The sequence below is a fragment of the Coccinella septempunctata genome, chromosome 2 (genome assembly GCF_907165205.1).
Source record: "Coccinella septempunctata chromosome 2, icCocSept1.1, whole genome shotgun sequence".
NCBI lineage: Eukaryota > Metazoa > Arthropoda > Insecta > Coleoptera > Coccinellidae > Coccinella > Coccinella septempunctata.
Window position 1 is genome coordinate 30,136,012 of NC_058190.1, and position 60,948 is coordinate 30,196,959.

Consider the following 60,948-nt stretch of genomic DNA (forward strand, 5'->3'; position numbering starts at 1 on the left):
TATTAGAAATTGTATATCATACCATAAACCTTATACCTTATAATATTATACCTTAATTAAACAAAGTAAATTAAAATTGAACACTTTAATTTTCTATATCAACGCTGCGGTAAAATCCAAAAAACTAGTTGCTGGTAATGGTTTCGTCATGATATCAGCAATTTGATCACCTGTGGGAATATATTCAAGTCTTATTACATTTTTCTCAATTTGTTCTCGGGAGAAATGATACTTGATGTCGATGTGTTTCGATCGTTTATGGTTAGTAGGATTATTTCCCGAACTGTTGCAACCATTGTTATCTTCATAAATGATAATAGGTTCCATAATATTTAAATTAATACTTTTCGCTAGACTTTAACCACAATGCTTCTTTAACTGCTTCATATAAGGCCATATACTCTGCTTCTGTGGCTGAGTCTGCCTTTTAGTATTCCAAGAAACAGTATTATTTTCAAATAATTTAAATAAATAACCCGTTGTACTCTTTGTATCCGTATGAAAGCGTCCTCCCCAATCAGAGTCAACGTAACCCACTAAAATATTCTATATCATATACGTTATGTCTAACGTATGTTACGTATGTTAGTTTGTTAGTTTTAGATCGATTGAACCCTTCAGGTACCTCAATACCCTCTTCAAGCATTTCCAAAGTTCTTTATTGTTTTTATTCGAATATCTACTCAAAATATTCACCGATATACTTAAGTCAGGTCTGGTACATACCATCAAATACATGCATCCTATAAGGTTTTCACACGGTGCTTCGTAATCTTCATCTGAGTTTAATGCTTCATAATTTAATTTAGTTTCTAACTAACGGAATACTTATCGGCCTACAGTCGTGTATTTTGAAGAATAGTTTTTATGTACGAACTTTGATCTAGCGTAATTTCATTTTGTTTTCTATCGATTCTGATTCCTAAGGAGAGTTTTATTGCATTTAGATCCGTTATAGAAAATATATTCATTAAAAAGTTTTTGAAACTTATCAACGTTTCATTATTTGCAGTGACTACTACAACATCATCCGCATAAAGTACAACATATATATTTTTTGATATATTTTGCCTGTCTAAGAGATATATACAGCGATCTGCTAAAGAATTTTGAAAAGCGAATGCTTTCAGTTCCTTTTCGAACTTTTTGAACCAACACCTTGCCGCTTGCTTTAACCCATATATAGCTTTATTTAATTTACAGACTTGACCGTCTGCACAATCGATCCCTTCTGGAACCTTCATGAATATTTCTTCCTCTAATTCACCATTTAAAAAGGCAGTTTTGACATTCATGTGATGTATCAATTAATCAAATTGATTTGCGAAGGCTACTATAAATCTAAATCTTGAAATTCTGGCGACTGGAGCAAAAGTTTCATTATAATCTATCAAATATTGTTGACTGAAACCTCGGGCAACTAGTCGAGCTTTATATTTCTATGGATTACCAAATTCATCATTTTTAATGTTAAATACCCATTTACAGTCAACTATGTTTTTATTCTCAGGTCTTTTCAGCAAGGACCATGTTTTATCAGCAGAGAATTCATTTCTTCTTCAACTGCTTTTTCCCAGAAATAGCTATCCTGCCTTTCTTTTATTTCCTGAAAACATTGAGGTAATATCGCTTGCGATAGTTTGAGCGCAAATAATATAGTCATTTTCATTATAACAAACATTTTGACGATTGCTTATTTTTTCACTTCTTCTCAATTTTGGTTAAATTTCAAATTTAGATTTACTTTTATGATCTCCACTTTTAGTTACTAATTGATCACTTTGTTCTACCTCAGGGACTAACGATACCGATTTTACTTTATCAGTTTTCATACGTATTCCCTTCCTGCAAATTGTATCTGATTTATTGATATCAGATTCACATCCTGGTTTCGATACGAAATCAGAGTCACCAGTTTCTGTCTCAATCATTTTTGGTTCATCTGATTTATAGTTATCAGAGTTAACTACTGGTTTTGATACGAAATCAGATGCACCAGTTTCTATCTCAAATCTCCCTGTATCAACTGATTTATCGCTATCAGATTTACATCAGGATCTCTGTTTCAAGTGGAGTTCAGAAACATCAGTTTCACAATGATTTCCCAAATCATCTGATTTGATCATTGGTCTAGATTTCAAAAAATTAATTTCATCTATAATAACATCCCTTGCTACTATGAATTTCTCAGTTTCTATATCCAATACTTTGGAACCGTTGGCTCAAAACCTACTAGAATGCCCTTAAATGATTTATCATCAAATTTCATTTTTCTGACTTTTTGTGAATATACACTATGGAACTAAATACTCTTAAATATTGAATGCAAGGCTTCCTAATGTGAGTGTAAGGTGTTTTAGAGAATTTGAGAGCATTTGTTTAAGTCAGATTTATCAAATATGTAGCTGTTAATACAGCTTTTACCCAAAACCTTTTGTCCAAGTTGGCGCTATGAATCATGGCACGAGCTCTTTCTGTTATTTTTCTGACTTTTTGTGAATATACACTATGGAACCAAATACTCTTAAATATTGAATGCAAGGCTTCCTAATGTGAGTGTAAGGTGTTTTAGAGAATTTGAGAGCATTTGTTTAAGTCAGATTTATCAAATATGTAGCTGTTAATACAGCTTTTACCCAAAACCTTTTGTCCAAGTTGGCGCTATGAATCATGGCACGAGCTCTTTCTGTTATTGTTCTTATCATCCTTTCGGAGACACCATTTAACTGTGGTTTGCGAGGCACTGATAAATGATAACTTATTTCCTTTTTTACACAATAATCTTTCATATCATTCGACAAATATTCCCTCCCATTATCACTATATAAATTAACCAATTTCAGATTAAAACCATTATTACCTCGCAAACCATTTAACTGTGGTTTGCGAGGCACTGATAAATGATAACTTATTTCCTTTTTTACACAATAATCTTTCATATCATTCGACAAATATTCCCTCCCATTATCACTATATAAATTAACCAATTTCAGATTAAAATGTGTTTCACTTTCCGCTAAAAAATCTTTGAAGACTGAAAAATCTGATTTAAACCGTATTAAATATGTGACGCAATAGTGAGTGAACTCATTAATGAAAATAACAAAATAGTATCATATTTCATTGTTGTTGGATTGATTGGGCCGCAAACGTCAGAGTGTATGTTGAATAACGGCCTTCTTATATGACTTTTATCCTTGATTTTATTGAATGATAATCTGGCTTGTTTCCTACTTATGCAACCTTCACATAAATTATTGTCCGGTATGACTTTGTTCAATATCTCTATATCTTTTATCATATTTTTGTTTCTTAATTGCAAAAATTGACCTAATCGTTTATGCCATAATTCATAACTACAACTGACATTTCCATTCATTTTACAACATGAATTTATTGTTCTAGTCTCAACCAAGAGATCAATTCCAAATAAATTGTTCAAAGACTTACATGTCATGACAATCCTTTCATTCATACTTATTTCGACACCCTTTTCATTGAAAAAAATCTCCATACCAGCATTCTGCATTTTTCTCACAGACAGCAAGTTGTGTGGTACTTCTGGACAATAGAGGACATCTTTCAGTGTGCCTTGAACTCCCAAGTTGCTGATAACTGCCATATCACCTTTTTTCGTCGCTCGTATGAAAGCATCGTTTTTCGCAATGGATATTTTAATTGGATCAGGAAGTACAGCGAAGTTTCCGGAAAAATCTTCTCTATTGATTACATGATCAGATGCACCTGAATCTAAGAGGAATGTAATTTTATTTTCATTCCCAATTCTCCGCTTATATTCGACATTTTCAACCATAAATGCAAAATTGGAGGTGCTCTTATTGTCCTCGGTCGATTCTTCAGAATTTTTTATTGATGATTGATTTGTCATCTGCACTGTCTCAAGATTCTGATTGCTTCTGAATCGGTTCTCTCTTTTATAGAAAAAACAATTCTGCTTCTTGTGTCCTTTTCTGCCACAATGGTAACATTTATTTTTGAAAGTGTTCTGATTCCTTTTGAGATGTTTCATTTTGAAATGTTTTCTTCTATTACTCGGAAACCTGCTTGATTCTTGATTTTCAAAATGAAATACCTTCATACTAGTATCACGGTTTTCTTTCGTTAATTTAGTTTCGTAGTTTAGAAGCTTCATTTTCATCAGAGGTAGTGTTAAGCCAGTAGATAACGTCTCTAAGGCCATTATTATCCCATCATATGCTTTTGGTAGTGATAATAAAAGATATGAAACTTTTTCGGTTTCTGGCATCGATACACCTGCTGCTGATAGCTCGTGAACTAATTCTTCAAACTTAGCAAAGTGTATTAATAAAGGTGTGTCACCTTCCAATTTTAATTCAATCAGTCTCTTACGCAAGATTAATTGACTTGCCAAACTAGCACGTTCATATATTTCATCCAGGTTCTTGAAAATCTGCTTTGGTGAGATTTTTTCATCAACAAAATAAAGAAAGCTATCTGCAAGATAACCAACGATCACTCCCTTAGCAATTCTTTCTTCTTTTTTCCATTCATCAGTAATTTGGATCGGTGGTTCATTGTCTATGACTCTAATCACGTCTAGTTCAGTTAATAACGCACGCACTCTTAATTTCCACACACTGTACTTATCTCCGTCAAAAGGTTTAATATTTCTTTCATTTTTGGAGCCCTGCATTGTTCTATCACTATCGTCTATCGTTCACGTGGTGAAGTCGTTAACAAGGTACTGATCCGCACTAAACGAAATAATCCGAAAAAAAATATTTAAGCAGAGAAAGCTGGACACATAACCTGTTAGATTTTAGGTATATTAAGGATAAGTTCGCCTTCAATCAAACACACTTTGTGAAAACAATCCGTATATTATTTCAATCAATTAGTCGGAGGACGATCTATACTCTCAATGAATAGCAAATCAGAACTAACTAAAAAGGTAGAGAAATATCTTATTCCTAAGAGATGCTTATGTACAGTATATAGGTCCCAATAGCAAAGTATATATGGTTCACACAGTCGATACGTCTGGGATTTGTCAGTCAGCACTTTGACCGCCAGTCCTAATTTTGTCGACTAATAAACCAATCGCATTTGACATATTTATTGTCGTCGAGAATTCTGAACATGTAAGGGATTTGGTTTTGCTTCACGCAGATGATTTAATCTCAACAAATATTTTATAACATGAGCGAATTTTGAATTTACTTGATGGTACCTTCTAAATATGAGTACCTAATACGGTTTATAAATAACAAAGAATCAATAATTATAATGAACCACGAGAGTACGAGACTCTCACACGGGTGTCACGAGACGAGACTAAAGCCCACGAGACGAGACTCAAGACGAGACTTCATGTCTTAGCGGCAAGATGAGACGAGACTTCAGTAGAGTCTCATGGGCATATTTCATCGTCATATTCCAACATACACCTACCAAAAAATATATAATTTTTGAGATATTCTGATAAATGTAACTACTACAACCGAAACTATTTATTGAAAAGGAATCCCTTTAAAATTTTTCACAACTATGGACTTAAAATATTGATGATACTCAGAATTCTTTCAACCAATCTAAGTTACGATTTTGGGATAATCCGTAGGTTTTTCTGATATTTCCAAATAATGTGTTGTTGTAATATTAGATATGTAAATCTGAACTCACTCAAATACGACTGATGAAGATCACCGATTTGACCAACTGCAATCTGTAATACAATTAAAACGAATGGAATAGAATATCTCAAGTACAATTTCCATGAGTATGAGCCACCATTTCGGGGAAATAATGATATAAACTGAAGATATTTGATTGGAGTTCTGAATACCGTAACTTCTTCTTCATGGTAAGTCATTGTTGCACCAAACATGAAAACTTCAATTGACAAAAGTAGACAAGTTTATGCAAGTATAAGTGCAATTGTTCGATTCGAAAATTTACTTTGATATTCTTTGTTTCAGTAGTAAATGATGCATAGATAATATTATGTATATTTACCCGAATAATTGAGCTTAAATGTTTTTTAATTTGTTTCCTTTTCCTGTAACCTATTGTGGTAATTACTTTTTTCTATATTCAATATAATTCAAGTAGGGGATAATGGAAGTGTCATGGTCATAGCCAGAATAAATGCCTTAATTGAAGTTTAAAATTCAAATGAATTGTCTCATAATTGTTGCTCTTTTTATTCAAGTTTTATGTTTTCGATTCATTTATGCCAAGAGAGAGCTGAACCACTACTTAGATGTTGAAAACACATATCTCTCCAATATCATCAGATTTCTCCTCATCCAAGGTCTTTAGGAAAGAAGAGGTATCATCCGCGAACAAAAGGGTTATTAGATACTTATTCTACTCATCTTTTGTGAGATTTTAAGTCGGTTACGTTACGAATATCAGGAAAAGGAAGGTCCCCATCTTCTTCGATCCTTTTTAGAACTCCAGACGTTATGTTCCTGCTCTCATATAGTAAATTATTCTCTAGTACTTGTTGCCAATTCGATAGGAACTGGCAAATAATAACAAGGGCAGGACCTCCTAATGTCTTAATCCGTAATATCGTGGTTTTTTTAACTGTACAGGATATCGAATTTTGAAACAGTTTCTGATGGACATTTTTTATCCAGGGGCAGGGTGGGGGAAGGTAAACTAGTTTACCTTTACCCACCTGACGATGCTATTGTGATAGCGAAACAGGTATCGTGGTTTAAAAACTCAATTATGTGAAAATCGTATATTCTATTTTAAGTTTAATCTAAGGAAACTGTAGAACGCCAAACGACAGTTGCCACGGATTATGAAACAATTAAATTGTTTTGTTTGTCAAGAACATTTCTTTTCATTTATAATGAAAGTAATGTCACCTATACTGTATACTCATGACGCGTCAAACGTTGGTTTTCCTTAGTTTTTATAAAAACTGACACAATAGACAAGTCAACTCTTTCTACCTCAGAATATATTTTTTTTAATATACCAACTCTCAAATTATGAACAAAAAGTTATGTCAATGTCAAATAAAACAATTTAATTGATTTATTATTCATGGCTACTGTCGTGTGGCTTTCTACAGCTGTCTTTGATTTAGACGAAAAAATTTATATGTTCGACAACTGACAAATAGATAACCTCGATAAAATGAATATATTTGAAATCAGAAGATAGAGCCCTACCGATCAGGAAAATAAAATACAGTGTGTGTTCCATTCAAAAAATACCGGATTACATGAAAATTTTCGGTTTACGATGTTTTTTTGCATTTCCTAGTATTGAATTCTAAACGCCCATAAAAATACTTCATTTGCCAATTTAAACGTTTTTGTAAGACCAATGTTAAGGGAGATAGCTATTAAGTAAAATATAAACAATCACCCAGGATTTATACAGGGTGGGTCTTTGAATCGTACAAATATTTCAACAGTAGATTCTCGTCGGTTCGGTTTGTAAGATAGAGGCTGTTGAAAAACCACAAAAAAATATTATTTTTAGTTATATCTCGCAAACGGCCTTATCGAATGAAATGAATTGCAGAATATAGATTTTCATTCATTTGATGAATCTTTTTCGAACACAAGAAATCACCCACATCTTCCAGTTTTCTCTTTATGACCATTACGTACCAAAAATTCAAGGAACCCAACTTCTGAAACTAATTAAGTTGGACGCTATCTAATGAATATTTGAACGTTTTGTATTATAAAAGTATCCTTCATATTTTCCCGTATAAAGCACCGTTTTCGAGTAATTTGATGTTTGAAAGTAGGAAAGATCTGTGATATTCGGAAAATTGGGTACTTTGGCTGAATGTAACTTTATTTAAAAGATCCACAGATGTGTAGTGTCATTTAGTTTGTTATTCTGAAGGGAATTTGTCCAGCTCATTATGAATGATATCATTCATAATGTTCATCATATCATTTTATCAGGGCAGAATCGGAACAAATATGTAGTATAAGAACAAAGTGTTTCTTTTGGCTTCAAGAATCTACTGTATATCGTATATACTAATAAATCAACTTCTTCAACAAAAACAATGAAGAAAAAATATCGACTCAATTCAGACCAGAAAGAATTTATTTTGAATTATTGAGTTATTATACATAACCGGCCAAACATCAAATAACTTGGTCAACTTCTCCCATGCAAGAAAATGTTTTTCACGGTACCATAAAGAATTGATTGAAGAATTGAAGTAGAATCAAGCGAAGGAATAAGGAATCTCTAATAGCGTTTTCTATTGGTAAAACTAGTGCAGTGCGAGTGCATATTTTGATGTCACTACAATCATTCCAATACATCTGAAGCTAGTTTTACCACCGCAATTCGCTATAATAGCAAATTTCATTTGTATAACTGTGCGTATTGAGAGCATATTATAAAAACAGTGCAATAACTTCAAGATATCCTAATTCACATTTGATGTTCTGTGATCCAGTGCAACACTAGTTTTACCAATAGAAAACGTTATTATTAATATCATTATTTTTGTTTCACTAATATTATTTTTCAATTCGTCCGTTTGAAACTGTAGGTACTTATATTTAAGAACAATCGAACACTCTTTCAATTTGTTTGAAACTGCTCTTTTCCCCAACATATTTTTCATAAGGCAGTTCATTTTGTCCACTGAAATATTTTTATGCTTCTTTCAATCAACATCGATGAGCTCTTGATTTTTTATCGTACGGGTAAAGATAGTCCTGGATAACAGTGAACCACAAAGTCTTTCGTCATATATCATAATTTTTATTTGTTTTCTTATCAAGAAAATCGAATACATATTTCAGATTTTCGAACAAATAATCTTTGTCGAATTTTATATCTCTAACTGCATCGAAGAATGTGGAATCGTCGTTTGAACTGTAATTAACAGGGTCAATGCTGTGGTTTTCATCGAAGCTCCTTATTTTTCGTATCATCATTCCAAAAATGGCGGGATAGTGATAGTGTTGTTCTAATTGCCTCTGCATTTCTTGAAATGGATAAATTTCCTCCGCTTTCAAATTGTAAAGCATCAAAGTTTTTGTTAAACTCTCATAATAACTCTCGATGTGGGTGTCTAAGTTTTCAAATACTTCTTTGGAACAACTCGAAAAAAGGCAGAACATAATATCTATTACAGGAGGTCCGACGGACCATGCTTGCCAGTCCAATAACTTTATGTCTGACAGGGATCGTTGACCATTTCTCACCTGCGGAAAGAAAATATCATTAAATCCTTCAATTTGATGATTGAAAACACACGAATATTACAATAGTTTCCACTTCCGTCGAAAAGATTGCAGCACTTAAAGAACGTCTTTTTTTTCAATTTCATCAGGATACGAATTGTAGGCAATGGCAAGACTTTTCGAGAAATTTTTCTATGTGGAAATTCATAGAAGAGATAATTTCACCTCGGAAAGTTAATAACATTAATGATTATTTGTTCTTCAATGAAACATTTTTTATTATTTTGTGCGTTTGACGAATAAAAAAATTTCTGACTTTCCGGGATGACGAACTGATTGAGTTGAATTATAATGAAAACCCTATATAAATTAGTGGTTTCTGACGTAAGATATTCATTTCCTCTTTTTGAACTGACCACCAAAACGGTGGTATATTTATATGTATACTCTTAATTTGTATATGTGTCATAGAATTCACTTGATGATAAGATATTTCATATTAGGTATGTAAATTTGCTTTGAGACATTCTTTTATCAAAATTTTTACGTTTTCTCAATTTTCAGACGATTTGAGGATGATTCGCGAAAAATTTTCTAGATATCTCCGATTAAGGGGGGCAACTTCGAACATTCATATTATTCGAACGGGACGATGGATCCGAGAGGCATTCGTTTCGTGTTTTCAGAAGACTGAAGTGCATCTAAAACGCGAAAAAAAAATTAAAATCTCAAAAAATTGTGTCGTAAAAAATAGAAAAAAAAACATTGGTCCCTCAAAATGTCCCTCCCCAGACATGTTGGCTTTCCGACCGCACTTCCGTTTGCCCCCCACTCCTTCGAAAATAAGGGATGTGCCTCGAAGAATGACGATAATTTTTCGCACAACTATTTCCCGGAGGTCTCCATACCCTAAATTTTTTTTTCATATGTTGCTATGTGAAAAAACAAAAAATTAAACTAATAAGACGATGTACGATGTAAAAGGTGGGCAAATTTCGATGTTTTAGCACTACAGCTTTGAAACCAGAGGAGATAGACAAAATCTGATACCCCATTCTTGTTCTCTTTTTTTGTGAAACTAACAAGAGTAGTAGTCATTTTTGGCCATTTCTTTTGATTTCGAAATAAATTTATATCTCCGCTGATACTGATGATAGAGCTCTGAAATGAAAACATTTTACAGGCACTTTTTTAAGTGGAATCCAGTGGCGTGCTCGCCTTTTTAGCAGGATCGTTAATTACAAAGCTATGACCCAAAGTAATGTTTTTTTAAATAAGAACACTAGATTTCTGTGCAATTTTTTGAAAGCTTAATTTTTACTGATTTCAAAAATATATAACATCATATGGTTTCTATCAATATAAATAATAGAAAATGGTCAAAAACTTATTTTCTCAATATTTCTATGGATTCTACTCTGGATGAGAATAGAAAAATGTAAAATCTTATGATTACCACAGTCTCCTTCTATTAGTTCTTTCATTTCTATGCTTCTTACTCAATTTCTCAAAAATTAAAATTTTGTGGAAATTGGTAAAAAGCATAGAAAGAATGACATTGCCGGAAGGAGACTGCTCTTGTTATGGGAAGTTCTATTTTTCTGTGTTCGTCAAAAGTTGAAACCATAGCACCATAGCAGACAAGCACGCCAATAGATTCTACTTATAAAAGTGTCTGTATAATGTTTTAATTTCAGAGCTCTATCATCAGTATTAGCGGAGATATAAATTTATTTCGAAATCGCCATTTTTTCAATTTTCGCTTATAACTCGAAATCAAAAAAAGGTGGCCAAAAATGTTGTCTTGTTAGTTTCTCAGAAAAAGAGAACGAGAATGGGGTATCAGATTTTGTCTATCTCCACTGGTTTGAAAGCTGTAGTGCTAAAACATCGAAATTTGCCCACTCTGTACATCGTCATAGGGATCAAACGTGTTCGTGGAGGGGAAATGATTATTTGAAATGTACAGGGTGTTTTCAAAGGTGAGGCTTTTTTTGACAGAAGGTAGAACTTATCAAAATAAGTCGTTCAACCAAAAATTGTCTATATAAAATATCCAAGAGGGCTGAGTACAACCCCTAGATGTTGTTGGTTGAATCTCAAGTACGGCACTGTGGAAGGTGACTCCGGCATCGCAAAAACGAAACAAAAAATAAACGTACGATGGCTGGACAATGAATGGTTCAGTGCCAAGTTCATCGGATTGGATACATCAGGTCACTTTTGAGAGAATCATAATTGTTGTATCATGCAATTAAGGGTGAAAAAAAATTTAGAAAATCGAGGCAGTTTCTTGAAAGTGCTTATGTTAATTATATTGAAAAAGTGCTATGATGTTTCCATATTTCATCCCATTTTTACGACGATTGTGTTGGAATGTTCGAACAAGAACAAGAACATGGATATTGCTAGTCGGCAGATTAACACGCGTTTCTGGTTTTCTCCTCGAAATTCTTAAAGAGTGCTTACATTAGTGTTTTCTTTGCTACCAGCTTCTGATACTGATCAATTAAGGTAAAATACTATCGATTACAATCACCCTCATTACATCCGCAAATTTTTGTGTATGATTGTTTTTGACTTGATTGGAAATTAATTTTCGATTTCAATTGAAATAATCGTGTTTATCAAACGATTCATTCCACCGTATGTTGATAACGTATTCTGTTATCTTTCACGTGTTGCGGTGTTGATAATTTTCCGTTCTTAGGAACTGAAATAAATTGTGATCGCTGAATGCTCGCATTTTACGCCTTTCCTTTATTCCTCCGTTTCCGAGGTCCAACAAAATCTCTGTCTTGAGTCTTCCCTATCGACCCAGGGAAGTGAAGAGTCTCAACATAAATCCATCTCCTGTACATTTATCAGCAATGCCACGTAATTGCTCTTCGTGTAGTAAGAATATAATAGGTTCACATCTCTCGATTTCCTGTACTAAATGTTCAAAAGTTTTCCATGCATTATGCGTGAATGTCACTTCGAGCGAAATTAGCTCTCTTTCCGATAAACAGGAAACTTGGATCTGTCCTATCTGTCAGTCCATGGAGCGCCGACTTAGGAGTAATTCCTCCGGAGCTCGCACTTTGTCTTCTGATGCTGCTGCTACGAAACCATCTACGTCTGGAGTCGAGGGCAGCCAGGGTTCTCCTTTAACTCTGGAGCATTTTCATCAAATGATGAACAGAATTAGTGAGGTCGCTTCCAGTGTACATCGAATGGAAGAGCGGCAAAATGAAATTCTCAGCCAATTGGCTATCTGTTCTGCATCCATCAATAAGCATTCTGAGATTTTATCCAATCATCAGCAATCACTAACCGCTCTTGAATCGGATGTGTCAAGTTTAAAAGATTCACATAATAATCTATCTAGCGGAATAAAAAATGCCTCTTCTATGATTCTAAGCCTGGAGTCTAGATTGGACGACATAGCCGCTGATACTACCCCTGATCTGATACCTGAAATTATGAAACGAGTGGAAAAATCTCACAATATAATAATTGTCAATTTGCCCGAGAGTCCTAACGATGAAGATAATGCAGTTGCGGTTGTTGAGCATATACATAGGGCAGCGAGTAAATTCATGACCAACATCTCACGTATTCCTGGGAAAGATGAGAATAAACCTAGATGGCTCAAGATTTCCTTTTCCAATTCTGAAATCGTTAATAAAATCCTTAGGGACAAGAACTCCTTGCATGAAAACTCACGTTTCCGTGACATAATAATACGTGATGATAAAACGAAGAATCAGGTAGCTGAACTAAATGCACTCCGTGCTGAACTACGGAGGAGACAGGAGGGAGGTGAGAAGAATATCACAATTAAGTATGACAGGGGTCGACCAACTATCTCATCAACAAAGAAAAACCAACCCAAGTCTTCAACAAAAAACCGGACACCCTAAATTCGTGGCCTATCGTCTATACTAACGCCCAGTCTCTACTGTCCAAATTCAACGAGTTGCTCACTGTCGTCCAAATGAAGGAACCATTCATTATTTTCATAACCGAAACTTGGTTGCAGTCTTCCATTCCTGACGGAACTTGCCATATACCAGGCTACACAATATTTCGCCGAGACAGTCTACGAACTATCGGCTACGGAGGTGTCTGCATCTTCTTGAGGGATGATATCGTTGCTTCCTTCAAGATATCTGTTTTTAATAGAGACTGGGACGGTATAGATAATATCTTCATGGATCTGTCTGATTCGCATATATCTTTTACTTTGGCATGCATTTATAGACCACGACCTTGCATAGATGATAGGGCCCTTGGTGAATACCTGGAGGAGCTATCACTTTCACGACGAAACATTATAATTATTGGCGACTTCAACTGCCCTGATCTGGAATGGCCCCTCATCAGGCGCCCCTCCGAGAACTCACCATCATTTCCATATGCAGACCTCATCCTCAATACGGGACTACAACAAATTGTACAAAAGCCAACGAGGTACAGACAGGGACAAAATCCTTCTACACTAGATCTCATTTTCACATCGGATAGCAATCTTCTGTCTGAGCTGTCGTATCTACCTCCTCTTGGCAGATCCGATCACGTGGTCTTGAAGTTTGACCTGCAGTTTTTTTGTCCCTCTACACAGAAGAAGCAAACCAGGGTTTTTAAGAGGACGGATTATGAGGGGGTGTCGGCAGTGCTGGGGACTTATGATTGGTCAGACTTTTTTTCCGGAGATGAGGACATCGATGTTCTTTGGGAGAGATTTCATAGAATTGTACTAGACGCAGTTTCATCTAACACTGATTCCAAGCTAGTGAATCATAATCCAAGTAAACCATGGATAACAGGCAAACTCTACGATTCAATTAAAGTAAAGAAGTCTCTATGGCAGCGTTATGTCAGAAGTGGATCTGATACTGATTACAAAAACCATCGAAACTACTCCAATCACTTGTCATCTTTAATCCGGTCTGCAAAGGCCAATTATGAGAATGATTTGGTGTCTGGGGGGAACCGGAAAAGGTTTTTCAAATATGTCCGAGGTTCCTTTGATAGCAAGGTATCTGTTCCCCTGGTGAAGAATTCATCTGGAGAACAGTGCAGCACCTATTCTGAGTCAGCTGATGTTCTCGCTGAAACATTTTCCTCCCACTTCACTGATGAACCTATGTCGGCCATACCACCTTTACTTACTCCTCGATGTTCTGGCTCCCTTGATCATATACCATTGTCGTCAGACATTGTGGAAAAGTATCTTTCCAGCCTGAGGGTCGCTGCTGCTCCTGGTAGTGATGGAATTACTTGTCTTCTCCTTTCGAAATGTTCTGGTGCTTTTGCTGAACCACTTTTCTATCTTTTTCAAAGATCTTTCCTTACTTCATCACTTCCTTCACAATGGCGTTCGGCTTCGGTTACGCCTGTTTATAAGAATGGGGATAAGACCTCCCCTTCTAACTACCGCCCCATAAGTCTCGTGTCTACTGTATGCAAGGTATTCGAAAGAATAATAACCGACCTAATTCTTGATTTTGCCAAGTCTAATAAATTGATACCTGATGCTCAGCACGGTTTTCTTCCGGGTCGATCAACGATGACTAACCTTCTCATGGCAGTGAATGACTGGTCCAGGTGCTTAGACGATGGCATTCCGATTGATGTTGTTTATTTGGATTTTGCCAAGGCGTTTGACAGAGTTCCCCACCGTCGGCTAATTCATAAGCTGGAGCATATGGGAATTCGAGGAGGATTGCTCTCATGGATCAAGTCCTTTCTTAGTGATAGAACTTTTAGAGTTAGGGTTGGTGGTGTTTTCTCTACAAGTGATAGTAAGGTTACAAGTGGTGTTCCCCAGGGATCGGTTCTTGGTCCGATTCTTTTCCTGCTGTACATAGCGGACCTCCCACAATCATTGATCTCAAAGTGTCTCCTGTTCGCCGACGATGCCAAATTATACAATGTCCCATCCCTTACCTATAACCAGCTGCAGTCCGACCTGGATAGTATTGCTCTCTGGGTTGAAAAATGGTTGCTACCTCTCAACATCAGCAAGTGCTGTGTTCTGCACCTCGGCAGAAACAATCCCAGGCTTCCTTATACGCTGGCTGGAGAGTCTCTTACTGTGGTCCGGAGCCATCTTGATCTTGGGGTGATCGTCAATTCCGATCTTGACTGGTCGGAGCATATAACTGAGGCTTGTAGTAGAGCCAAGAAGGCCGCCTTCCTCATTCAACGGTCTTTCAGGGGTTGTAGTATACAGACTGCCAAATTGCTGTACACAACCTACGTGAGGCCTATTCTAGAGTACGCTGGGCCAGTTTGGTGGGTAGCTCTCAAATCTGACTTACAGCTTCTTGAGTCTATCCAGAGATGGTGCACAAGAATCCCGTTTTCCTGGTTCTCTCGACCAAGCTACGAGGCAAGAATGAGATTGTTTGACCTGACAAGATTCGAGGACCGGCGTGCCAGGGGTGACATGATAGTGGCTTTTAGGGCTACGCATGGATTCTTTGGTGTAGACCTTGAACATTTATTCCCTTTAAATACGAACCATCTTCGCGGACATAGTTTCAAACTTGCCAAGGAATCGTTTAAAACCACCTGCCGGATGAACTTCCTACCTAATAGAATTTTCGACGTTTGGAATCGTCTCCCGAATGAAGTGGTGAATGCTGATACAGTCAACAGGTTCAAGAACATGTACGACCGATGGCGAAATGCTTAAATTCATCTACTTTCTAGCATACATTGTATATATTAGTTCTGTATTGAGTGCATAGGTTTAACCTCCACTCTTATTGTAGTGTAATAATAATAATAATAAAGAAGATTGTGATGCCCATAAGCCCATTGTGAAAAAATTCGTGAATAATTCAGACGAATTTTATTGGTGAGATTTTGAAGTATTATTCTATTTTTTTACACTTGTGTCCTAAGTCTCTTCTGTCAGTTGGTATCGAAATGAGCCATTTCATAGAATCGTGTAAGTAACTAAAAAATAATGACAACAATTCCGCAATCCTAAGTTTCCAATATCGAACGAAACCACATGGTTGAATCAGGAGAAGGAGTTTTTTCACACTCTTTTCGATAATTCAGCTAACAAACGGTCGTATTAGGATCTAATTCAGTAATCATTTTCAATTTTTTTTTCAACTTTGTGATTTTGAAAGTTTTGTATAGGTGATTTTTGGTGAAACGCTTCATTTTCTCCAGTTCTACCTTCTGTTAAAAAAAGCCCCACCTTCAAATACACCTTGTATATGAAAGGAACTTTTCATGTTGGCTTAACCTTACGGTTATCTGGGATCTGCTGGTTTTATCTGCTATGAGGAATTTATTATCATTTTGAATCGGTTGTAATTTTTAATTGATCGATAGCGATCACAATTTTTTTCGTGCAGGATACCACAGGTAGATATATATTGGGAAATAATATTATGAATCATATGGTGTGTGAGTTGAAAAAAAAACAAAACTAGCACTTACTTCATACTTGAACATTATGTTGTTACTCCAACCATCTCCATGTGTAAAACTAACATATTTTTCTCCTCTGAAATCCATTTTTTTCTTCAAGATTCCAATCGTATCTTCCGTATATTTATTCAATAAAACATGCTCAAAACATTTCTCTTTCATCACATCTCGAATGGAAGTCATACTATATGCCACATCTTTAGAAATTTTCATATCGAGGATCAGACGGAAAACACTCACATTTTGACCGGTAATTTCTTGGAACTTCTTCGGATGTAACGCTTTCAAAGCCAATGAACTCGCATGCAACTCTCCATAACTTTCGAAGATCAATTTAACTTCTTCATTGTTCAATAAATGTCGGACTGGCAACATTTCATATCCCTTCATTTTAATATTTTCCATAATTATGTATTCTTCATTTTGTGTTTCGGAAGCGTGATAGAATTTGACTAGGGATTTGATGGGTTGGGAAATTTTGAAATCGTTCCTCATTTCTTGGAGAGCTGGGAAGAATTCTTCATAAGCTTGTATCTCATTCTTATAACTTTGTGCGATGGCTGTGTAATTTCTGATTTTCTCGTCTTTAAGGGAGATTTTCGCTATCAATTCTAACGATTTCTGCGTATCCTGATCTACTGTATGGATTGTTAGGATCTCACCCATGAAACCATCCAGTTTTTCGCTGCCTTTTCCAAGGGTTATATGGACATTGTCGGAAGAAAGTTGTTTCTTGACTATTTTCTTCACAATTTTCAGGAGATGATCTTCATTGTAGTTCTTCATCTTGTCAACGATGAAACTGTAAAACTTGTAAGTAGTGTTTCCTTCGGTTATATATGATCTGTGTATGATATTAATAAATTGTTTATGTAAGATAGCTATGATAAGAACGTAATGTGCATTTTCATTATTTAAGAAGTGAAATATTTATTTTGAATTAAAGCAGCTTGGAAACATTATTATTACCTATTTGTTTAATTCATTCTAAGCTTAAAGTCGTCACAGTTTTTCACTGGTTACCTAAAGAGTTGTGTAATATAAATGAGTATGATTAAGCAAATTTTTCAGACCTTGAAATGAAAATGATGCTCATTCCTCATTCTGTTTATGCTGGAAATACTTTTATCTAATAAAAATTGAAAATTTTCTACTAATCTGAATGAAATGTTTTCAATGTTCTGCCAACCCAGGGTTGAGCAGTAAGTATTTCAATTACTTCTCGAAAATGTAATTTGTAATTGGTAATTCAAATATGTACCTGACGTTGAAGTATTTTGTTTTACATTTGAACATAAAATATAAAATATATTTAGCGTGATGATAGTTTAGTGTCTGAATTGAAATAATATTATGAAAATTTCAATTCCTGTCTGCATGCCGTTAGAAATTTTCATAATAATATATTTAGCGTTCAACGATTCTACGGCTTGAGTCATTCAATCTCTGGAACAAAATCAATTGAAAAATTGAAATAACCGTAACTCCCCCTTTGCTCCTACGTGAATTCTCGCACTAAATTGAAGATGCAGAATCCTACCAGATTAAATTTCAATCGATACTTATTACGCATTTTCTGACTTGCAATTAAGAATTTTATGTTCATCATTGGCGCGCATGCGGGTAAGGATTTTTTAAGCAAAAATTGGTACGCCACTGGGATTCATTTCAAACTTAAAATAATTTTTGAACTCTTCATTCAATCCATGACAAAACTCTCTCGTCCTTTTTTTCGTTAAGCTGCGCCGTTTTTATGCAAAAAAATAAAACATCTTATCGAGTATTTATCATTTCTTTAATGCATTATCAAAAAATGTCTAATACAATAACATTAAACCAGAACAATAAGAGAAAAAAACACTAAAAAATAAATAGACGCAAAGCTACAACAAATGTTCAAAATGTCCTCCCTCAGACGTGATACAAAATTCAACTCATAAGTGGAACTTTAACTCCCCGAATCGAAAATAAGATATTTGTTTCGTGGCGGCGTCACCATGTTCTATCCTTGTTCTATCAAAGAAAATCTTACTCTCTCGTTTTATTTTGTTCTGCGTTGATATCGATCACAAATTAGAGTAATCTGTGATCCCGATCGTTCAACGAATCCAAAAACAATGAACTGGACTATTTCGTCAAATGTCAGTTGTTAACGAATATTTGAGATTTACACTTAAATTTTCGTTGTAATCTGCAGATATTTCAACACTATCGAAGGATTCGAAGGAGTACTTACCATTCTTCTTCAAGATGATTTATGTTTGACCAACTGTATTCATGAGGGGGGTAATTTAACATGATTTCAATAAAACACAGTTGATTGGCGAAATATCCAATATATTATAAATTATAAAGAAGAAGAATTATAAATACAGAAACTATGCAGTAACTGTACCTATATCTGATACGGCATTTTCAAAATGCCGAATTATTAATGCAGAAACTTTACAGCAACTGTATATCAAAAACTGCATTTTAAAAATAAAGAATAATCAATACAAAAACTGTGCAGTAACTGTATATCAAATAATAAAAGATTGATCACGCCTAAACAGGGAGGCAATGAATACAATAATAAGGATAAATTCATATGCATACCACCCGCCGATATGAATATCAACAAGTGTTACGATCTGAATTGTACTAGCCAATTTGCCATCGTCAAGGCCCCAAATGGAGTAAGCTCCATCGAAGAAAAGCAGATGCTGACCATGGTTTCGGTCTCATTTGACCTCATCAGAGCAACATAGCATTTTTCTACGATGGAGAACGTTTGTAATTGATGGAACTTTATTCAACATTGGCAAGCGCTACTGGGTACTATTGTCTTCGTCTTGGTTTCTATCTGGAGGGGATTGAATCGGACACCGTTTTATATTGGGTGGCGCTCTGGGTAAATGTATAGTACCCAGTAGCACTTGCCAATGTTGAATAAAGTTCCATCAATTCCAAACGTTCTCCATCGTAGAAAAATACTATGTTGTTCTGATGAGGTCAAATGAGACCGAAACCATTGTCAGCATCTGCTTTTCTTCTATGGAGCGTACTCCATTTGGGGCCTTGACGATGGAAAATTGGCTAGTTCAATTCAGATCGTTACACTTGTTGGTATTCATATCGGCGAGTGGTATGCATCTGAATTTATCCTTATTATTGTATATCAAATGCTGCATTTTCAAAATGCCTAATTATCAATACAGAAACTGTACAGTAACTGAATATCTAATACTGCATTTCAAAAATAAAGAATGATCAATACAAAAACTGTGCAGTAACTGTATATCAAATAGTAAAAAATTGATCACGCCTAAACAGGGAGGCAATGAATACAATAATAAGGATAAATTCAGATGCATACCACCCGCCGATATGAATATCAACAAGTGTTACGATCTGAATTGTACTAGCCAATTTGCCATCGTCAAGGCCCCAAATGGAGTACGCTCCATCGAAGAAAAGCAGATGCTGACCATGGTTTCGGTCTCATTTGACCTCATCAGAGCAACATAGCATTTTTCCACGATGGAGAACGTTTGGAATTGATGGAACTTTATTCAACATTGGCAAGCGCTACTGGGTACTATTGTCTTCGTCTTGGTTTCTATCTGGAGGAGATTGAATCGGACACCGTTTTATATTGGGTGGCGCTCTGGGTAAATGTATAGTACCCAGTAGCGCTCGCCAATGTTGAATAAGGTTCCATCAATTCCAAACGTTCTCCATCGTAGAAAAATGCTATGTTGCTCTGATTAGGTCAAATGAGACCGAAACCATGGTCAGCATCTGCTTTTCTTCGATGGAGCGTACTCCATTTGGGGCCTTGACGATGGCAAATTGGCTAGTTCAATTCAGATCGTAACACTTGTTGATATTCATATCGGCGGGTGGTATGCATCTGAATTTATCCTTATTATTGTATATCAAATGCTGCATTTTCAAAATGCCTAATTACACGGGTCAACACCAAATTTGACTTTGACGGCAAAGCATAAAATTTCGATAGTTTAGATCCTAATTAGACGAAAAAAAATATACGGCATGAAAAAGTTTGCTTCTGTGTTTAGGAGACTGATTCAACGATAGCATTTACAATAAAAACAAGCAACATGTGGAGCCCATGGCTTGTCTTGATTCCAAAGGAATCAAGTCAAAATATGCTTCATAGGCTTCAGAGAGAACGTGAGATGTCTTTAATTCGTATTTCCCGTCACGAATTATAATAAATTGACCACATACAAAACAAAATGCATCAGCATCGTATTTACACTTTCTTGACGATATTTGAAGTTTGTCTGGGCTAGTAAACAACACCTGATCATTGTTTATGACTCGAGTGCCCTCTAGCGGCACCTTATGAACGTAAACACCCCACTCTCAACGGACGGTCTTTTTGAATTATTAAAAATAAAAAAAAAATTAAGAACGACTCTTAATACTATAACTATCACAAAAGCAAACTTTATACCAAAAAAAGTTATTTTCTTTTCGTTTTTGTGCATAATTAACCGGAAAATCCTAGTACATATAAACGTTAGGACAAAGAACAAAAATTTTTTTTTAGAGTCGTGTTATCAATACAGAAACTGTACAGTAACTGAATATCAAATACTGCATTTTTTGTATGCAGAATTATAAATAGGTACAGAAACTATGCTGTCACTGTAGGTATATGAAAAACTGCATTTCCGAAATGCAGAATTATCAATACAGAAGGTGTACAGTAACTGTATAACAAATACTGCATTTTTTATGTAGAAATATCAATACAGAAACTGTGCAGTCACTGTATGTCAAAAACTGCTTTTTTAAAATGCAGAATTATCAATACAGAAACAATACAGTCACTGTATTTTAAAAAACGCATTTTTGAAATGCAGAATTGTAAAAACAGAAACTGTGCAGTCACTGTACATTAAAAACTGCATTGTCAAAATCATTTCCTTACTTGCTCAAAAATGATTATAGTGTAACCAACGCTTTCTTCGAGGCTTTTTATAATTTGAGTGAGATAGGGAGAGTCATTAACTGTTCGCCCTTTTCATTCCTTCGTATGGATACGTCTTTACCTGACTTAAATCCGTTTGTTTTATTTTACCGAGGAGCAGTGAACGACGAAGATGAACATTATTATTGTAACGAATGATTGGATGATGTCATGTTCGAGCAATTTTCTGGAGGTTTTTTTATCCCTTATTTTTTCAATTTGACATAATCTAATTTAGAAAATAGGTTGGGGCAATATTAACGAACCCCTCCCGTAGGTATATATATTACCTGAAGTTGAATTCAATCAAATCAGACAACGCTGATATCGCCGTTGCTTGTGACCTCGAATGTTTCGACTCAAACCATGTCATATTTTATTCGGCTTTATCCCCACCTTAAGCAAATATAACAAATCCCCACCGTGAGTTAATATAACGAAGTTGCCTTATTGAGTTTCACAGAAGTTTCACAGTGCACATCGTTGAATAGTTCCATCTCCAAAATGAAAAAGGAACTTGAGCAAGAAGTACATTCGTGGATCACTGATACATTCAAAGAACGAAACTATAACACTATTGATATTGAATTTCCTGATTATGATACCAGTGGCGGAGCTTTAGGTGATATAATATTCGTAAATGTGATTGGTCGATCAGATGGGTCAGAAGAAAGATTGAATCTATTGATTAAGCGAAGTAAATCAGACCATATAGTACTCGATGATATGAATTTAAGAGTGGCATATAAGAACGAAATAAATTTTTACTCAAAAATCGTACCGTTTTTCAAAAAATTTGCAGAAGAAAAAAACACCAGTCCTTTCGAGAATATACCCACTTGTTTTGGAACCGTGATCAAGGAGAACCTTTATGTTATTCTGATGGAGAATCTGAAACCAAAAGGTTTCAAGATGCACGAACTAGGAAAACCCCATGATATGGCTTGTGCTAAGTTGGTTCTTGAAGCTTATGCCAAATGGCAAGCCTTATGCTTGGCAGTCAAGGATCAAGTGCCAGAGGTGTACAGTGTTTTCGGTGCGAACAATCAGGATTTCCTGCGAAAGAAATTATCGAAACTATTCAGTGCATCTGCAGTGAAAGAACTGAATTTCGTTGTGGGATTGTATGAGGAAAAAGGAGATAAGATTATGGTCGAAAAAATCAGACAGGTCCAGAATAATTTCGAAGAAAATTATCTAAAGAGCATCTCAATTGAACACTGCAATTTTCCGGTGATTAGGCATGGGGACTGTTGGAACAACAATTTTCTATTCAGATTCGTAAGTATTTTCGTAGTTGCAAAAAAAAATATTAGACTTTGGTTTCATCACAGAACGCCTCAACTAACGTGCGTTCAAAAAAATTCGTCGTCAAGTAGGCTATGGAATTTTAAACATTAATATTCGGTGTCTGAACGTGGGTCTTTTCTTGAATCACACCATCTTCCCAAAATGTAAACAAAATGATGACATTAACCTATGTATGATGACTTTCATTCAAAATCGTGTTGCATAAAATATGCCAGCAGATACTCCAGCCACTTGAGATAAAACCCGAACATAGGTTCGTGGAGCTTCTGTCGTCATAGTTTGCTGAATAACTCTGTTTTATTTTTTGGTCGACCACTACTTTTTTTTTTCTTGAATATACCTGTTCCGTCAACGCATCGCAAAACAGTACCTACTTTCGAAAGATTGTTTCTTTCAGCAACAGCAGGGATATACATTGGGAATGTCGCTGGAACATTAAAGAATATTTCCACTCTCCTTCTATTTTCTCCACAATTTTGAAGTAGGATTCAACAATAAATGCTTCTTTCACGTCCGTAAAAACCATCTTATAATTTCCTGATAATTTTAATTCAACAACAATCCAAAATGCTAACTTCAAACTTCACCTGGGAAATAGTACAGCAAAAGCTAAGAATTACGTTTAGACACGAAATATCGACTTTCAAAATTCCATAGCCTACTTGACGACGAATGTTTTGAACACACGTTACTAATGTGCTGTGTGATGAAACCATAGACATAGAGACAGGTCTATATGTCTATGGATGAAACACATAGACGTAGTCTAATAATGAATAAATTATTCGTCTATGGATGAAACCATAAATATAATGCACGAAACACGAAAAAAAAGGCTGAAAAATGTCAAAACTCACCTTGAAAATTTAATATAATTTTTTCTTATATCACTTGGATTTGGAGGCCAGGGACATTCCAAGGTTCGTAAAATGATGAAAGCAATCGAAAGGCACAAATATAATTAAAAAAAAATACGTAACCATTGAAAGAGTTTTGCTATTATTTACAAGGTTGGCAAACGTTCCTGAACTCGTCCATTGAATTGATACTTAATGCCAATTTTCAAAGTATCGATATGAACAAAAGTGCAAAATATCGTAGAGATCGTTTAACGAAAAAATTAAAAATGAATTCTAAAAAAATCTCCATCTCATAAACTACCCACCAAAATTCGAGATTTTGCACGAACCTCCCAAACAATTTTCTCAATTCATTTTAATTCGTATTGAACTAAGTGATTACAGTACTCTGGAAACAATATGAATAGAAATTCGTGCTTTCACCGAAATCAACTGAAGCGGTCGTGATCTTGTCTCGTAACCGATTACCAGATAAACGGCGTATAAATCTGGGCAAATTAAAATCGATTCTGCAGATACGTCCCTGATGACAACTGATGAATTTTATGATTGAATTAATATTCAAATTAATTCTCCACAACACAAAAGCAACAATAAGATTTCCTTTCAAGCTTTTCTTTCTTATTGTTGCAGGAAACTGGATCAACAAAACCCAAGGAGGTGATCATAATAGATTGGCAAAACTCTGCGCTGGGTCCTCCTCTTGCGGATATAGCTCAGTATCTCCTGTACACTTGTTCTGCATCAGAATACGAGAATATAGATGATCTTTTGAGATTTTACTATAACATCTTATCGAAGGGACTGAGGGAACTGGGAAGTGACCCTGAAAAGTGTTTTTCCTGGAATGATTGTTACGAAAATTTCAAAATATGTATTCCTCCTGCGGTTTTCACTAAACCAGTTTTCGTAAGAGCAAGCCTCGCTAAAGAATTCAACACTTCCTTCGATCTCAGCCAATCACCAGACGATGGAGATTTCCACGGACTCTTCAGCGATGAACTTAAGGATCCAGACGAATACTTCAAGAGGATTGACGATACATTCAAGATTTTTCTGGAAAAAGGATTGATATGATGAAATACTTGCCATTACCTACACATATTCAAATAAATGTATGTTTTACTGAAAAATTTCATATTTCATTCCTGCGATCACTCGTTCTTTTAAAATCGAAAATGAAAACCAGATGAGTTCAAAAACTCCCAATCATTAATAAGAATTAGATGAGTTGCATACCACCCGCCGATATCAATAGTAATAGTAATAGTAGTAACAGTAATGTTTATTCATTTGCACACAATTATTGTATAACAATAAAAGGGAAATAAGTCAAACTGAAAGAACAAATTTAAATTAAAGAACAATATTCATAAAATTCTGTAATGTTGTAGGGTTCACAGTCTATGATCAGTTTCCGAACTTCATTCCTAAAAACCTTTTCACTGCCTGCTATACGGTACTGTTTGGGTATTCTATTGTAAAGCTTTAGGGACATAAATTCTACTTGATGTTGTGACAATGTCAGGTGGCATTTTGGCAGTAAATAGCTATCCATTTTTCTGGTGTTATTCTCATTTTTGAACTTAATGAAAAATTCAGTATGATGGTAAACGAACATTACGCACTTGTAAATATACAGGCCGAACAGGGTCATGAGACCCTGCCTCTTGAAAACACCACGACAGGTTTCTCTCCCTTTCATTCCACAAATTGTTCTGATTGCCCACTTTTGGTCTATAAAGATTTTGTTTGCTAGAGAACTGCTCCCCCAGAAAACAACACCATACATCATCTGTGACTCAAAGTTCGCCGAGTACACAACCCTCAACACTGACCCATCCAACCGATGTCTCAAAACATTTAATGAATATATAACAGACCGTCTGTTCCGATATTCCTGAACAGTACTGTCAGTATTTCAGAGACGATGCCTATTGGTCCAGTCGTTCGAGTTCTATTGTTATTCGATTGCGGGCCAGTAAAAGCAGCAATATCGGAAAAGGCCAAGAATGTAGACGCTTACTAAGGGATTTGCAATGAGTTTCCCATTTCATGTCACTATCAATGTAGAGTCCAAGGAATTTTGTCGAGGCGTTCACAGATATCTTTTGTCCATTTACGGAAACCGTACTTGGTTTTTACAGACGAACACACCCTCTCCTGAGGAGGAACAGTGTGGGGATTCTCACTCTCTGAGCTCGAGACCCACTAAAAACCCTTAACTGCTTCTTCATAGGTTCCGGACATTTTGCCTATTAACCAGTTGACTCTTATGGTTTCTGGACTCTCACACGATCGTAGTCGTGTTGATATTTGTATGCTGCCTATAGCTTTTATAGGTTAAGCTCTTCTTTGGTTACATTTAAATCCTTAACTGATCTCTGGGTCTTCGGTGGTAGGTTCTTGACCTTCTAGCTTCTTCCGTTGGATCGTAGTCGACCAATCTTCGTAGTTCCTCATTTGGATGTTGTTTGGCTTTGTCGAATATCCTTTCCGCCTTTCTCTTCATAAATTCTATAACTGGTTCCCATTCCAAGTCCTTGTAGATTTGTTTGTTCCTAACAAACCAGGGTACGTCCATCGCCATTCTAAGGAGTTTATTCTCAGTGGCCTGTATTTTCTTGATGTGGGTCTTGGCTGCGAAGCCCCATGCCGCCGAACCATATGTGAGTTGTGGTCGCGCAATTGTTTTAATCATCGTCAACTTGATGTTCTTATTCATATGACTTCTTCTGCCTATGAGTGGATAAAGTTTACTCATTGCGGCTTTTGTTTTATCAACAGCACATTTGATGTGGTTTTTCCATGTAAGTCCTCTGTCAAGCGTCACTCCTAGGTATGTTGCTTCATTTTTCCATTCAACCTCTTCTCCATCAACTTCAAGGTTTTCTTCCATCCTCAATCTTCTCTTTTGCAGTAATATTGCTTGAGTCTTTCTTCCATTGATTTGGATTTTCCATTTGATGCACCATTTGAGTAATTCATCTATGGCTTCCTGCAGTCTCCGGTGTATGATCTCTGGGCGTCGATGTCTGAACGCTATTCCTGTGTCATCTGCGTACAAGGTGAGCATATTTCTAGCATTCTTCGGGATATCATAAACGTATATTACGTAAAGCAGAGGTCCAAGTACCGATCCTTGAGGCACTCCCGCTTCCAATTGTCTGGTTCGAGAGGTTGCTCCATCTATCTTCACATAAAAGTTTCTATTCCTCAGATAGTTCCTTATAATCTTGCATAGCTTGGTCGAATATCCTGCTTTTTTCATCTTGTAGATAAGGCCTTCGTGCCATACTCTATCAAAAGCTCTCTCGATATCCATCAGAACTAATCCTGTGGCCTGTTTGGTCTGCATTCCTTCGGTGACGTATTCTATGAGCCGTAGTAATTGGAGTTCAGTCGAATGTTCTCGTCGAAATCCAAATTGTTCGGATGGAATTATCTTCAACATTTCTGTTTCCTCATTCAGCCTTTTAGCGATAACCCTCTCGACGATTTTTCCTAGTGCTGATAGTAGGCTGATTGGTCTATAATTTCGAGGAAATTTCCGTTCCTTTCCAGGCTTGTTGAAAACTATCATTTCTGCAGTTTTCCATCTCTTTGGGTAGTATTCGGTCCTCATCACTCCGTTTGTTATATTCGTCAAGGCTGCTATTCCTTTTCTAGGCAATTTCTTCAACATATAATTCGTTATCCTATCTTCTCCCGGCGCTTTCCTGTTTTTCAATTTCATTATGATCTCTTTGATTTCTGTTGGTGAAGCCGGCTTTGGAATGGTTTCGGTTTCCGGTGGTTCCATCATCAGTTCTTCGTTTGCCTCTACTTCTTCTTCTAGATCTTCATTGTCATCATCATTTCTGTAATTTATTCTGGCTTCTCTCTCAATTGAGTCGGCCAGTGCTTCGGCTTTCTCAAGTCTCGTATAGGTATACCATTCCGTTTGCTCCATGCAGTGGAGGTATAACTGTCCGTTCTCGTCGTAAGCGTTTTTGCATTTTCCAAGCCGAGTGATCTATTGTATTCATTTCTCTTAATCTCTGATGCCATCTGCTATTACGCAGTTCTGTTAAAGCATTTTTCAATATCTGGCTATGCTTATTCAGTTTCTTCTTGTCTTCTTCTCTTTTTGTTGTTCTGTAGATTTTTCTGAGTCTTCTGTTCTTTTTTATAAGTTCCTTTATATCCCTTGGCGTATCTCCGTGTGAATGTTTCGGAATTGGTTTCCTTATTCTCTTGGTGCTTTCTTCATAGGCTTCTTTTATTTGATTTTCCAATTTTTCAACTGCTTCATCTAATTCATCCTGGGTGTTTATTTGGGGAATTTCCGTGATTTTCTCCTGAAGTAAATTCTTATATTTCTCCCAGTCTGTGCGATCCTTGGTTTGTGTCTCTTCTTCGTTTCTTGGGCCATGTCCCACTATGAATTCTATGGGATTGTGGTCTGAAGTTCCGTCTTCTATTGTATCAATGCTGATTTCTTCAGTGATGTCTTTCATTACGACAATGTCCAGTACATCAGGTAGTCCATTTACTCTTGGTATGTAGGTCGGTATATCAGGTCCTATTACAACTGCATCAAGTTTTTCAGCATAAATCTTCAGTCTTCTCCCGTTGGTATTTTCCACTCTACTATTCCATTCCTGCGATTTGCAGTTAAGATCACCAATTATGATTTTAGGGTGTCTTCCTTCTAGTAGTATTTTTAGATCCTCTTCCAGCATGTCCTTATCCGGTGATTTATAAGTTGAAATAATCTTCACTTGTCCTCGATTAGTATTCACAATAATCGATATTGCTTCTACTTCTTGTCCATTGAATATTTGGTCGAAATGGTGATCCATATTCCTTCTAGCCAGTATAGCAACGCCACCTGTGCTGTTAGGTCTATCATTTCTGTAGATATCGTAATTGGGAAATGCTATCCGAACGTTGGCGTTAAGTCTTGTTTCTTGGAGAGCTATGACATCCGGTCTCTTCTCTTCAATCAGTTCTTCGAATTCTGTTCTGCGGGCTCTCAATCCTTCGACGTTCCAAGAGACAATTATGAGATTGTTCTTTATCGTCGTATCAGCCATTAAATATTCTTAATAATTTGCTGCATCTTCTTCTCAATCTCTTTCTCCAGATTGTGCATCATCGTGCTGAGGAGGTTTTTCGTGAACTTATCTAGTTCCTCAGTGATTCCAGAAATTCCTTTCCTGGTTTCGGCTTTTTTGACGGTTTTTGACTTTTCCTTCTTTTTCTCTGGATTCTCCGTGTCTTTGACCACTTTGGTTGCAGTTTCCTGGGGTTTCTTCACTTCCGAAGAGTTTTGGGATGGCCTCGGTGTATTTTGTGTTGGCCTCGAGCTGGTCTGGTTCGATCTTGGCGATCTCTTGGTCTTTTTAGTGACCAATTTCCATTCGCTACATCCCTTGTAGCTGGCTGGATGTCCTTGCTCTCCGCAGAGAACACAAGAGGCATTTCGCTCCTCGTTCTCCCTGGTAAGCGTACACTCCTTGGAGCTGTGATTACCGGAGCATTTCACGCACCTCCATGGAAAAGTGCACTTACTTTGGGCATGTCCATATCGCTGACAGCGGTAACATTGTCCAGGCCCAATCGTCCTTCTCTTAGGTTCAACAACACAGTTCATGTTGTAGAGCCTTTTCACCTCGAAGATACCCTTATTCTGGGTTTTAACCAGCAATAAGGGCATCGGCTGTTTTGTTTTATTTGAGGTCATCCTTATGACCTCAGCATCGACGATCCCTTGATCCTTGAGGTCGTCAAGGATCGTCGGGATATCTGCATCCAGCGGTAGGTATCTCACTACCGCGTATATTTTCTTTTCTTCCTCCCGTTGAAGAGTGTAAAACTCCCTATTTATTTTATGTAGGAAGTCCGTCATCCTTCTATGATCATCGGCGCTTTGTGGGACGATTCTTATACCGTCCTTTACTGTCGTCGCTCTTTGGTATTTAATACCGTTTCGCATTAACGCGTTCGAAATTGAAGTCCATTCGGACGTACCTCTCAGGGTAACTGGGGGGATTTTTTCTTTTCTCTCCACTGGAGTGGTTTTCTCTTGGGCTGGGGTTTCCAAGACTCTTTTCTTGTTTGTATCTTCATTTGACGAGGAGCTATCCTTCCTCACTCTTTTGGCGGGTGGGGAAATTTTGGTTTGAGGGGTTTTGACCACCTCCATCTTCTGTTTTTGAACCGGTAAGTTCACTTCTTGGACATTTTTCAAAATAATGTTCTTCTTGAGTGCTTTGGAGTAACTTTCCTTATTTCCCTCCTGCAACTCGAGCCTCTCCCTGAGATTTTTAATCTCAGCAACTAAGCTAGATACGCATCTATCTAACTCATTCACCCTCGCTTTCAAACTTGCGTTCTCCTCTCTCAAAATATCGTGTTCGGACACGACATTAGCGATTTCTGGCGCGTCTTCTTCCATTACGGAATCGCAGTCCGAATGGTCAGACATTTTAGAATCTAATTAATAATTACTTTGCTACTCAAAGAAATTGAAAATAAAATTTTTCAAGACAAAAGAAAAATGTATCTCATGCATAAAAACAAAACGGCTCATCAAAAATTCTCTACGCTATGAGAAAAATCAGAAAGAAAGATACGAAAAATAAGCTCACCTGATGTTTTCTGCAGTACCAACGAGAAAAAAATCCCTGGACACTTAGGATGAACACCAACTTTGAAAATTTTAACGAATTAAAATTCTGATGACAAATATAGAACCTACAAAAACTCCACAGACGGAATCAAATATTCCGTAGCTTTGTTAGTGGGCACTTTCACCTCCGCTTTCACTTTTACGGCACTGTGACTTTCTCGTCCGCTTTCTCTTTTATAGCACTAGGAGCACTGTAGCACGTCTTCTCCTGTCAAGCAAATGACTCGGAATTAAAAATGACCGTACTTGGAAATGAGGTATTAGAGAGATATGCCGTCTGTTCCGATATTCCTGAATAGTACTGTCAGTATTTCAGAAACGATGCCTATTGGCCCAGTCGTTCGAGTTCTATTGTTATTCGATTGCGGGCCAGTACTAACAGCAATATCGGAACAGGCCCATGGAAGCATTCTTAACGTCATGCGGTAATAACGTCAAGCGCTAATAAAGCTACATTCACAATCAATTCACGGGCCGAAGTGCACTTCGGCACGGAAGCTTAGCAGATGGCGTTCTCCGTTACCATTCACAATGAAATTCAAGACCAAATTTCTTGCAAGTTGCAAACTATCACTTCGTCAAGGAATTTCGTGCCGGCTATAGATGATGCTGATGCTTATGTTTTGATCAGTTACATTTTTGATTCATTTGAGTATATGGTTCTAAGATTATTGCGAATGGTAAATTTCGTGCCGAAGTGCACTTCGGCCCGCGAATTGATTGTGAATGCAGCTTTACGTTACGACGCATGGGTATTTCCATTTTCAGAATAGCGGGCGGTATTAACGTTACCACATGCCGTAATTAGAGAGTTAAAGTGCAGCCATGAACGTAAACGTTAACGTTATAATTGACATCTACGCATGCTCATTCGTCCGTTATTAACGTTAACGTTAGCGTCAGCTTTACGGCCTACGTAAACTAGCGGTCTCCCACGTATACCTTAAACATCGACGTACGTTAACCGAACGTTAAACGAGTAGCACCGATGACTTGCGAATGGCCGAATTTTGATTGTTAAATGCAATTCTCGATAACCTCAAACTGTCATTGCTTACATTTCCTGTGTATTTTCTCATAATGAACGAAAATTATAGGAAATCAGCAGTGATTTGAAAGTTATCAAAAGGATTAAGTTAAATTACTGTGTTATCAGATTACATTCAGTACATAAGGAAATGGCTGAAACTACACTGCAATTCTGATGTTTCTAACACTTGAGCATTTTATTGATAATAAAATACTTGCAAGCTGAAAATTCTCTTTATTAGGCATACAAATCATTAAAACATCAATATTCCAAATGTTATTCCAGCTGTCGGAGCTCAATATTAGATAAAAGAGAGTTCACGCGAAACGAAAGCAAAATCAAATTGATAGGTTATGTTTAACGTCTGACGTTTCATGATGGCAGCACTTCAACTCAAATTTCATCACAACACGTAAACGTTATATCTGACGTTATTTCTCACGTTAACGTTTACGTTCAGGCTAACGTATTGTGCACACTTCAACTCTCTATTTACGGGTGGATAACGTTGAACGTTATCGTAATGTACGTTGTTTTCTTGCCTTGCGCATTACTATTTTTCCGTTTGTTTTGACAGAAGTAGGTTATGTTATGAAAAAGGGGCCTCTTAATCGACATTGAATCGAATTTTTTATAAGAGCAGAAGAGACTAAATGAGTTCCTCAAGAATAATCTAATAACCAAAGGTAAAAGTGTATATCTTCAATTAATGGGTCACATGAAAGGAAGAGTCGAATGAAAATAGAAATTTTCATCCTAGTGTTTAATTCTGAGTACCTATTTCAATCCTATATTTTCGATTATGAACTATGTAACTTGTTTTCAATAGGAAATAAAAGGGTTCAATTCGAGATTTTTTTATTAAGACTTAAAAAAGTAGAAACATCTAGATTGGACATTGGCCATTGGCTTATAGGTTAATGGCAGTAAAGCAGTACACAAATAATTCTACGTTATCTCTACATATCCTCCAGATGATATTCCAATTTTTTCTTAGTAACTATAGTGGCCACTTAAAGGTCCATGTCTATTTCAAAATCATGAAAGCATCACTGTGAACAGGTATTTTTCAATACAGTTCAATCCACCTCCACAAACAAAAATTCCTGTAGATATGCATCCATATAAACGCACATTATTCACAAAAACAGCATAAAATCAACCCAAAATGCATAACCTATCGACAACAAACTTTGACATTTACCGATCATCTGTTACTTACGCTAATAACGTAAATTCGTATCTTCCATACGACTAAAATCTGAGCCAGATAGCGCAAGACGTTATTCCATAACCGCATGACGTTATTAACGTACGTTCGCGTTATACGCTTCTTCCATATCTCTCTATTGGGTTTCTTGGTATGGAAAAATACTGCCATCTTTTCCATGTTCAGCTTTATTCGATTCAAATCGCACCACTCAATTACTTGTTTCAAGTAAGTTTGAGCAGATGTAATCACTCTTTCTATATTATGATCTATTGCGGTGAAATTTGAATCGTCTGCATACAGAAGAACAAGCAAGTTCTTAAGGAAATCGGGTAGATCATTTATATAAATGAGAAACAGAAGTGATCCCATTATGCTACCTTGTGGGACTCCACTGTGAGTCCGGACCTCCCCCGAAATGACGAAAGCACCATCCCCATCAATCACCGTTCTCTGAACTCGATCTTTCAAATATGACTCTATCAGTTTAAGCTGATTGTCTCGAATTCCATAGGCTTCCAGTAAAATGCTATGGTCAACACAGTCAAAAGCTTTGGAAAAATCTATGAAAACACTCAATGGTATATCTCCATCCTCCGTATATCAACAAGTGTTATGATCTGAATCGTGCTAGACAATTTTCCATCGTCAGGGCAACTAATTGGAGAACGTTCCAACGAAGAAAAGCAGATGCTGACCATGATTTCGGTCTCATTTGCCCCGTCAGAGCAACATAGCTTCTTCTCCGATGGAAAAACGTTTGGAATTGACGGACTCTTATTCAATACTGGCAGACGCTACTGAGTACTATAAAAGATTCCTCTTTGGTACTATCGAGTAATACAGAGCGCCACCCAGTATGAAACGAGATCCGATTCAATCCCCTCCAGATCGAAATCCAGACGAAGACGATAGCATATGTCCCAAAGATTATAAAGTTAGGTTATCTCTATAATCTTTGATATGTCCCATATATCCTCTAATTCTAGTTATTCCCAATTATAGCTTTCCATTTTCATCATTTTTTCCTAATCACTTATAAACCGTTGAATATTTACCCATAGTGTGGTACACTGTTGAAATTGACATCTAACGATGCAAAGATATAGTGATGGATATGTTATTTGAAATAAGAAAATAGTAGGAAGTCGCAGAGTTCTGAAAATATTTTAGGGAAAGAAAGAAAGTAGGTACATTGTCCAAAATCGCAACGTGCAAAATTTCTGCACAAAATGTTCATTAGTTCTCCATAAACGTACATGACCTATACTCCATCGCGGTGAATCACATTGAATTGCGAACAAAAATGGTCTATACATAATCTTGCTTCAGTTCTAGAGTTACAGATAGTCCGGGAGGTGGCGTCACTTTTGAACTAGTGATCGATCTTCACACGAATTTTTTAGGATGAGTAGTTCTTCACTTGTACATATGAGGTCCGCGCGTCAGTCAGTCCAATAGCGGTGGGCGTGGGCGTGGGCGTGGGAGGCGGTGAAACTCGCCGGAAAAATCTCAAAAAAAAGTGATTGATCTGCACGTGAAACTTTGTAATAAGGTAAATTATTTATGATTATGAGTGAAAATGGGCGTCAGTCACTTTCCAGTTGGTGGAAAGATCGTCAGTCAGGCGGTTGAAGATGGTCGGAAAAATCTGAAAATTGACAAGTGACCGATCCTCACTTGAAATATGATTATTTTAATCAAGTTGAACGTAAAAATGGACGTCAGTCACGTTTATAGTGGTGGATTCTGCGTCAGTCAGGCTTCCAAAGTCAAGGGCAGTGACCAGCTTCCTTTGGCGCGCTGCACCTTTTGCAGTTCGAATAACGCATATTCCACCGGCATCGTGCCGGCTGACGATTATTTATCGAGTGTACATAACAATTACTTGTTTATACAGGGTGTTTCATCATATAAATAAATAAACTTCATTGATTCTTTTGGACACTTAACAAATGTATAGGACAAGTTTTATATTATAACAAATACAAGAGAAAAAAAAATAGCAAATTCAACAAATGGAGTCCTCAGGGAACTCCTCCATACTGTAGTAACACCTGTTAGTTAAAAGGAACTTAACTTCTCTCTTGAAAGATTTTTCACTCATTGATTTCAAGCGACTGGGCAAATGGTTATATAATTTGATGCCTATATAACTCGGTGAGGAGGTCATATTCAACTGTATGATGCCTGGGGAAGGCTATGGAATCATTGTGTCATGTTTCGTACCCATGAAAATCAGAGCATTTCCTGTATTTTCCGATGTTCAGGTGGATATGAACAAGACAATTAAGGATGAATTTACAAGGGAAGGGAAGAATACGAAACTAACTGAAAATCGGACGACATGAATCACGTTGCCGAAGTTTGAATATAAGCCTTATGACGCTTTTCGGAGAAATGAAAACTCGAAATTGTTGAAATGTTTCCTGATTGTAGGAAACTACAAGGAAATTGTTCGAAAATTGTGTTCATTCAGAAAATGAAATTCAATTTGGAAACAAAAAAAATCACGGACATCGAAGGTTTTCCGCCATTTTGATATTTTTTTCGGAGTACTTCATCTTTAATGAATTGTGCACTCAAAAATACTCCGATGTGACCAGAAACCGTTACTTTGAGGTTTATACATAACTGAGCACACTCAATAGAATATTGCTCAAATACGACGTTGAACACCTTATTTCTCGCTTATGTGTCGAAAACGGGGTATATGTCATAAGGCAAAAGTGATTCTCCCGGTGTCATTTACCCACTATATATGTTTGTCCAGTTTATGATGAAACACCCTGTATAAACAAGTAATTGTTATGTACACTCGATGAATAATCGTCAGCCAGCACGATGCCGGTGGAATATGCGTCAGTTGAAGGTGCAGCGCGCCAAAGGAAGCTGGTCACTGCCCTTGACTTTGGAAGCCTGACTGACGCAGAATCCACCACTATTAACCTACTGACGGCCATTTTTACGTTCAATTTGATTAAAATAATCATTTTTCAAAATTTCAAGTGAAGATCGGTCACTTGTCAATTTTCAGATTTTTCCGACCATCTTCAACCGCCTGACTGACGATGTTTTCACCATCGGGAAAGTGACTGACGCCCATTTTCACTCATAATCATGAATAATTTACCTTATTACAAAGTTTCACGTGCAGATCGATCACTTTTTTTTGAGATTTTTCCGGCGAGTTTCAACGCCTCCCACGCCCACGCCCACCACGGTCGCGCTGACTGACTTCCGATTTCGAATACAGTAATAGTGCAACTCTCTAATTAATCACATTTGAGTTGCAGATAAATCACTGATAAAAAAGTGACACCACCTCCCGGACTAAGAGTCTGTGAAAGTAATTAATCGTATTTTTTAGATTATTTGGAAAAATATATTATCACTAAAGACACTAGTATTTTCTCACAGTATTGTGAGTAGCATGGATGGAAGACCTTAGAAAAGAACCAATGTATTGGAATTAGGATATATGGCGTTCACGTGAAAGTCTCTATATCAAGTCTTAACTCCTAGTAACTCTGCAACACCAGTTTATGATTTTCTCAGAAATATTGTTTATTTTTTTGAACAAAAACTATTGGTTGATCGAAATAATAAGATCAAATGATCAAATTTGCTGCAAAAATGATGGGAATTCCAAGCAGTTTTCATTTCAGAAGTAAGCAGTGGCATACCATTTTTTCTTTCAAAGATAATCAAATCAAAGCCCATAAGGTAGCTATATACTGGTAAAATAATTAACTACATTGTTTGTACACATTGAACTTCTTTAGTTCAATGTTTGTACATCAGAATTATCATCTTGATCCCAGCAAACATGAATTGCCGGATGCCGGCCCAAAGACGTCATTCTACAGGAATGCAAGCCTGCGGCGCTGGGCCCTCGGCATCGTAAAATAAACACCAGTGAATTATTTGTTTTTCATGTTTTAGAGGTTTTTGGTCCCGATCATAGACCTTCTGTCTGTTCCGATATTCCTGAACAGTACTGTCAGTATTTCAGAGACGATGCCTATTGGCCCAGTCGTTCGAGTTCTATTGTTATTCGATTGCTGGCCAGTAAAACCAGCAATATCGGAACAGGCCCCTAATAATACATGGAAAGGCCTTCACGTGGTTTTCCGTTTTCCCAGCGATATATCTCTGGGTTTTCCCGTTCACCGCATCGAGGAATACCCACGAGAGAGAGGGGGGTGGTAGAAATGAGAGATAACAGTAGCAGTAGCGTACCGTAGGGGGGGGCGGTGGGGCGGTCCGCCCCAGGCCCCGCACCAGCATAGGCCCCCAAATGATGGGCAAAAAAAACCAAACATATTTTAAAAAAAAATTTAAATAACTTATCAGGCCCCATGACGGCAAAGACCTCCACATTATACAAATGGTTAGTTAGTTATTGTTCCGTCAACATTCAAAATACATGTCAATTTTGACGAATTAATCCAACAATTTTCAGAAGTCAAGTCTCGCAAAAAAACATTTTAATATGTTCTTTGTTTTTACTATTCATTTAAATTTGTATGTCTTGTTTTCACTCGTTACTGTACAACATATAACTATGTAATTTCAGAGTAAAATATATTATGTAATTTTAAAATTAAAAATCATTATAAACATACCTATTTATGTCTGTTGTCTGCTACCTTCATTGTGCTTGATAGTAATTTATATTTGTTATCGAAACTGTTTGAGTGACAGTGAAAAGACTTATTAGTGTTACTATGTGGGGTGTTCATCACGATGCATTAAAACTAACCTTCAAAAAATTTTGAGGAAAAGTTTCATCTTTAAATATATTCTATAGGGCCCCCTCATCAAAAGCCGCCCCAGGCCCCGAACTATGTCGGTACGCCACTGAACAGTAGTCGTCAAGCTGGTAGCTGGTAGAAAATAAATCAACGTTGCCGCTTCAACCAAATTATGGAGTAAACTCGGGAATTCTACCAGTCCGCTGATCCTCCATGTTGCATTTTTGGGTGGTTGTCGGTAGATTTATAGACTTTCTATTAATTTGAAGCAATTTTTGTACTGAAATCAGAGACAACAACAGAGGTTTTCTCTGACTGAAATCAACTTCGAAAATGTTATCAAATCAACTATTTTTATCTCGTACTTGAAACTTTCAAGTGCTGATAAAATAATAGATTCCGTATGTATAAGAAAAATACTACCTGAAAATTTTTTTTCAGATTTTTATTAATGTGAAAAACTTGAGAGTTGTGTAAAACAACATTATTATCTCATTCGCCAGGGTCTGATTTTATATACACTGAAATTACTCGTGATTTGGGAAGATAAAAGGACCCCTGCTTTGCGTTCTGGCTGCACAGAGAAAAATTAATCGTTAAAGTGATTTTTTTTAACATTTCACCTTCCTTGAGCAAAAACATGTGTGGTATAGAGAAAAGGGCAATAATTTTAAGTATGTTTATTGATATACTTTCACAAATAATATGAAATTTCCTGCTGGGGAAATATTTATATGATGATTAATCATTCACAATTTTTTTTTCAATTATTTTGATAGGTTCTCCATCAGGTGGCTTAGTTGCTCTTCTCTGGCACTCCTGGCAGTAATATTTTACTTCTCCTGTTTCTTCATCGTGTGGCCTTCCACATTATTATTTCCAAAAATAAATGACTTTCGCTTTATTAGCACTGTAGCAGTCGATTCTAAAAACCTAGTTTTCTGCTAAAATTGCTTGTGGGGAGAATGAAATATCGATTGAAAACACAGTAGTTGAACAGTAAACAATAAACATATGATTTTGACATTTTCTACCATATGTCCATCTCTTTCTAACGTACTACTCGTGAAGTGACCTCTCTCTCTCTCAGGGCCTGTTCATATTTTATTAGGTCTATGGTCCCGATGCGTTCGGTTGGCTTGTGGCCTGTGGTCCCTGTGGAGGATAGCACCAAAGAGTATCAACTCTTGTTGATACTCTTTGATAGCACAGCCATTTGTCGAAGAATGTATCAAACGCGAGAAGAAGTGTTTAGGTAACGAGGTAACGTAACGTAAGTGCCTTCAGCATAATTAAAAAAAAAGTTGAGAACGATGATCATATTAAAATGGTGTCGATTTCCGCCTTTTTTACATTGAGTAAAGAGTAAAAAATGATTTTTAATGTAAGTAGTCACTCACATGATGAAAGAAGAGTGGGGTTCTGAAAATTAGATGTTTTGGGCTTATGAAAAATTTTTAAGTACTCAGTTTGAAAGTCAATGTTCACTTTTGTGTACTTCTCAGTCTTCAAAGTTTGTCTTACTATAAATTAATTGTTTTAGTGAAGCTACATTTGGCTTATCTTCGCCTTGGACGTGAATGGGTCTAATCCACTCAATATAAATTTCGAGTGAAACACATTTGAACTTTTTTTCGCTCTAGAAAATCATTAACGCCTAGCTCACGACTAGAACTATAGAATTCAAGTCAATTTTAGCTACTACTGAATATTTCAAATCAGTCCTGTAGAAAACGGTAGTGGAACGGTCCAAGCCGCTAGTTTCTATCTTTTAGCAATTTTGTTAACTCAACGAATAAGCTACAAATCGATGGAATGTATTCACTACTAAAAAATTTGAGCTTTTTTGAAGTTGTCTACAGTTCTAACTCAGAAAACCTAAAATTGTGGATTAGACCCATTCACGTCCAAGGCGACATTATGAAGAAATAATAATTATCTGTTTAAGCCATTTCTATAAAAAAACAGATCATCTTCATAATAGTAATATAATAACCATCAATTCACCATGAAGTATAATTTTAATATTCTCTGGCCAAATTTCACAGAGTGATTCTACGGTCATTTTGCAACTAAAGATCCTATAGAGTGTGGTCCAATACTCTTCCGTTGTAAGGTTATTCAAGATTCTAATATTTTTATCTTATTCAAAATTCATTGTAAACCATAGAAAAGATTTCGATTATGATTTTGCTTTTCAAAATATGCCTCGGCTTGAGTGATACAACTTGTAAAACGTTACAAAATATTATAGAATCTTGAATAACTTTGAATCGGAAAATAATCGGATCATACTCGAGAGGAACCTTTTTTGTTACAAATTTCCTGTGAAAGCACTCAATTCAAAGGCAACGGGCCTTAAAAATATGTTTGAAGAATCAGTATAAATTAGAAAGCGGGCCATTGAATATCACTTCAATAAGCCTTTAGTTGGGCCATTGAGGCATTCAGTTATCGTGCCAGCATCGGTGTTCCGGAAGGCCTCCTGCAACGTGATGAACGGCAAACTGAGGGCTCACAAGAGAAGGCCGGCTGCCGAGACACGAGGGATAGCCGGCCCAATGTAGTTGTACATTTAAGGACCATTGATACCATTTGCCGGCATTTTATATTTCGCCTTTGATGGGCGAAGATTCAGATTCAGATTTGATGGAGGCTTGTTTAACCTGAAGCGCCTCAGAGCAAAAACCCGTTCTAAGGTTATCAGGGAACTTCAATATGCAGACGACTGCGCACTTATCGCTGGCAGCCCAGAGGATCTACAGATAATGCTGGACACATATAAACATATATAAGAAGCTTTAGGCCTTAGACTCAATATCGATAAAACCAAAATCCTGATAAGTCCCCCAGAAAGCCTTCGAACACATATCAGCCTGGAAAATGAAACTCTAGAACAGGCGGAGCAGTTCAAATACTTGGGAAGCTTCATAAATACTAGGGCTAACATAGACACGGAAATACACAACCGTATCAATTCGGCATCACGGCTATTCTGGAAGGTAAAGGACAGAGTGTTTCAAAATTACGATCCAATCTGAACACCAACAGAGCTGTTTACAAAGCTGTCGTCCTCCCAACGCTTCTTTACGGAAGCGAAAGCTGGACGCCCTACAGGCGACATATTGAACAGCTCGAATAAACGCAACAACGTCATATAAGACAGATAATGAGATAATGCACATCAGATGGTTCAACAAAGTTTCGAATGCAGAAGTCTTGCAACGCGCGAGTTGTACAATTGAGACTCAAGTAACGAGGGCCCGACTCAGATGGAGCCGCCACATTCTGAGGATGCAAGACACAAGACTCCCCAAAATAGCTCTGTATGGCGAATTGACAGAGGGAGCCCAGAAACCAGGAGGCCAGTATAAGCGGTTTAAGGATACACTACAACAATCCCTAAAATCAGTTAATGCCAATCATAACTGGGAACAACTAGCGTTAGACAGGTTACAGTGGAGGTCTTTGGTACACAGTTATAATGGAGACTCGAGAAGGATACAGCGGCGGCCAGATGTGGTTGGTGACTATCCATGCCCGGAGTGTGGAAGGATCTGTAGGTCACGGTTGGGTCTCTTCAATCACAGGAGGGCACACAGTCGCAATTAGCCCTGTTCTTTTTTTATGTCTATTTGTAGGTTTATTCTTGGTAACGGGATACAGCAATGAATGAATGAAATGAAATGGATGGGCCGCAAGAATCATGTTTGCTGGGATTTATTGAAGACGTGTAGCAATTTTCATAGAGATATTTACAAAGGTGGCTATAAAAAATTGTCGAAATTTTATCACGCTGTATCTCAAACATCGAGACGTTTACGTCATTCATTCATTCGTTTTTTTAAATCGAGTCCCGGAATCGCCACCTTTTCGGCTAAACTCTTCCCGTTTACCTTCACCCACTCGATTCTATTCAGAAAACTAACTGTCCTGCAGAAACAGTTGTCCTGCAGAGACAGTTTTCTCTGCAGTACTGCAATCCGTCGTTCCGTCGATACATCCTTGTTCGGCAGCGCCGAAAGGCATCGCGATGTTTTCGAGCGACGGCAGGGACGTATTCAGGGGACTCGGACGTTACAATGTGAAAATGTTTGCAGTATATAGAGGATTAAATCGTCCAAGCCACTTCGTCGAGAATTATTCTGAAATATTATTTTTGAAAAACGTCGAAAATAATAATGAAATCAAGTATTATAGACAGTAAGAATAAAAAAATTTTCACTGAAAAAACAATTAAATTAAAACACACGGTGCAGTGACATAAATACGTCTTTAAACAATTCTATTTATGAAAAGTCTTCACGTAAAAATCACAACAGTAAATCATGGACTAGTGAGTGCATTTTTTGAATGGAGATCGACAAGGTGATACCTTAAACTTGAATCCACCTAGAGAAATTGTGGTATGGTGACAATATTACAATTTTATTAACGAGTGGAAGTAGTGGAAGTAAGGTTTTTTGTACTTATACACCCTACCAAAGATTATAGAGTAGAAAGATAGGAAACGAAGCGACTAGAGTGATGCGAGCGCCATCTGTGTTTCAAATGTGTTTTTAAGGCCCTAAGACTGGTTAAAATTTTAATTCGAGGGACATATGAAATTTTGCGAGATGTCAGAGTCATATGGCCATTTTGATCAAACAGGTTTTGAATGTTTTGATTCTCGTATCCATAGACAACCTCGTATCGCCTTTTGTTTTTCAAGCCCGTTCTAGTTGCTGATTATTGAAATTTGTGTCTAATTTCTTGGCGAAAACCTCAAAATATCGTTCGAAAATTATTGTATAGTGAAGAACTGTGGATCAAATAAAAAGAATTTTACTAAGGAAAATGGGAATGTAAGTATTAAAACTGGTAACATGTGACTCGGTCATTCATTGATTTTTACTTTCAGTGCTACGAAGTGGATAAAATTTTCAGGGCGTAGAGGCCTGCAAACACTACTGACTACACCATGTGCAATGAACATTTTACTGCAAGTCGATTGAGAACTGTTCATCCACGTAAATTGTTGTATGCAGGAAGCATCCCTCGCATGAAGGGCTCATTTAGGGGAAATTATGACTTTTATACGTCCATTCAAAGATTCTCAATTGCCTTCAATATATTCAGAAATGCATAAGTTGTATGGATTTCGATTTGGGAATCGGGTGATTGTCAAATTGTCGTTTGGAAAGTCAAAGTTTTATGAAACCTTCTGTGAGTGTTTTATTCATTCGTCAATCAATTTGTATATTGTGCCATAAAGAGACCATACCATGAAGAAATCATAAAAAAGCATGAAGAAATTATACTGACGGGCTTGAATACAGGTCTTGTATACCTCTGTAAGGTTTTTTCAATTGTGGTTCTGAAAATTTTGTTAATAATATGTAAGTAACGGAAATGTGTATCCTATGACGGTAAATTGAATATTCGTTCATATCAATTTCTAATATAAATTGTACAAATTCAATTTGTAAATTTTTTATAGATTGCAAATAAATTTATCACATCCAACAGAGTATTCCATTGATACCAATCGATTCCAAACAATGTTCAGATGAAAACTAACATCCTGGTTACAAAACAAAACCATCTTCTTGTTTTATCGCTCAGGATGTTTGTTTTCCGATCTCAACAAGGTCAATATTGAAAATCAATACAAGGAATAGAATTCGAATTTCGCGCCCCTCAATTATAAAACAGAAAACTGTTATTAAACAGTTTTTCTGTATTGATAATACGTTTTCAGCGCCATCTCATTGTCAAATGTATTTTCACTGGTCAAAATGTAGTCGGTTTTCAGTACTAGCGATATGAGGGCGTTTCCTATCTTTCTACTCTATAATCTTTGCACCCTACTAAATTATGACTTATTAAACCACCCATAATACTAGCGGTGAATTTCCATGAACAGAACAGTCAAAGATGTCAAGGGCGGCTCGTCAGAGGAGGCAAGGGAGGCTAAGCCTCCTCATAAAGCTTAGAGCTAAAATACATTCACTTCGGGCATGTCCTCATTTTCAGAAAATGATTTCTATATAATTTTCCGAACACCTGAACTAGATATTCAGATAAAAATTAGTTCATTTTTCGGTCCTCCGCTCATTAAAATCCAGCATAACAATCATACAATCCACCGGCTGCGTACGCGTCCCCCGCGTCGAATGTGAATATTTCCTTTCCTAGTACTGCCTATTCGGACGGAGGCTGTTGGGCCTGCTGCCTCCGTTGATAGTGTAACTCACGCATACGTTCTCTGGACTCACATACTAGCCGAACAAGAATTCAGCTGACTTACTGTGCCATATTCGCCCGTAAAATGTACCCAGAGGAGGCACAGCTCCCCTGTTCTCCATCGATTCTTTCGTACCGTCTTCGACTATACTCGCTTGATCTCCGACGGTAGGGGCGTTGTCCGGCGGTAGTTGTTATGATTTCAATTTTCAATTTGAATGTAACGATTTCGTGGAGAACTGGAACTTCGGGAAATTTGTGATATATTCTTGTTAAGATAGGTTATTATATATTGTTCATATATTATATTATATATTATATTGTTAGGCCGTTAGGGGTAAGTACTGATACGGATCAAAAAATAAAATGGAATTGAATATTGAGAATTAACTGTACACGTTGTTAAAACCTTCACAAGACCTCCACCAAATTTAATTACACTAAAGTCTACCGAAAATCGTCAGAATAGAAGTTTCAATGTTGTTTGGTACGATAAATGTGATTGGTTAACTGGATCGATCAAACGGGAAAAATTATTTTGCTGGCCATATTTACTATTTTCTCATCAAACAGAATATACTTCATGGTTCGAAACGGGGTTTTCAGATTTGAAAAATTTACCGCGATCTATCGAAAGGCATAACAAGTCAAAGGAGCATATAGCATCCTCTTGCATTCAAAATTAATCTTAGAACTGACAACTTTTCATTATGTTGAAGAAGTATACTTTATTGACTGATAAGAGTTTGTTCCAACACTCCTCGAAAACTATTAGCCTCCTCAGCTCTCATGACCACGAGCCGCCACTGAAAGATGTATATATAATGTACTTTTGAGTCTTGAGTATTGAATGGAAGTGATATTGTCACTAATTAGAATCTGGATTGATGATTGATCGCACTGCTCAAAATAAATTGTTGAATACATTCACGGAAACTATATGGGAGCGTTATCGCATTTATTGGCTGCATTAGTGATAGTAATTTTCTGTAATCACGATTCAAAAAGGAAAATAAATCATAAACCATAGTATCCTGACTAGATTTTGTTTCATTTCGATAGAGGGGATTTGGATAAAGTAATCCAAAAAAATCATCATATGTTCCTTATCAGGATGAGGGTTATCATATATGCTCGAATTAGAGAGTATCAGTTTAAATGAAATTCATACCTATGAAACACGTTCTCAGTGAAACATTAGAGAATGGAATCCAAAATTGAAGTAACTAAATCTTTAAGTAAAGCTCTGCAGAGTAAGAATTACAAAATTATAGAGTATGAATTTCCCGAGATAGAATTCGTAGGAGGATATGTAGCAAAAATGATAAATGTGAAAGTGACCGTTGAGAAGGATGGCGTCAAGGATCTTCTAGATCTCTTAGTTAAAAGCAGTGTGAACTCATCAGAAGATATGTTCACTGAAGCTTACCTAAACGAGATAGACGTCTACTCGAAAATTGTGTCAAATTTCGACAAATTCGCCGAAGAACGCGGGGTGGAAAAATTCAGAAATCTCCCGGATTTTTATGGAACATCGATAACAGATGATCGTTTTGTCGTGGTATTGGAGAACTTAGTACCGAAAGGTTTCAAGGTGCGCGATTTGAAGCCTCTGGATATGGACCACTTGAAGCTTCTTCTAGAGGCGTACGCCAAATGGCATGCATTCAGTTTCGCCCTGAATGATCAAAAGCCGGAAATCTTCAGACAGTTGGGGAAACGAAATATTGAACTTGAAGATTGGAAGATTGCTGATGCGACTCTTACAGCTTTTGAGGAACAAATAGATTACCTACTGAGTTTGTATGAAAAAAGAGATAGACCTGATATTGTGCGTAAACTTAGAGAATTAAGAAAGAGTTTTAAAATTCTTATGAAGGAATTTTTGAAGAATACGAATGAAGAATACCTTGTTGTCACTCATGCAGATGTTTGGAACAACAATTTTCTTTTCAAATATGTGAGTAGATTTTTGGATTTCTATTGAAAAGAAACTTTGTACAACAGTACCCTAGTACCCATACTTTCTGATCATCTTTAGAGGATATAAATATATTGAGCGTTAAAATTATGATAAACTCACAAATTGAAGCAATGCTTGTGAGTTCATTTCAAATGCACTTCCTGAAGACCAGGTTTCCAGAATATTCAACTCAAAATTAGTAGGTTCATTCGAAAATTAGTACTCACCATTTGAGACATCGTAAAAAACACAAACATTCTTACTTTCTGGCAATGTTCTATGTATTTTATGATCTCATAGTTTGTTGATTGGAAATGAAAAATATGATAAAGTATTATTTTTTCTTCAAGAATCTAAACTGAAAAGAGTACCTAATCTGTGAAAGTTTGGGAGGCACAACATTTTTTGCAAAAATCGAGATAACAAATATATATTGCTCTCTATATTTACATAATTTTAAATTCCATTTTTACTTATTTCTTATTTTCAAATAACTCCAATGCTCAATTGACCCTCCTGAAAATTTTGATTTTCCCCTTTTAAGATAAAGATTTCAAAAAACATTTTAGAATCTACCATCCTCGTATATCTTCCGAGGTCTATCTGGATACTTGCCTTTCTTTTCAGTTTCAAAAAATATAGATATAGAGTGTTTAAAAAGTAACACACAAAATCCATTTCTTCGATATTTACTATTTTGTTGAAAAATGCCCGAAAAGGTTAATTTTTATAATAAGGATAAATTCAGATGCATACCACCCGACGATATGAATATCGACAAGTGTTACGATCTGAATTGAGCTAGCCAATTTGTCATCGTCAAGGCCCCCAAATGGAGTACGCTCCACCGAAGAAAAGCAGATGCTGCTTTTCTTCGCATTATAAATGACTTGGAAGAGGAAAATAAAAATGAGACTATAAAAAGGAGTAAAAAAAATTTGAACGAAAGTTTAAATCAAAATTTTTCAAAACTAGTTGACAAAAACACAGAAACTAAAATTTTCATCCAAACGAAAGAACACGAGAGCAGGAAACTCATTTTCTCATTTGCCATGAATGTTTCGACGAAGACTAGATCCAGTGTTGTGAGCAGAGACAACCCAAGGTTGTCCCTGGTTGTGAGTATAATGGATTGGTCTAGGAGGGATGCTCTGACGTAGAAAATGGTCATACGTATTATAGGTGTGATAATTGTTGAACTTTACCTATTTTCAGAAGTATATACAATTATTTTTTCCTGTCTGATGTTACTCGTCTTGAAGTCTTGAAGAAATTCAAAATGTTCACTTCATTTTCTTTGAACGATGTATGTTTATTTTATGAAGTGTATGTTTGTACCTTTTCAGGACATGTGAAGTATATGTGGAATAATCATTTCAAACTAAGTTTTTGGAAAAATTCGAGAATAAATTTATGTTTTACTATTTTTTCGTATTATGTCCGGTACTACCCGACTTTCACCTAATAAACTCATTGAATTAGAATTTTAACTTTTTTATGGAATTTAACACTTTTAGTAGGAGGGATTAATGTTTCTGAACTGCTATTGAAAACATTGTAGGTAACAATTGATAAAAGATCAGATCAATTACTATCCTAATTATTCGATAATTATAGGTTCTCTTAAAGTAGGTACATATTCGAGTAAATTTGAATATTTCATATTCTTATAAACTAAAGGGTTTTCCAATAAGAGGTGTTATTTTGAATAGCCCGCTATTTCGGTAGCTGTCACTTTTGAAGCTGTTATTTTTTGATATTTGACAAGTAGAAACTACGCCATTACTAAAAATGGAACGATACACACTTCAACAACGCAATGAAATTATTAAAATTCACTACAAAAATGGTGAAAAATTTGCAGTCACAGTTCGCAAAACTAGAGCATTTTTGGGACGTCGTGAAACACCTTGTCGGACCGCAATACAGAAATTGGTGGAAAAATTCGAGCTGTTGGGACAAGTTAGTGATGTGAAGAATAAAACCCGTGCACGTCGCTCAAGAACAACTGAGAATATTGTTGCTGTAGCCAAAAGTGTTGAAGAAAACCCAGGTTTGTCCATTCCACGTCGTTCTTTGGAATTGGGCATTCCACAAACGTCATTACACCGTATTTTGCATAAAGACTTGAGTCTTAAGGCTTATAAAGTTCAGTTAACACAAGAACTCAAGCCGGCAGATCATCAACAACGTCGTGTTTTTGCTGATTGGGTCCTTGAAATGCATGAAAATGATCCGGAATTCCATCGAAAAATCATCTTGACGAGGCCCATTTCCACCTCGGTGGCTACGTCAACAAGCAAAATTGTCGCATCTGGGGCTCAGAAAACCCAAGAGTTATTGTTGAGAAGCCTCTTCATCCTCAACGTGTGACTGTTTGGTGCGGTTTATGGTCCGGCGGGATCATTGGACCTTAGGTACTTTTTCGAAAATGAGGTTGGATCAACAGTTACGGTGAATGGATTGCGCTATCGAGAGATGATTAAAGAATTTTTATGGCTGGAGTTGAATGGTATTGATCTGGACAACGTTTACTTTCAACAAGACGGCGCTACGTGCCACACAAGCAACGAAACCATTGATCTTTTACGGGAAAAGTTTCCGGACCGTGTTATCTCTCGAAGAGGTGATCACAATTGGCCACCGAGATCTTGTGATTTAACACCTTGCGACTTCTTCCTTTGGGGCCACGTTAAAGATAAGGTCTACGCCAACAGCCCAGCGTTGATTCAAGACCTCAAAGATGGAATTCGTGAGGCTATCGAGGACATAGGGCAGCCACTTTGCGATTTGGTTATGGAAAATTTCATGAGAAGGATATGGTCCTGTGAGCGTAGTCGTGGTGGCCCTTTTGCTGATGTTGTTTTTCATTATTAACGGCATACTTTCCTCTTTATTATGAAATAAATATCCGATCATTTATCTCGAAAAATGGCATTTTTCTTTGAATATCAATATAACACCTCTTATTGGAAAACCCTTTATTATGAAAAAAGGTTTATAAAAACACATTAATGACCAAATCATCCAACAAAATTTCCACTAGTTTCTGGACCGAAAAGTAAGGGTAGCCATTCAAGAGGGAGTCACCTATACCCTCCACCTATCGTACAGGACAGGGCGTGCATGACAAACTCTCAAGTATACATGAAAAGCAGTGTAATTTAAAATGAGAATTAAATTGTTCGAGCATTTAATACAAAATAATGAATATCGCTGATATAAATTTTGTGCATTTTGCTTTTTGATCTCCCTCTATACTATATTATACTTCGTTTGAAATCAAGATATAATGATAAGGAATATATAGCAAAGGAATTGGCCACACGCCACGTCACACTACTAAAGCGCCCGAACTACGAGTGAACTATGTAGGGTACCCCACAGAACACTAATATAGGGGTACCCTACATACAGTGAACTTATCTTTGTTCTTCTTTGTTATAATATTGCCTTAGGTTTAAATTGCATATTTTGATTTTCAGAATGAGAAATTGGAGCCTATCGAAGTTAAAATTGTCGATTGGCAAACTGCAGTTGTTGGATCTCCAATGATCGACATCGCCCAGCTTTTCTTCTTCTGCTGTTTCAGTCAAGAACTCAATCACATGGACGACTTACTGTTGTTTTATCACAATACTCTATCGGAAAAAATAAAAGAGCTAGGAAGTAACCCCGAAAACTGTTTTCCCCGAGAAGCTTGCTTGAAAGCTTTTAAAAGATACGCTGCTCTAGGAATTGGAGGCATGCCTTTCTTAATGAGAATGCAGTTCAATAATATAGATATGAGTCATACGTATGATCTTGTCGAGAATGACAGTGGGAATTTCAGCTCCATACTAGGAGATGGTGTATCTGACTTGGAAAAATTCTTTGAACAAGTTGATGCCATATTTGACCTATGTATAGAACGTGATTTACTGTGAAGATATGTGCTGAAAAAATAAAATTTCTTTTGTTCACTAATCTCCATTCAGTTCAGTCAATATAAAATGAATAACTGAAATGAATTGAACATATTTTTGAAATAACTAAAAAAAGCAATATCAAAATATGTAAATATGCAATCTTTGAAGAAATTAATACAGAGTATGATCAGAAATGTATGTATAACAATGTAATATCCAAAATCCAGAGTGTCATCTATATGTATACAGGGTGTTTCCTAAATGAATGTCAATATTTATGGGGGTGATTCTTGGGTCCATTTTAGGAAAAAAAATTCATATGAACATATGTCCTAAACGTCTTACCTCTTGAGATACAGGGTGGTAAAGTTTTCAAAAATAAATCAATTATTATAAATATATCTACAACAACACTTCAGATATTTCAACGAATTTGTCATACATGTACTAAAAAAATAAAATCTACGTATGTCTCTGCATGATGATATGTCATATGTATTAATCAACGATATTTTCAATTCAACGATCATGCAGAGAAACGGTTTTATTCACGGAAACCGTGAATCGGATTGAAAAAATAAGTCAAGTAATCAACTTTGGTAAGAAATGATTGGGAATTTCAAAAATAATTTTTATTTCAGGAAAAATCTGTGGCGTACCATCAATGTCTGCCAAGATGGGTAGGTCAAATTACGTACGAACGCTACTGGTGGAAATTAAAAACAAAGTGATAGGTACATTGAAAAATTTCATTGAAATATCTGAAGTGGCATTGTAGATATTAATAAATAAATTATTTATTTTTGAAAACTTTACCACCCTGTATCTCAAAAGGTAAGACGTTTAGGACATATGTTCATATAAAGTTTTTTTCTTAAAATGGGCCCAAAAATCACCCCCATAAATATCGACATTCAATTAGGAACCACCCTTTATAACATAGAGTACGTTTTAATTATCAATGTCTATAATAAATAAAAACTATTCATATTTTATCTAGAATATTTAGATCACACATTTTGAACAGTGTTTTCACCATAGCATAAAAGGACCACTTTAACTTTTAGTAATTTTAACTAATATTTTTTTCCTTTTTTAACATAGGTACCAAATAACTTTATTCTTCTTCATTATTCATAAAAGTTAAAAATGTCAACTTTTCAGTAATGATCGGGAATGTAGAGGGTGTCACATTCAATGTCCACTCAGGAAATCTCGGAAACTAGAAGAGATGGACTAAACAGAGGCAGTTTTCCTAGCTCTATTTCAGAGAATCAAAGAATGGTGAAATTCGTAGGCTCATATACGATTCTTCGTTTTCGAGTTATTAGCAAAAATTGAGATTTTGACGATTTCGAAAGTTCGATCATAAGTCAAGTGGAACGTATTTTTTTATCTACAGTGAAAATTGGCAATTTTTCAGGGTAAGTACCTCTTTTGATTTTTTGACCGGCTGTGTATACCTACTTTTACTTTGTAGTTTAGGTATTATGGTATTAAAGGTATATATGATTACGCTGCCAAGCGTTATCATGTGAAGTTGATAATTTTATTGAGAACTGGTACAAAATAGAATAGGTATTAGATGAATGTAACAAAACAAATAATTTTAAACTTTTCACAAATTAAATATCATATCAAATTATATAGGTAGAAGACCAAATGCAGTACATCACAAATAGCAAGAACGAAATACTCGATTGTAACCAACAAATTTATTAGTCATTATCCGTTTATTATTACTTTCAATAATTTACAAGGTGCGTCAATTAATGCTATATAGCAGCTATAGCAGTAGTTAGTAAATAGGTAGGGACAAGGGTTTTCTTTGTAGATATAAAAAAAGTTTATAGATTGTATTAGATGATGGTATCTGAACATGCAATACAGGCTGTATGTGAATATGTAGTTGCGAAAAAAGTTAGGGGGTGATTCCTTGTTAAAAAATAAAGATCGCGAGAGAAAAGCAGTTTTTAACATTTTTTTTTTAAATAATTAACTGACAAGAAAAAAATTAGGCGGATATATTATGCGAGCGAGAAGGCAATCAAAAAAATTTTTGGTGGTGTTCCTCTATATGATTGAGTGAGGTAGAAAAAGCCACCCCTAAACATTGTTTCGCAAAAACATTCTCTCCATATTCATATTTCACAATATTGTGAAATAGGTGGCTTTTCTACCTCACCCAATCATAGAGGAACACCACCAAAAATTTTTTTGATTGCCTTCTCGCTCGCATAATATATCCGCCTAATTTTATTCTTGTTAAGGTGCATGGGCTATATAGCACATCCACCATAGGAAGCATAACAGCAATCATGATTGTTCCCAATTTTTTCTGAATTTACCCAATATGTATACTTCTAATAGTATTTCACCACCTCATAAAGAATTATAACGACTAATGAGGATATTAAGAGCAAGCATAGCGGAACTGACAAAAAGAATTTATACCACAACGGTCTTCAGAGAGACTGTTTTGGAAGGCTGTGTTTATACTCACATGTTGTATTTTGTATTCAAAAAGATATAGCAATATCTTCTTGGTTATATCAGTAAAACTCAATGGTTTTTCACATGATCAACTTTTTAGATTGAGTTGGTTTTAGTCAAACCATTCTGGTCAAAAATAATACCAGACTGTCTGATTTTCAATTGCCTAGATGAAATTCGAGCAATTATTCCATTTTTATCTCTAAATTAACAAAAGTTACCCACATAATAACCAACAAGATATCTGTCCCATAGTTAAGCATGATTGTGGTCAAGTTACTAGATATTCTGTTTATTCAAAATAGACATTTCCTTTTGGGTATATCCCATAAAATTTTACTTTTTCAATGATCAATTGTATATGTAAACAGAAATTGAAAAAGCTCATCTGAAGAATTACATTTATTTCAATAATTTGAATAGTTCCATTATTATTAATACAATATATTTTTATAATCAATTATATATATTTATCATAACCAAAACCGGTCCACAATAGTACAATGATATATCACACTAGGTTTCAAATAAAGCTCAACTTATTATTAGTAGCTTGAACAATCTATATGATGAAATTCACCAGTACTTCTCCAAATCCTTTTCTAAATCCTTTGGACTAGTATTTGGACCATACCTTGCTACTGGTATACCATTTTTGTCAACAATGAACTTAGTAAAATTCCATTTTATACTATCCAACAGAAGTCCACCTTGCTTATGTTTCAAGAACTTCCATAGTGGGTGAGCATTTCCACCATTTACATCAACTTTATCGAACATATCAAAATTAACCTTCTTCCTTTTGGCAAACTCACAGATTTCATCGTTACCACCTGGCTCTTGTGATCCAAATTGGTTACATGGAAATCCTAGTATTCTCAGTCCTTTGGTTTCACTGTATTTATCATATAATTCATTCAATTCAGTGTAATGGTTGTCAGTGTAACCACACTTGGAAGCTACATTTACTATTATGCAAACATGTCCTTTATATTTCTCAAGAGACACAACCTCTCCTTTGATGTCGTTGACTGTGAATTCATATATGGTTTTAGCTTGTTTATAATCAACGTTTGTAGCTGCCATTGCTGATAAAATTCCAGTGATTAATCTACCTGTGGAACAGTTACATAAACATAAATCTTGAAATGGTATTGTTTATTTCACCTAATATTTATGTATATCAAAATTAACCAGAATTTTTGATAATAATGATAATTTCACTACCAAATCGTACCCCGTAAAAATATTGGCTTCGAACTTGAAAAAAGGGCCATCTTGACAATAAAATAATACCAAAACAAAAAATAAACTTACTGCCACAGAATAATATTTTTTAATGTGTAATGTACGTATATCTGAAATATGCACAATATTGCACAACACAACTTGGAATTGAGAAAATCAAAGCAAAACCGTATTATTTATACAGAATTATAAATTATAGTTCTTTGAATATAACAACAGAACACCAACTAGGACTACTAGTAGTAGGGATGTGCCGGATGTGCGATAAATGCGCGATGAGTCGATAAAATCCAAAGATATTACATTGTAATGTCTGTGTAATATCCTCAGATCAATAAAAAGCATTTTTATTGATCTGGGGTAATATCTTTGATAAAATTAAAGAAGAATATCAAATTAATCTTTGGTAATATCAAAGAGGTTAGAGAGACAAATAATCCTTCTTTGATATCAGATTCTTACAGCATTACAGATTTTCACAGCATTCCAAAGACTACCCGCTAGAAGGTGGGTAGTCCGTGCAGCAGGTGGCGAATGTAGTGATGTGCTATCATTGTTCAAACAAAGAATTGATACTCTTTGCTTCAAATCTGGAATCATGGAAATTTCAGATTTCCTACTTCCATTCAGATTTTTCTGTAGGGCCATCCATTTTACAATTTTCCCCAATGTTTTCAAAAAATATTTTTTTACCATCAATGATTAACTGATAGGTCTTGATCAAAAAGTTGATGAATATCATGGCAAATATAGGCAGATTACTTGAGATTTATCATATAGGATATAATAGTGTTCTGTCTCTGTGGGATGACTTAATATTGATTCTTGATTCAACCACAATAATCATTATTACTACGAAGGGTACCTTAAATTATATTTCCCTATCAAAATGTTCATTACTGTTAACCAAAATATTGTCATCAAGTATAAACCATTTCATTTGGCTGCATGATCTACTATGACACCACTGAAAAAGATGGATATATTCCAGAACAGTTGATGTTTTAAGCATTTACTCCACTCTGAAGTTAAATCAAAACAACCCTCGTAGTATCATATATTTATTTTCAGGGAAACAAGGTTAATAAAATATATAAATTTATCAGTCTCTGAAATTTAAAGAACAATCATAAACTTTAAAAATATTTCAGAAAATATATCAAACACCAATAAAAAATAATATATTGTTAAGAGAATATTCATCTGAATACACATACTCTTTTCACCAATATTTTTCCAAAGTTTTAATCAGACCTTTAGGGCTTACATTAGGTCCCTGCCTATCAACTGGTTGGCCATTTTTGTCAATAATAAACTTTGTAAAATTCCACTTGATAGCATCAAGCAAAAATCCACCCTGTTTCTCTTTCAAATATTTAAATAGCGGGTGTGCATCATTTCCATTCACATTTATTTTTTCGAATAAATCAAACTTGACATTTTTCTTTTTTGTAAACTCACAAATCTGATCACTATCACCTGGCTCTTGCCCTCCAAATTGATTGCAAGGGAAGGCAAGGATTCTCAATCCTTTGCTTTCAGCATATTCATCATACAGTTCATTCAATTCTGTATAATGATTATTTGTATATCCACATTTAGAAGCAACATTAACAATAATCAATACATGTCCCTTATACTTCTCTAGGGAAACTGGTTGACCATTAATATCATTTACAGTAAATTCATAAATCGACTTTGCTTCTTTCCAGTTCACAGTAGATTCCGCCATTTCGAAGTAAATTGCACCTAAAAAAATAGCAACGATTGATACAAAGCCGGAGATCATGATATGTTTCATAGATTTATTCATTATAATTGCAATTTCATATGGCTCTCTCTAAAAAAAAACAAACGCTAATTTTCACCAGAAATGTCAATTTTTACCTGTTGCTCGTTAAGTTGATAACTGACAATGTGTATAGATCCGGTAAAAACAAGATATTATATTTGTTGAATCATCCAAGGTAACGCCTATTGAACTTTGGTAAACAACAAATATTTATTTACTTTAATTTACGACGTATCATTCCCATAGACATTATCTATGGGATCTATGATCAGGACATAGAAATTATAGAAAAGTTTTTCTCGTATCGAATCAACCGAGACATAGCATAGACAACCTAGAACCGTAGATCAACCGTGGACAACCGAGACGGTTGTCTCTGGTTAGGAAGGTAGGATGCCCCTCAGATAAAAAAAAAACTGATCTGACGGACGCCCTCATATCTCTAGTAAAAAGGAACCTGCTTATGGAGGGTATAAACCTGCTAAAAACTACAGTGACTCTATCAAACGTTAGAGTCACGGTACTAAAAACCGACTCCGACTATATTTTGGCCTGTTTCATATAATTCACCATAAGATGGCCCTGAAATCGCACTGTCAAACTGTTTACAGTTTTCTGTTTTATAATTGAAGGGCGCGAAATTCGAATTCTATTTCTTGTATTGGATTCGAATATCGAAACAAGAAATAACATCCTGACCAACAAAACAAGAGTAGGGCTTTGTTTTGTGATCAGGGTGTTTTTTTTTATCTAAACATTGTTTCGAATCAATTGATATCAATGAAATACTTTCTTAAATTTGATATACTTTTTATTTGAAATTCATAAAAAAATATGACAGAATTGAAATTTGTATTCAAAGGTCAGGCTTTTTTCTAACAGAAGGTTCAACTGGTGAAAATAATTCATTTCTGAAAATACCCAGTACAGAAGTAATAGAGCTTCGTATATTCATCTTGCCTTTTAGGAGAAGTTGAAAACCAATTGTAAGTTTCCCGTACAAGAAACTCGATATTTCTGGGCACAGTATTCACTGAGACATGTGAAACTGCAAATTGTAGGGAATGACATGTACATGTGCAACGAATTAACACCAAATTTTTCAAATGAAGTTCTCTTTTGAGTATTTCAAAAACACCATTATTTACACCGACCACCACGGAGGCATTATCTGTGCCGATTCCAACCATGTTATTATCTATGATTATCAAAGATCTTTGATGATTATACAGCGATTGAGATTTTGAAATTTGTCAATGAATTATGAATTTACAAGAACAGCAACTAGATTTTTTGCATCTGCGCTTTCTACTGACACGCGAGCTTTAGAAACGCTGACGTAATATTTTGGTTCTTAATACTGTATTATCGTACAACGAATCCTAGTGTTTTTGATACCGATACATCTATAGATTTATCCATGAGCACACTATATTTCTGTTCACCTATATATGTCTTCTACCAATTATTTTGTGAAATAAGGACTCAAGGAGCTAACACATCCGTTCTAATATTAGTACATTTTGTACGATGCAATCGCATGTTTTTAGCGCCCTCATCATTGGAAAGCACAATTTTACACAAATCACTTAGATGGTCAACAGCTAAAATGGAGCAATGTTCAGCTTAAGATTCCCAATAACTCCTGAACTGTTGACTTATTACCCAAGGTATGGAATACTGCCATTAAATAGGCTATATAACGGTGTGAAAAAAAGCGGGGTGTGCCATTTGAAATAAGGAAGTATTAGGCTGTTTCCGATATATCCGCAAGCTACGTAGGTTTGATAATATTTAAGAGGGAAAGTTCATAGTCTAAAACCCCAATATGCAAATTTTCAGTACTAAATTGTGATTAGTTCTCTACAAATGTTTAATGGACCATCAACAGCCTTTATATGTTCTAGTAATCTTGATAGTACTCAAAATCCAACCATTACTATTTAGAGATTCAGATATCTATTCCACATTTTTTTTGACAGACATAATATCTCATAGGTAAAATACTTTCACACTTTACACATATTCTTCTTCGAAGAATTGACTGTTAAGCCCGGTTTAGCCTCGCTTCCGGTACCTCGCATAGCGTAAACCTTTGAACCAGAGAATCAGTTTGTCCTGATTGAACTCTATTAGAGAGTTGAAGTGCGCACAGTACGTTAGCCTAGGCTGGTATTCTCGAGCATTCGCAATATATGCGATCGTACGCATCGAAAAACGTTGTGATGATTTTAACAGCAAATAGCAGAGTTTTCCAGAGTTTCACCAAAGAATTTGGTGCTTTCATATGGGCCCGGATCTCCGGGAGGAAATGTTTTGAGCAGTGTAATGAAGGTGAACAGAGAAGTGAGGATCGGTACTTGGAACGTTAGAACGATGGCGCAAGCTGGAAATATCAACAACGCAACAAAGGAGATGAGTAGGATGAAAGTTGACATCATGGGGATCAGTGAGATGAGGTGGCCGGGAGTGGGTTCGGTGGATGTGGACGAACACAGAGCGTATTATTAGGGAACACAAGATGGCAAGTTTGTGAATGGTGTAGGCGTTGTTGTCACCAAAGAGATAGCGCGGAGTGTCATGAACTTTGTCCCATTCTCGAAAAGAGTCCTTCTAATACAGATTAGCGCCCGACCAGTAAATCTAAACATCATCCAGATTTATGCCCCTACTGCAGATAAGGATGAGGGGGAAGTTGAGGAATTGTACAGGAATGTCGCCCAAATACTCGAAAAGCTACCCAAAAAAGAAGTTAACATCATCATGGGGGACTTTAATGCAAAGTTGGGAACTGGGGAAAAAACCGAGATATGCTGGAGAAATTTACAGACGAACACGACCTTGTAGTCCTCAACACACAGTTCAAACAACCACCGCGGCGTTTATATACATGGAGATCGCCCCTCGATAAACCTGGTAGAATAGTCAGAAATCAAATAGATTACGTACTGATCAACAAGCGGTACAGAAACAGCTGCTTAAGTATGAGAACCTTCCCGGGAGCAGATATGCAAACTGACCACGTGCCAGTCATCGGAAAATTCAAAGTGGTTATGAAGAAGATAAAGAAAACTGTTCCATTAAAAGTTAACCTTAGACAGCTGAAAAACGGGAAGATTAAAGAATGTGTAAAGAAAGAGCTGAATGCAGCAGTAGCAGAAGCAACAGAAGATAGCTCAGTAGAAGAACAATTGAATCACCTGAAAAGTAAAGTGGAACACATTAAAGAAACTATTCTGAAGGAAGACGGACAAAGAGTGAAGAAGAAAACCTGGATGACAGATTACATATTAGACCTAATGGAAGAGAGAAGATTGAACAAGAATAACACCATAGAATACAAAAGGATAAACAATATCATAAGGAACGAAGTACGAATGGCTAAAGAAAAGGAACAGAGGGAGAACTGTGAGGAGATAGAGGCACTGCAGTTGAAATATGACTACTTTAACGTCCACCGGAAGGTGAAGGAAGTCACTGGACAAAGAAGGAATACAAACTTCGGGAAGCTAGTTGACGCTAACGGGAACATCATTGTAGACATGGAAGAGAAAAAGAAGACATGGACTAGGTATATAGAGCAACTCTTTGAGGATAATAGAGAGAACCCCCCAGATCCCCGGAGTAACACAGATAATGGGCCAGAAATAATAGAATCAGAAGTGAGGGCAGCTATAGAGCAGAGCAAAGAAGGAAAAGCGGCAGGACCTGACAACATCCAGACAGAGTTCCTGAAGCTTCTAGACGAGAATGGGTTGAAGAAGATTACCAAACTTTTCAACAACATCTACAAATCAGGTAAAATACCACAAGAATGGCTAGTCTCAGAGTTCATTGCACTGCCAAAGAAACAAGGCGCAAAACGATGTGAAGAGTATCGAACGATAAGTCTGATGAGCCACCTGCTGAAATGCTTTCTCAAAGTCATCCATAGGAGAATATACAACCGATGCGAGAACCTAATCTCTCGAAACCAGTTCGGTTTCGTCAATGCGATGGGAACCAGAGAAGCACTCTTTGCTGTCCAAGTCCTTGTCCAGAGATGCAGAGACGTTAACCGTGACGTGTACTGCTGTTTTAAGGTAAGCGCACATACATCGGCATCGGACGGACGGCATGGAAGGAACGGCACGGCAGCGGCGGAATTTTTATGAAGGTATCGCACATATAACATCGGAATCGCCGGACTCCGGAGGAATAGATTAGTTGCGAATATGTCTTCAAGCGGTGAGGAACTAGCGTTTGTTCTGGAGGAAGAAGAGTTTCAAAAGCGAAGGAATCGTAGACGAATGTGGATACATGACATATGTAAAAAAGGGAGGATTTTGGAGAATATGTTCATTTATTTCCGCACTTGATGAAGGACGAAAAAAAAAATGGTTGCTATAATTTCTGTCACTTAAATTGTACAATTCATTATAATTTTGTACGCACAGTATTAAGTTCTCCTGAAAACTCATGCTTCTGCCGTGAATTCGTATTTCGTATGACTACCCGTACAAGCCGCTGCATGTAGAGACTTGTAAAATGACGCAGATGCCGCGGCAATCTCCGATTGGTATCGCACATATGCGTTACCTCCGAGAAGAAAAGGCCTGGGCGCTGTCGTGTGACGTCAGCACAGCGAGGCCTAAGACGTGGAACGTCTCATATCGGAGGTAACGTCCCGACATATGTCGTTACCTCCGATATGAATTTCTTAATATTTCTTAATATTTCTTCTCGGAGGTAACGGTCGGGATCGGCCGGCACAGCACGCATCGGTCGGAATTTAATTCTCGTTCCTCAATTCCGTAGGATGCGATGCGATGCGATGCCTGCCGTCCGCACATATGTGCGTTGCTCCATTCAGTTCCATTGAAAGTAATTTATTCCGATCCGTACCGTCCGTCCGATGCCGTTGTATGTGCGCTTACCTTAATTGACTACGTCAAGGCATTTGACCGGGTTCAACATGGCAAAATGATGGAAATACTGGGGAAGACAGGGATCGATACCGGTGACCTGAATATCATAAGTAGCTTGTACTGGGGCCAGTCGGCAACAATGAGAGTCGACGGAGAAACAACTGAGGCCGTCAAAATAATGCGAGGAGTAAGGCAGGGCTGCGTACTCTCACCCCTGCTATTCAACATCTACTCCGAACAGATTTTTAAAGAAGCACTCGACAACGAAGAAGAAGGCATCTCAATAAATGGGAAGAAATTGAGTAATATAAGATACGCGGACGACACCATCGTGTTCGCAGATAGCCCACAAGCACTGCAAAAACTTATCAACAAAATAGCAAGAGTTAGTAAGAAATATGGTTTGGACATAAACATACAAAAGACCAAAATTATGGTCATTAGCAAAAACAAGATCGACAACATCCAGTTATCCATCAACAACCAGCCAATAGAGAGAGTACCACACACCACGTACCTAGGAACACTTATAAACGAGAACTGGGACACAACTCAAGAAATCAAATCACGAATCGCCAAAGCCACAGCTGCCTTTAACAAAATGAGCAAACTCTTCAGAAGCCATGATCTTACACTGGAAACAAAAGTGAGACTTCTCAGATGTTACATCTTCTCTATCCTCCTGTACGGGGCAGAATCTTTGGACACATCAAAGAGAATAGAAGCCTTCGAAATGCGACTCTATCGAAGAATGTTGAGGATATCATGGACCGAACATATCACTAATGAAGAGGTACTAAGAAGGATGAATAAACGAAAAGAAATTATGAACACCATCAAGATCCGGAAACTGCAGTATCTGAGCCACATCATGAGAAACGACTCCAGGTACTCTTTACTCCAGACAATCATCCAGGGAAAAATCGATGGAAGAAGAGGTCCAGGAAGGAGAAGAATATCTTGGCTGCATAATC

At 36.4% G+C, this 60,948-nt stretch overlaps 5 protein-coding genes across 10 annotated transcripts; 2 read left to right on the forward strand and 3 right to left on the reverse strand.

Moving 5' to 3' along the window:
- Window positions 1-8,722: 8,722 nt before the first annotated feature.
- LOC123308001 lies at window positions 8,723-17,438 on the reverse strand. The gene is made up of 2 exons (XM_044890523.1): window positions 16,620-17,438; window positions 8,723-9,191 (listed from the first exon to the last, which is right to left on the reverse strand). Exons 1-2 carry the CDS (start codon window positions 17,394-17,396, stop codon window positions 8,730-8,732), a joined length of 1,239 nt encoding a protein of 412 aa, XP_044746458.1. The 5' UTR covers window positions 17,397-17,438; the 3' UTR covers window positions 8,723-8,729.
- A 4,589-nt stretch (window positions 17,439-22,027) lies between these two features.
- LOC123306843 lies at window positions 22,028-24,898 on the forward strand. The gene is made up of 2 exons (XM_044889007.1): window positions 22,028-22,875; window positions 24,399-24,898. The coding sequence occupies exons 1-2, from the start codon at window positions 22,099-22,101 to the stop codon at window positions 24,840-24,842; spliced, it is 1,221 nt and encodes a 406-aa protein (XP_044744942.1). The 5' UTR covers window positions 22,028-22,098; the 3' UTR covers window positions 24,843-24,898.
- A 19,895-nt stretch (window positions 24,899-44,793) lies between these two features.
- On the forward strand, window positions 44,794-49,592 carry LOC123308072. The gene is made up of 2 exons (XM_044890609.1): window positions 44,794-45,623; window positions 49,112-49,592. The coding sequence occupies exons 1-2, from the start codon at window positions 44,868-44,870 to the stop codon at window positions 49,550-49,552; spliced, it is 1,197 nt and encodes a 398-aa protein (XP_044746544.1). The 5' UTR covers window positions 44,794-44,867; the 3' UTR covers window positions 49,553-49,592.
- Window positions 49,593-52,414: 2,822 nt separating this feature from the next.
- On the reverse strand, window positions 52,415-53,537 carry LOC123308152 (probable phospholipid hydroperoxide glutathione peroxidase). Of its 5 annotated transcripts, none has more exons than XM_044890701.1 (2): window positions 53,265-53,537; window positions 52,415-53,142 (listed from the first exon to the last, which is right to left on the reverse strand). In XM_044890701.1, the coding sequence occupies exons 1-2, from the start codon at window positions 53,302-53,304 to the stop codon at window positions 52,604-52,606; spliced, it is 579 nt and encodes a 192-aa protein (XP_044746636.1). In that variant the 5' UTR covers window positions 53,305-53,537; the 3' UTR covers window positions 52,415-52,603. The 5 variants fall into 5 exon arrangements, with proteins under 5 accessions (XP_044746636.1, XP_044746639.1, XP_044746637.1 ...); XM_044890704.1 differs by having other exon boundaries at window positions 52,415-53,138; window positions 53,341-53,536; XM_044890702.1 differs by having other exon boundaries at window positions 53,345-53,535.
- Window positions 53,538-54,322: 785 nt separating this feature from the next.
- Window positions 54,323-55,351, reverse strand: LOC123306794 (probable phospholipid hydroperoxide glutathione peroxidase). Of its 2 annotated transcripts, none has more exons than XM_044888941.1 (2): window positions 55,190-55,351; window positions 54,323-55,024 (listed from the first exon to the last, which is right to left on the reverse strand). In XM_044888941.1, the coding sequence occupies exon 2, from the start codon at window positions 55,005-55,007 to the stop codon at window positions 54,498-54,500; it is 510 nt and encodes a 169-aa protein (XP_044744876.1). In that variant the 5' UTR covers window positions 55,008-55,024; window positions 55,190-55,351; the 3' UTR covers window positions 54,323-54,497. The 2 variants fall into 2 exon arrangements, with proteins under 2 accessions (XP_044744876.1, XP_044744877.1); XM_044888942.1 differs by having other exon boundaries at window positions 55,163-55,318.
- Window positions 55,352-60,948: the final 5,597 nt, after the last annotated feature.

What these genes read in the sequence shown, in the direction of transcription:
- LOC123308001 (XM_044890523.1), bottom strand. Translation starts at nt 17,396, where the DNA reads ATGAAGAACTACAATGAAGATCATCTCCTGAAAATTGTGAAGAAAATA. An exon ending in ACATAATGTTCAAGTATGAA is followed by an intron (nt 9,192 to 16,619) that starts GTAAGTGCTAGT and finishes TTCTTTCCGCAG; the next exon opens with GTGAGAAATGGTCAACGATC.
- LOC123308072 (XM_044890609.1), top strand. Translation starts at nt 44,868, where the DNA reads ATGGAATCCAAAATTGAAGTAACTAAATCTTTAAGTAAAGCTCTGCAG. An exon ending in ACAATTTTCTTTTCAAATAT is followed by an intron (nt 45,624 to 49,111) that starts GTGAGTAGATTT and finishes TTTGATTTTCAG; the next exon opens with AATGAGAAATTGGAGCCTAT.
- LOC123308152 (XM_044890701.1), bottom strand. Translation starts at nt 53,304, where the DNA reads ATGGCCCTTTTTTCAAGTTCGAAGCCAATATTTTTACGGG. An exon ending in GAAGCCAATATTTTTACGGG is followed by an intron (nt 53,143 to 53,264) that starts GTACGATTTGGT and finishes ACTGTTCCACAG; the next exon opens with GTAGATTAATCACTGGAATT.
- LOC123306794 (XM_044888941.1), bottom strand. Translation starts at nt 55,007, where the DNA reads ATGGCGGAATCTACTGTGAACTGGAAAGAAGCAAAGTCGATTTATGAA.
- LOC123306843 (XM_044889007.1), top strand. Translation starts at nt 22,099, where the DNA reads ATGAAAAAGGAACTTGAGCAAGAAGTACATTCGTGGATCACTGATACA. An exon ending in ACAATTTTCTATTCAGATTC is followed by an intron (nt 22,876 to 24,398) that starts GTAAGTATTTTC and finishes TTATTGTTGCAG; the next exon opens with GAAACTGGATCAACAAAACC.